The 61040-nt window shown below is 40.3% G+C and overlaps 1 protein-coding gene across 3 annotated transcripts; it reads left to right on the plus strand.

The window, feature by feature from the left end:
- Positions 1-1729: 1729 nt before the first annotated feature.
- LOC125320193 (chondroitin sulfate proteoglycan 4-like) lies at positions 1730-46551 on the plus strand. Of its 3 annotated transcripts, XM_048292262.1 has the most exons (11): positions 1730-1815; positions 14728-14891; positions 15532-19092; positions 19942-20412; positions 21200-21376; positions 27231-27429; positions 31394-31525; positions 35597-35769; positions 40230-40413; positions 40901-42519; positions 42649-46551. In XM_048292262.1, the coding sequence occupies exons 1-11, from the start codon at positions 1731-1733 to the stop codon at positions 42949-42951; spliced, it is 7068 nt and encodes a 2355-aa protein (XP_048148219.1). In that variant the 5' UTR covers position 1730; the 3' UTR covers positions 42952-46551. The 3 variants fall into 3 exon arrangements, with proteins under 3 accessions (XP_048148219.1, XP_048148218.1, XP_048148220.1); XM_048292261.1 differs by having other exon boundaries at positions 40901-46551; XM_048292263.1 differs by lacking the exons at positions 1730-1815; positions 14728-14891 and having other exon boundaries at positions 15574-15648; positions 15731-19092; positions 40901-46551.
- The last annotated feature ends 14489 nt before the right edge of the window (positions 46552-61040 follow it).

The following is a 61040-nucleotide window of genomic DNA, read 5'->3' on the forward strand; positions in this document are numbered from 1 at the left end:
CATGAATGATGCAAAGGCAAAACTTTTCCCCAGGCTTCCCTCCTGCAGCACAGAGGTTTGTTGATGCACACCTGGAGATCTGCTTTTCTAGCATCAGACATGCAATAAATAGTTATCCCACATTAAATCCTGTTTTTGACCCTCTTGCTCACATCTTAAATAGATGCCTTTTTGCAGTATCTTCTTAGGGTTTTCACAAATCTTTGAGTGCCAGTCTGAAGTGAATGAAGTTTATTAGGCCTCTGCCTTTGAGGTCTTTAATAAAGTTTTAAAGTGATATTTAGGGGAAGATCCCCCCCCGATTTCCCTCTGGGCACAGATCCCCCTGCTGTCACAAACATTATTCTAAAAATGCAAACATAGCAAAGCCTGCCAAAAATTTCTAAGGAAAATCTAGACTAAATGATGATTGCAAACCTCAAAGGAAGAGAAGAACCAGACAGCTGACCCAGAAAGATATTAATGCCATCGCCATTTTACTCCTTTTTTTCAGTTTTGGTATCTCAGTTACTTACTCTGCTTGCTTAGTGTCAGATTTCAGGTCACAAATTCCAGCCCTATGTCTAAGGGAGTAACAAAGTTAAAAAAATAACCAACCTGTTGAGACACATTGTAACACACTGTTGCCAGCTGATAAAATCACAGAAAATTTTATGACTGCAAGGCTGTTCCTGGCACAGATGATTTATGTAACGCAAGGCATGTCTGCATATTTGAATTAAGCACAGTAAAGGCTTGTAAATGACTAGCTCCAATGTCCTCTTTAAAAACATTTTCTAAGCTGAAACTTTGTCCTTTTAAGCACAGGACACCAGTGATGAGGCGTGAAATGCGTATTTTTTCTAATTTAGGATCTGTACTTTTTATAATGAGACCTTATCACTCTCTATAACTAGCTTGGAGAAGGTTGTAGCCAGGTGGGGATCAGCCTTTTCTCCCAGTAAACGAGAGGACATGGTCTTAAGCTGTGCCAGGGGAGGTTCAGGATGGACATTAGGAGGAATTTCTTCACAGAAAGGGTGATTAAACATTGGAACGGGCTGGCCAGGTGGATGGTGGAGACACTGTCTCTGGAGGTGTTTTAAGGAAAGGCTGGTTGTGGCACTCATTGGCATGGTAGAGTTGAAATGGTGGTGTTCGGTCATAGGTTGGACTCAGTTCCAGAGGTCTTTTTCAACCTAATTGATTCTGTGATTCTGTAATCATCTCAGTTTCTGAAACTATCGTTCGGTATACCTGTAACACGTTTCTTCCATAAAGCAGTGTGATGTGTTTCTTTATGGACAGCATGCAAACACTCTGAGGGATGAAGATGCTCCAGGCAGGAGACGGAAGGTTTGGGGGTACCTCAGAGCGGCCTCCTCCTGCCACAGGCAGGCCATGGAGAGGGAGGGTGTGCAGCAGGTGAACGACTGACAACAGCTGTAACCCCCAACTGGGCAGGCCCCACCGCAAGCACAGGCTAATCTACAACCGTGAAGTGCAGCCCGGGCTGTGGGAAGGCACTGCCCCGTCTTCCGTCCCAGGCCGGTGCTCCTGGAGCTGGGGCGGGGAGGCGCAGGGACTGCGCTGTGAGGAGGGCGGGAAGGAGGGAGGAGGCTATCCCGGGACAGCGGGCGGGGAGCGCGGGTCGGGGCGGTGACGCTCTCCGCAGCTCCCCCTCCCCAGGGCTGCGCCGCTGCCCCAGCGCCGCCCGTGCTGGGGGAACCCGGCCGGGCCGCGCCTCCGGCATGGCCGGGGCGCCCGCTGCGCTGCTGCGGCCGGCGCTGCTGCTGCTGCTGCTGGTGCTGTTTGCCGGCCGGCCCGCTCTCGCAGGTAGGGCCGTGGCGGGGGCCGGAAGGCACCTGCGCCCGCGGGGGAAGGGGCGGCCCGGCGCGGCCCGACCGCGGCCCCGGCGCGGGGGTTGCTCGGAGCGCTGGAGCGACTTGTCTGCGAAAGCAGCAGCCCGACGGGGAGTGCCCCGGCCCGGCGAGGGTCCCGTGCTCGGGCCGGCGGCAGCCGCCGCAGCCCCTTGGCCGGGAGTGGGGCCGGGCGGGCGGCGCAGGCGGCCGCACAGGTGGTGGGACAGCGGGCATTTTGTGAAGGCGTGGTGTCCTCTTGCCTTAAAGTGAAGGCCGAGCTGTCCGTTCAGGTGTGAGCCCGCCTTGTGACCGCTTTCCCTCCTACTGCAGAGACACTGAGAACTTGACATAGTTTCCTAATAAAAACGTGGATGTTTTGCAAGCAACGTGGATGTAAATTTTTCCACCCACTCCTTACCAGAACTGTAGTATGCCATGGGGAAAAGTGCTGAGGTACGAACAAATATTCCCTGCAATTCCTTCCCCTGCTCTGGCATGCATGTGAACTAGTAGTCCCGATGATAAGTATCAGTCAGAAACTGCAGGTATGTGGGTTTTAGCATACAACTTCAGTTGCCTTGTGCCTGGCTTTTCAAATGTGCCAAGACATGCCAGTCACTTTACCGGTAGTGACGCATGTTAAGGTGCAGGTCTTGGGCAGTCATCAAAACCATTGAAACAGCCAAAAACTTGAGCTGCAAGTTTTGGGTTTTTTTTCTTGAGATGCAACTTGAAGTACATTGCAATTTGAGCATCAAAGACTGGTAATAAAATTTATTGTTTAAATATTTTTTTTAAAGTAATGGATCAGCACGCAGTTGAAGCAGTGTGCTTTTTCATCCACCTTCATCCACCTTCTATCCCTCGTTGATAATCCCATGTGAGACAAACCAATCACCATAACTTTCCTTAGAAATGTTGAGTGGTCGTTTTCTGTGGTTGTGTGGCATCTGTTTCACTCGCTGAGAAGCCTAGTTAGAAATGAACTAATATTTAATTGAAACTTAAAAAAAAAAAAAAGTTTTTACTTCAGAAGTTAATGAAGGGATTAAATTCAGATACTATAAATGAAATACACCAATCCTGTCTTTCCATGAGAGAGTTTCAGTGTGTGGAGCTCTAAGTCATGTTCTCATCAGTTTTGTGAGTGAAGGCCCTGCAGCCAGAGTGGATGAAGGAATTTCTTTATTCCTCATAGAGATGTCTCAGACATATTAGGGGTGTCAGGGATGAGTGCCACTGAGATGGCAATCCCTAGTATAGTAGCATTGTCTTAAATGACATGACAAAGGGTTTTGTAGATATTACTGGGAGCAATGCTAGGCCAACCAGTACTTCATGGCTTTCTGTTGCACTAGTGTCCTCTGTCCCTGGTGCTGCTGGCAGCGCAAGGTAAAGCCAGAGGATACATTTCCCAACCACCTGGTAGGGACTCAAGCCTGCTACTTCTAGGTGCACCAACCTGTGATGTTCTGATTGAGCTGCCTTCAAGCTGAACTTTGCTGGGCCATGTGGGCTGACATTACCACGAGGAAACCTTGTTAAATTCCAGCTCTCTTCTTACTCTGAGTGCTGTCGTAGCTATAAACCTTACCCAGACATAATCTAGTGAAAGGGAAGAAGACAGTTGAAGGCTGGGAAGAAAAAAAAGTGCTGGTTTCTTATAGGCAATGAACTGAAATTAGGTATTAAGTTGCTTTCTAAACTCTTCAGTTTTCAATGAGTTTCTGTGATGGAACCAGAAAATAACATCAGCTCTGTTCATTTCATGTTCAGTGCTTTAACTACAGGACTGTCTTTTATCTGGAAATCTTAGAATATTTTGGTTTGGAAGGGACCTTTAAACATCATCATGTCTGGTGTGTAAAGCATTTTTAGATGCAACACAGGGATATTCTTCATTGTGTACATTTTAGATGAGTGTAAGACGCTTACACACTCTGGTAGTGTTTGATTGACCCACAAAATCTCACTGAATTTTGTGCTCAGAAAGTGTAAGTCAACCCTGAGAATTCCCTTTTGAAAAATGATTACATTTAGCCTTAAAAGGCACTCCCAATGAATCTGGCAGCTTCCTTTTCCACTTCCATTTTTCTTGTGTCTCTTTTGTGCTGTTGATACCATCTGCTACCAGCTTAGATAAGCTGACAAAAATGGAGGAATATTTTTTTCATTATGAAGTGTCCTGTTTTGATTCTTTGGTGGTTTTTTTCCCCCTCTTATTCTGCTGCGTTACTTTTGCTATTTGTACTTGTAGCAAAGCTTCATTAACCAAACTCCTGTTTTTGAAATATCAGCACCATGTTTTGGAGAGTGTAAGAATTGTAAGCAAACCATATTATGTATTCGTGGTAGTGGTGGTGTTTTTCAGTCTCAACAGGTGAATTTGATTTTATCTGTGATGAAGCAAGTACTGCGTTAAAAAAAGAATATTAAAAATATGGTTCCATCTAGCTGTAAAAGAAAAAGAAGCCATGAGTGCATTTTTTTTTCTAAGCATGTATTTCCTGGAATTTTTTTTCCCACAGTTGATTAATAGTAACGAATCAGACTGAAAGGAGGTTCACTTTTTCCTCCTGCAAAAGTAAGAAGTGTTGAGATCCACTGTAAGAGACTGGACTATCATCAGTATAGGATTACATCAGTGTAAGGACATTTTTAATTTCATCGCACTCATGAAGTTCTGATTAGGACTTTAAAAGTCATTCACTTGTGTTTTAATGGGCAGTCACACTAACTGTAAGGGTTTCTAACATGGGGTCATGTTTCAGTCAGAAAAAGTTAGCTACCAACTTGATTCTTCACTGCTGTTCAAAAGCAAAAAAAGCAATTATGAAATTACTTTAAGAAAGTGATTGTGGTCAAATTTTATTTTTTAACTGCTAGTTTCTTGAGCTTTGAATCAGCAGAACTGATTATATTCATTTCCAGAATATGCCACTTCTGACAATGCCATGAAATCTCTGGCAATTTCTTTTGCTATTTGCACTACATTTTAAAAAATAGTTATTTTTTCACTGTTGTGCTGTAAATCCAAACCACAGCACTGTACCAGCTACTAAGAAGAAAGTTAACTTTATCCCAGTCAAACCCAGGGCAGTTATGCAGACCTTTCCAAAGTTCCAGCAAAATGTTAGCCATGTAAGATACTCTTCTTGAAAGATTTTTCAGTTAAAGAATTTTTCTTTTTCTTCTATCTTCGTAGCATCTTTGTCATGCCACTTAGACCAGAAACTTTAGCATATAGTAATTACTTTTAAAGTAACTGTGTGTAAGTGCTAGAATTCAGTAGGTATTTCTTTAAAATTTGAAGCTGGGATTCTTTTATGGTCATAGTGGTTTCAAACATGTTAGTGTCAGATTCAAGAAGAACAAAATTCTGGAACAGATACTTGAAGCATGTGAGAAAAATCAGTTTGGGTCAGTTCTGTTCCAGGTAAGCTACTCAGTGCAGAAATGAAACATTGTAAAGCTACAAACGTTTGTAGGAGTGTCTGTATACCAGGGAATTGTCTTTGGAGAGGACTGGCAGCTCTTCAGTTGGTGCAGTGATTGAAATCTTGGACCTGGGTGCTAAGATGTGGTAGTGAGAAGGAGCTAGAGGAACGATTTGGTTCTGTGGGGAAGCTCTAGGCATGTTTATAAGTGTAAATTGTGAGTCCATGCAGTAATTACAAATGCGTTCTTTAATCTCTCATTCTGCCTTTTTTCTTAAAAACTTGTTACATTGGATACCTGGAATTTGGTGCTCTTTCACTAATGTTTTCTCCCTTTTAAATCTGTCTGCACTTGTGCTGTACAATCAGAGTAAACAAGGCTTTTAAAAGTTATTAATATCACAAAAGCTTATTTATGTTTGCTATTAATAGGCTTTGAATACATGTTTCCATCACTCAAATCCTATCCTAAGGGAGAGTCTTCCTGCTTTATTTATGCTGGTGGTTGTTTTTCCTGTGGTTTAGGGAAACAGAGGCCAGATCTGCCTCTTCATCTGTTGGGACCTGCATATTTTATCTTAATTACAGCAGAAACTACTGGGACTCAAAGTGGGTGTCATAGTTTGCCTGTCATTCAGTGCATGTGGACTCTTAAATGAGGCTTCAAGCTGCACTTTTATATAGCTGAAAGTATTTTTACTATTTGGAAGCCTGCTTTCACTTTACTTCTAGATTGTACAACCCTTCTACCTCTCAGTGAAGCACCATAAATAAATTGTTAGTACAGACGAAATGTGTAAATAGGAGAAACAACTGCTCTCTTTTAAGAATGGAAGGACAAAGGCAGGGAGGGGGAAAAAACTTATACCACTTTAGTTTCTCTACAGCCTTGAAATGAGTTCTTGCAGAATGTATTTAGTAATCTGGTATTGGTGTGAAAAATATGCTGTGCAGAAAGAGTGGTTACACCAGTTTTTCACTAACCACAAGGGAAATGGGCTGTGCTCTTAGGAAGGGCTTCTACTTGAACATTCCAAATAGTAGAGTCAAAAACATACCCAAATTTGTCAACAGAGAGATAGAAGACCACTGTCATCTGAAAGATTAATATTTATCTGAGTTACCTGCGTGAGTTGCTTTCTGTTACTGTTATATCTTTGTGAATGAGCTGCAGGGGACAAGCTTCAAGGTGCAGATCTCAGCTGGACAATGGGAAGCTTATTCAGTCAAATTACTAAAGCAGGTGTTGCCTGTAGATACACAAGGGCTGATGAAACCAGTACCTCACCAGTCACAGCTGATGGATGTGCTTGTTACACTTTGTACCAGAGTGTGCTCTTAGGATGGATGAATTAACCTTTAATCTGACTTGGTGTTTTTCATATAGAAAGTTAAGTACCTTTATTTTCCTGAAGGGACATTGTACAGTTAGAGTAACTTGGGAGGGTGTGCATCAAAATGTAGTGGATAAGGACCTTCTCTATGTTTGTGGCTCCTAGATGCCAGTGCAGCACAGAATAACAGCAGATGGTGAGATAGTAGAGTGAAAAAACCCGGTAAATTAATTCCTGCCCCTTCATCCTCCTGCCTCCCCTGCCCCCTTCTTCTTGTTAATTCCTTTTTATACAGCCAGCCTGTAGAGCTCACCAATACTGCAGATTATTGATGAGGCCACTGCAGGAACTGTGATCTCAGCTGAGGAATTGCCATGGCACAGGAGTGACTTGACTCTGCAGTAGGCAGCAAACAAGCCATCAAAACACTGCCTCTGGCTCAGCAGTTCTGCAATTTGGAGAGGATCCTGACTGAAAATACATGGGTTATGTTAGACATAATAATTTACTTTTATGATTTTGTCTTTAATTATTAAGTAGTATAGATTCTATGACTTCTGGTAAAACAAAATATATATAGTTGTTTTCACAGCAAATCAGTGGGCTGCATGGGCACAGTTTGTCTAAGCAGCAGTAATTCTGCGGCCTTATCATAGCATTTATTGTAGTGTTGAGAACAGAAGATGAATATATTGGGTACTTAAAATAAAGTAATATTTTTGTCCCTGTGAGAAGGATTTGGGATGTCTGAATATATCTTAGGTGTTATCTACATTATTTTTTCTTACACTGTAGTTTTCTGGTGAAAGCTTTAAGTACTCTGGCACTGATAACCTCGTGAACATTTTGAAGACAAAAACGTTGTCCAAAATCTCTCTTCATGAAACTACAATATTTTTCTTTTCTGCTCAAAGATCAAATTATGTATTTCAATTTGTTTCATATTAAGGGGTGGTGGATACTAGGAGCAGGAAAGGGACCTGGTAAAATTTCCCTCTTTTTCATCTGGCATGAGTGTAAAACCCTCTTTGAATTACATATGTATAAAAATTTCTGGATTATTGGTTCAGGCACTGTAGGGAAAGCCTTTCTACATGACTTTCTTTGGGAGTAAGGTGTAAAAGGGATCCAAAGAAGTAAAGGATTGACATATCTGTAGATCTGGCTGTTTTCTATCCACAATGGAGACCAAAAGGAGTTGAGCAGACATGAAGTCTCCATTGAATTACTTCCAGTTAAGAAATGAGTGTGAAACTGTGATTCCAAGATCATTGTTCTTATGGCATTGCTGAGAAGATACTTGATCTCAGCTGAAAAAAAGATACTGACAGAAACAAAGAGAAAAAAAATCCATTCTTTCAGTTAGCTCTCTAGTTTTGATTGTGTTGTTGGATGATGGTGCATTGCTTGTGTTAACAGTGTGGTGAGTTTGAGCTTGGTTTCTTGTAGATAGATTTGTGAGGTTACTAATTTTGGCAGTGGAGAAGAGATGAGGCTTTTATTTCTTTGTGCTTTTGTACTAGTTTGAAAACAAACTAGTGGGAGACACCAAGTCAGAATAACAATTTAATAGGGCAATAAAAGGAGGGGGAAAAAAAATAAAGGTGGATAACACTGGGTTAAACTGACAGAGTCAGGATACAACCTGGCACCCTGTTAGTCAGGGTGGTGGTAGCAGTCTGGTAGAATGGTAGCTGCAGTCCTCCTGAAGTGGTGATCCTGTAGAAAAAGGGTCTGCTCTTCCTCAGAAGGTCCAGTGGTGGCTGTGTAGCTCCTGTCCTCTGGAAATCCAGTGGGAAGGTTCTCTCTGGTGTTCAGAATCTCAAATTATATCCAGGATGGAATGCTTGGTTCCTCCCTCTGGGTGTAGCATCTCACAATGGGGTAATGAGTCATGAGGCCAAGTGTTGATTAGGCTCATTAACAGAAGACAGTCCGGAGGGAGTTATCTCTGAGTCATGTGGCAGGACAGTGATGGGCCATTAACAGCAAGATAGTCTGGGGGGAGGAGGCAAGGAAACACTGCCCCACCTGATTTCAACAGCTCATGAGGATGGTAATAGAATACGCCACAACCCAGGACAGCTCTGTGTACAGGAAGAAGAGAAAGACTACTCAAAGGGTAGCTGTTTGTAGTTCTAGCACAAGAGAATGAAAGCCAAACAAAACGGTAACAGGCCAACCTAATATCACCACTGGGTGATGAGTGAGAAATCTTTTGCTCTGTTACTGTGAAAGCTTTTGCTATGCCTGGTTTCTCATGGTTGCTTCAAAGAGGGATGTTGTGGACAGAGCTGATCAAGAATCTTCAGTAAAATTACTTGAAATAAAAATTTCAAAACTTACACTTCCTGTATAAACATTGCCTGTTATGATGGAAACACAGGCAAGAATTTGTAGCCCCAGCCCCAGACTTGAGGGTTGGCTGTAAGGGAGAAGGAAGAAAAGAGTGGGATCACAAATTAGCCAGTAAGTCAGGTTGAACAGATCTTTAAATTTGCATCCCAAGTGATTATGCCTCTATTTTTGTGAGCCTTTGTGTGTCTATTTCCGTGTACATAAATGGGCATTAATAGATCTGATTATTATTCTCAGCTGCTTTCACTTGCCTTTTCCATTTGAGGCACAGAGATGTTACAGAATAGGTTGTCTGCCCAGACAGACATACAGGGATTCCAAAGAAATCATTCCCTGTATGATATGTTGAATTCACCTGTTCCAGTAGCAAAGGACTTTCTAGGCTGGTATTGCTGGCTGAATTCCACTTATTTTCTGTAATGGTGCCATTAACATCAGATAGTCCGTGACAATATGTCCTTCTTTCAAAAGCACCAGATCAATTTTGAGGTCAGTCATAACTCAGTTTCAACCAGAAATCATTCTAGAAGTGTCTGCTCTAGAGGAACTTGATTACTGTAGTGTAATGACATGCTTTTTAGTTTGGTGGATAATGAAGCAGAAATCATGCCAAGGCACTGTAGGTGGTTCAAAATCATGTTTGCTGCTGGATCAGTGCCTACCTGCCCCACCTTCAGTGATGGATTCTGACTCTGAAGAGTTTTATGGAAGGCAGAAGCTTTAACTTAGGTTTCTTTTTTTCTTTCCAGGAAGTTAATACATAGTATAAATATCAAACTGTTGCCCAGTGTGTCTTGGTTTGAAAGACAGGTGTCTGCTAAGGAAGGCAGAAGTCTCCCTTGGAATGGCAGATGCAACTCCCTTCCCTCCAAGTTATTATAATTTTGAAATCAAGGGCTTTTAGGCAAAGACGTGGGAAATAGGAATAACAGTTCTTCACTAATATATATATAACCAGTCAAACAAACAACAATAACTATGGCAGTAACAGCAAACAATCACAAACCCAGTCCCAGCCTTCTCGGCTGTCGGGCCCTTTCCCCTCGGGTGCAGTTCCGCTCGCAGCCGGCAGGGGCGCTGGCGGCTCCCGGTGAGCAGGGCAGGTGCGATGGTTCCCCCGCGGCTGCAGGGGGCGCTCCGGAGCGAGCTCGGGGAGCACGCGGCACCGGCGGCCTGGGATCCCAGGGAAGGATGGGACAAAGGAGCTTCACAAACCCCTGGGCAGCCGATCCTGGTGTCCAGCCGGACCCTTGGGAACAGCAGGCTGGAATGGCAGGCTGGAACGGCAGGGAGGAGCACAAATCCGGATGGCAGACGAGATGTATCCAAACGGGGAACCCCCCCGGGGGTCCGGGCAGGCAGAGTGAACAGGGCTACAACGCAGCGAAGGCTCGAAGCAAGGGTGGGGAAAGGCGGGCTTGGGATCCTGGGGCTTCTCCAGTAAAGATGAAAAGCAGCTGAAGAAAGCAGACCCCCTCTCTCCCGAACGCAGAGACCGACTGCCCACACACCCAGGTGAAACAAAAAGAGCAGCCAGGTCTTTTGTTTTTCTGAAGTACCCCGTTATTTGCTCCCCTAGCAACATGTATGGGGGAAAATTCCTTTAACAGGAAAAAACCAAAAAATAAAACCCGGAAGAGCTCCTAAAACCCCATCACAGTGGTGCACTGCAAAATACTGACTTTACCGTTTCATTCTAGTTACTCTAAATTGCACTCAGTAATCCATAGATAGATAATGTCTCTGCTTAATTGCTTCCCCAAAAATCCATTGTTTTTTCCCCACATACTCAAGTCTATTGAAAAGTAATTTCCACCAGCAGCCATTACTTTTGACTCAGAAATACAACTAATTTTAGGGGTTGTACTACAGTGATCATAATAAAACTTTCAGGACATTGACATCTGTGAAAGATTTTGATTTTGCTTATTAATTTCTAAGGAACTCCACTGATAAAATACAATGAAATCTTTTACTTCCCAGTTCTATAGGGGTGCCAGGATGTAATGTAGCAAAATTAATGTGACTGCTTCTTGGAGTCTCAGTAGGGTGAGGACAAGGGTCTACTCAGGGTGAAACCTTCTTGTACCCATAACATTATCCTGATGTGCAGTGCTGGAGGAAATGGAGGTTTTTTTGATTAAGATAGGTTATTTCAGACAGCTAGGTTATGCTTCCTGGGGTCTTTAGGAAGTGTCATGGCTTAACCCCAACTGATAACCAAGTACCACGTAGTCTCTTGCTCAGTCCCCCACTCCATGGTGGGATGGGGAGGATAATAAGGTGAAAAAAAGGTAAAACATGGATTGAGATAAGAACAGTTCAATAATTGAAACAAAGTAAAATATAATAGTAATGGAAAAGGAGACAACAAAAAGAGAGAGAGAAATAAAACCCCAAACCAACACGTGATGTACAGTACAGTTCCTTGCCACCTGCTGACTGATAGCTGTTCCCCCAGTTCATACCCTGGGCATGTTGGAATATCCCTTTGGCCAGTTCAGGTCAGGTCTCCTGGCCATGCTCCCCCAGCCTCTTTGGGCACCTGATTGCTGCAGAGCACGGGACACTGAAATGTCCTGGATTTAGGGCGAGCACTGTTGAGCAACAACTAAAACATCAATGTGTCACCAACATTATTCTCTTAAAAAATGCAAAACACAGCACTGTACCAACTCCTAGGAAAAAATTAACTATCCCAGCCAAAACCAGGACAGGAAGACAGTATCTCAGTGAGCCATTTGCTGAGATAGAAATCAGAGGACTCCTCTCTCTTACCTGTGTTACTGGATCTAAAGCTCTAGAGGGTAGGGACAATCTTCTGTAGTCCATCTGTGTGTTAGATAGATAGCACAGTTACACTGCTATAGTATGAATTTAGCATAATATAAAAAATTATAATTATTTAACCTATTTCCTGGCTTATTAGTTAGGCCTTGCTTGTACTGGGGATTTGTCTCTAGTTATGTTATTCCAATACTTGCTTTAAAGAGGAGGTCTTTATTTACCCCACAGAATAACATTTCTATGTACAACAAATGGCATAGGTCCTCTCAGTATATAAATTTAATATGAAGTCTGTAAGGTGTACTTGAGCTATTTGATGAAAGCTTCTTTCGAACTAGAAGCAAACTGCTGGGGAACAATTCCTTTTTGTTCCACTTGGAATCAATTTTTCTGTCCACAGTGGTGACTCTTCCTTTGGAAGAAATATGTGTATTTCAGTAACGTAAAGATCTTTCCTGTGTTTCTCTGGGTACTTAATATAACTCGACATTACATAGTTGTTTTCTGTTGGGTTTGCTGAAATCTTGTTCTTGGGAAAGCTGCCTAGAATTTTTATATATCCCACAGCAAATTTTTAGATACTATCATTGATTATTTCATGAGTTAGCTATTAAATGAGATTTACGATTTGGTACTCTGTGCACAATCCAGTTCAGAGTCAGAGTTAAAGCCACACTGCCTCTGCGTCCTTTCGGAGCGGTTCCCACTCAGCCCGGTCAGCTCTGGACGCAGCAGGCTGTGGGGGCCAGGCTCCGGAATCCGGGAAACCAGAGGTCTGGCTCGTGGGTCCTTCCACAGGACCGCAGCAATAGAGGCAGGTGGTGGAAGAAGGAGGCAGACTCCAATCTGGGTGAAATCCGGGAAGTTTATTGTGCCCTCGAGCACAAGGTCACACCTCCCGCGAAAACCCAGCTCAGAGTGAGCCTGGAAGGCTCATGCAGCAGGTTTTATGGAGGGGGTGGCGACAAGGGAGGGATCACAAGGGTATCCAATCATGGAAGGGGAGGGTGCGGTCTATGGGATGAAGGGCGCACAAAGGGGCCAATCAGGGGAAAGGAAGGGAGGGACCCTTTCCCCATGGCCAATCACTCGACGCTCCGGCCAGAGCTTTCTAGAAGCCTGGGAGGAGTGCCAACGCGATTGGCAGGGGCCCGGGAGGAGACAAGGAGGGAGAGTAAGGCAATTAACATGAAACTGGGAGGGTGCAAACTGGGTTATCACAATAATACAAATCCAAAGGGGAGACCCAGACCAAACCAAACGGAAATACACTCCCACACCACACTATCAGTCATCAGAGTCGTCAGAGTGTATTAGATTGAGCAAGGGGACAGCTAATGTAGGAACTGGAAAAATTAAACCTCAAAAGTCCTCTGCAGTTACGCTTGATTTTAAAATGAGAAAATTATTTCACAATGAAGCTAAAAACTGCAAAATAAATATTTAACTGGTGGTGTTCTTACAAGCTGTATCCAAACACTGCTGAAAGCATCATAAACTTTGGCAGATGAAATTTGAAAATAGACAGGTGTGGGGAAAAAAGAAAAAGGTCAAGGATCATATTGAAGGAATCAAAACTTTTACTAAATCCTCCTTAAGTATATCAAGAACAAAAACCCTGCAGAGAGTCTGTGCAGCCAGTTGATTAAGTTAGCAGTATAAAAGAAGCACTAAGAAAGGGCACGGCTACTGCAGAGAAGCCAAACTAAATGGTGTTTACTGCTGACTGGGAAGATTCCCAAAATGAAATTCTTCTTTTGGGGTGGAGGCAGGGGAGGAGCAGAGTTGACCTAAAACACTTGGGAGTGAAATTACTTGCTTGCTAAGTAATATCTGATCTTACGCTCTGGTACCTGAAGCCTGCATGGTGGCAGATTTTATGCCACTATTTAAAAGAAGAATTAGCAGGAGACTGTAAGTCTGACATCTGTAACTCAAATTTATAGGTACGGTAACAAGGATAAAAGATGCACAAGTGAGAAGGATCAACTTTGGGGAGTCTGTAAGATTTCTTTGAAGAGTTCTTTACAAACCCCCTGGAGTTTTCTTGATGGGGGTGGGTAAGGTGGCTAAGATTTAGAGTTTCAAAAGACTTCTGATAAAGTTTGCTGCCAAAGGCTTTTTAGCATTCATTGGAGTGCAGGGCTTTGTGTATTAAGTAATTGATTAAATAGGGGGGGTGGTAAATAATTGACACATTTTTTTCATATGTCAGAGGAAAGTTACCAGCAGAGTTTTGAGGATTTGGTCTTAGGATCTGTGCTGTTCAGAATAGTAATAATGGGGATGGTAAAGGCAGTGAGTAGTCAAATGAGAAATCTTACTGATGTTACTGTTCCTCAGGGCAGAATAGAGGGGAGGAGACAGTAAAGGAGGCTTGTACAGATTTGAGTGACTGGCCAACAGGAGGTTGCATACAGGAGACAAGAGGGCAGTTTTGCCTGGAATAGAGGGATGAAAACATCTGAAAATGATTCAGGTGGCAGGAGACTTCTGAGTCTTCTCTGCAGAGATGGCATAGGATGTCTCTGATGGAGATGTAAGAGCACGTTGTAGATGAAAATGTTTCCAAAGAGAAAATAGAGGAATACCTCAGAGAGAAATTCTTTGGCAACTACAAAATAGACTGGGTGTGACAAGCTCAGGAAAACACCTAAAGCAAACAAAAAAGAAGGAGTATTACAAAGAAATTATTCAGTGTAATTGCACGGTTCTTAAAATTCCCAGTTATCACCCTTGGAGATAAGAGTACTGGACTGTATTCATCCTTTGTCCATTCTGGTATGGCCATTGGGCTGTTACTAAATGGCTTGGACTGGTGAATTTGATATGTGAGATTTATTTTCATTTGTACATTAATAAGTATATAGAAAATAATATATATTTTTTACATATATTTAGGTATGGATAAGAAAAAGAGGTTTTTTTGTGTGATTAAATTTCGTGTTTATTATCCTTTATTTCTTTCAGTATCGTTTTATGGTGATAGCTTTGTGAAGCTGAACATGGCAAAAGCATCCCCTCAGACATCCTTACAGTTGCAGTTTCGAACAAGCAAGCCACAGGGACTGCTTCTTCTTGCAGCTGGGAAGACAGATTATTGTTTAATGGAGCTACGCTCAGGATATGTACAAGTATGCTTTATATCTGTAGCTAAAAAGTGTATGTGTAGCCTGTATTGCTCAGAGTTTTTCTTAACAATATAATTAATCTTGTTTTTCTATAACAAGATATATAAACAAGTTTCTCTTCAAAGAAATGGAAAAATTTATACATAATATAATTGATAATTTAAAAGTATGGCTTTTATTTCTTACAATTATAGTTATATCTCTATAACTGAGATTCTTTGAGAGCCTTTGCAATCTCTAGATCTTAAAATGAAGATAATTGTGTTCAAAGCATGAGCTTCAATAAAGGCAAAATTTCAGATTTGATGATGTTAGCTTTACAGAAAGTGCTTGAATCTGAGTAATAGTTTTCTGCAAGGTAGGTTCTTGAAAGATCACTTTCAGTAGGGTTCTCAGGAGCTGTTGTTCCTAGCAGAACTGCAAACGAGTCCATTCCAGCTTCTGCAGTTATGCAGAAGTTATGTCTGTGATGGCAAGTAAACCTACACAGAATTTTAGTGGGATTTTATTTTTTCAATTATATTTTGTAAATTATATCCTTAGTATGAAAATATATGAAAATTAATGTATTAACTATGTATTAACGTATGATTGTGAAAAATACCACTTTGGATTTTGATAGTTAAAATTCTATCTCTTGCAGCTGAGAATTAACTTTGGTGTGGGGGAGCGAGTACTTCATTCTCAGCAAAGATCTCAGCTGAATGATTTAGCCTGGCACCTGGTTGAACTACATCATGAACAAGATAATGTCACATTGGTAATTGATAAACATGACAGAGCTAGTACAAAAATGCCTGGAATTCTTTATGAATTAAATATTGATTATGGATTCTACATAGGTGGTACTGGTAAACTTGATGTTCCCTACCTTGTTGGAGCACTACCCAGTTTCCGAGGATGTATTGATGATGTGTTATTCAATCAGTTAGACATTCTGATGCCTCTGAGACCTTCTCCTGGCTTCAAAAACATCCATGAAGTTTCAGTGGGGTGCAGTGACGAATTCTTTGCAGGTGAAGAAGAACCCATTAGTTTCTTCAGTTCCAGGTCCTATATTTCTTTCCCATCATGGAATGTGGACGATGAGGGAATCTTCGAGTATACCTTACAAACCTCAGCTGCACGTGGCTTGCTGCTTTACCACCCTGGGCAAACGGGAGATTTCATTGCTATGGAAATGGAAGATGGTTTAATTAAAGCTTACGTTGGAAAACATAACAGTAGAACCCATCTTTCCTCTCGTAGGTCAGTCAATGATGGTCATTGGCACTACATCAAACTGAAATTTACTGCACAGTATTTGCAACTAACACTGGATGAAGAAACTGTGAAAAAATCATTACCTCCCCACAGTAATTTGCCAGTTCTGAAGGGATCCCTCTTTGTAGGTGGTGCAGATGACAACATACGATCAGAAGTGATTAAGTTAATCTCAGTATCTGGGAAGTACGCCAGAGGAGGATCCTTCAAAGGCTGCTTAAGGAACCTGAAAGCCAACTCAGAAAAGAAATCGCTGAAGAATGTTCTAGTAACTAAGGACATTTCAGCTGGATGTGAAATACAGAGTGCTTTCAATACAAATCTTTCTTTAGAGACAGCTGTAAAGAACCCTCCTGTGAAAGCAGCTCCTGTATTTGCCATTTCCCATGAAAGCTCAATTTCTCTGGGCAAGGAAGACAAAAGCCACCTTTTAGTTCTTAGTAACTTGATTGTGCTAGAGGGTGGACAAGCTTCACTTGAATCTAAGCATATTAAATTTAACTTAGACTTTCAGAAATTAGGAATTCATCAGTCACAAATTCTTTTTGATATAAAGGAACCACCCTCTCATGGACACTTGAAGCTGAATGTTGAACCAGTGCGGGAGGTGAATACATTTACTATGCAGGATGTGTGGCAAGGGAAGATTCTGTATGTCCATGATGGCTCTGAAGACACTTACGATAATTTTAATTTCTCCATTTCTACCAGCAGTGAGAAGATTGTCTCTCCATATTTGCAAGGAAACGAGCAGCATATGTTTAAAATTACTGTCACTCCAATAAATGATGCACCTGAGATCATACTTCCAGAGGGAAACTTGCTTCTTCTCTTAGAGAACTCAAAGAAATGTCTGACTAGTGACCTGATAAAAGTTCTAGACAAAGATACAGATTCTGTGGGTCTCAGACTTTCAGTGCTTGGAAATCTGAATGCAGATGCAGGATTTTTAGAAAATTCAAAGCATCCTGGAAAAGCTATCACTACTTTTTCTAATGAGGACTTAAGTGAAGGCACTGTTTTCTTTGTCCACACAGGTGTCAAGAACTCAAGGATTGTTCTCAGGGCAAGTGATGGTGAGAAGGTGAGCAACACTGTTGTGTTACGTGTCATGGCAGTTCCTTTGGATTACAGAGTTGTCAACAACTCAGGAATAAATCTTGTCCAAGGTGTTACAGCTCTTATAAGACCTAGGCATCTGGCAGTGGAAACAAATGCTGTCCTCCAGGAACTGGAGATACGGTACGAGATCACAGAACCACCTCACTTTGGTGAGGTCCAAAGGCAGCATTCGAGGGGGGAATGGAAGCAAGTCAACTCTTTTTCTCAACGCTCTCTTCAGCGCAGCCGTGTGAGATACTGTAGCACTTTTAAAGACATTCAGCTGGAAAATGTTACTGACCAATTTAAATTCAAAGTTAGCATAGGAAACAGAATCAGTGAAGAGCACACATTTCCAATCAAAGTGAAATGGTTAAGGTACAGTCTATTGAAACATGCTCCTCTAGAAATTGAAAAATCAAAAAAGAAGTACTTGAATTCTGATAGTCTTTTTGCTGTGATTGCAGATCTAGAAGTACCTGAAGATGAGCTTCATTTTAAACTTCTGTCCCTACCGAAGAATGGACAGATACTGCTTAATGATCAGCCTTTGCAAAAAGATTCAGTCTTTACCCAGAAAGATATTACTGATCGAAAAGTGGCATATGAATTAATCAGCGGGTACCATGAAGACTATGATTCATTTAGATTTCTCATTTCTACAAAGTATCTGGAGTCAAATTTCTATGACTTTGAAGTCTACATCAAATCAGATTTCAGAAACATTATTTTGACTAACAATGGCCTTAATGTTACTGAAGGGGAAGGAGAATTAATAACAAGCACGAAATTGTTTGTGCAAACACCAGATAATAAAACTTTCCAATATGAAGTTATACAGTTTCCTAAGCATGGGAAATTAAAACTTACTAATTTTTCTGGTTCATTTGAGAATAATGGCAGTCTTACAACTTTCACTAATAAAGATATAACTGATAAGTGCCTTATGTATGTGCATGACGATTCTGAGACTGTGTTTGACGAATTTCTTGTCAAAGCTTCCAGCAAAGAGTTAGGAAAGGGGACAAACTTTGATCCAGAAGTGGAACCTTTGTCAGTAGAAATTAGATTCTACATTTCTGTCCAGCTGAAGAATGATGAGAAACCAGTTCGCATAATTGATAAGATATTTAATGTAGTGAGAAACGGGCAGCGATTGTTAACTTTGGCAGATCTTTGCTATCATGATCCTGATTCTGATTTTGATGATGGACAGTTGCTATATACTAGACGTGGTATTTCCAATGGGGACTTGGTGCTAACAAATGATACTTTGCATAGACTCTACCAATTCAAACAAGTGGACATGGAGCAAAAGCAAGTCCTGTTTATGCACCATGGTGCAGATTTTGGGCGTTTTGTGCTTTTTGTGACAGATGGCAAGCACTATACTTCTTTGCTTCTGGAAGTTAATGCCACTGATCCTTATGTTAGCTTGGCAAATAATACAGGATTATTGGTTCAAAAAGGTAAGGAAGAAACTGTTTCAACAGCTAACCTAAGTGCTACTACAAACCAAGACATAAGAAATGATCATGAGCTTACATATGAGATACTCTCTTTTCCAAAATATGGAAGAATATATGTGAATAATCTATTAATGGATTCCTTTACTCAGCTTGATCTGATAAAGGGGCATGTGACCTACAGACATGATGACAGCAACAACCTTTTTGACACATTTGACTTCACAGTCCGTGCTGGAGATGTCCATCTGGATGCTGGACTGCAGGTTCGCATGTATTTGGAAAGTCATCAGCAGCCACCAAGGATTGTGAACAAAAACAATCTCTTGGTTGAAGAAGGAAAACCAGTTAAAATCAGTAAAGGAAAACTGCAGGTAGGTTAACCATGTTCTCCATTCCTCCAATCTTGTAGCAAGTTTTTGTCACTGTTTTTTCAGCCATTGCAGTGTCTTCAGTTTGTGTCTTCTTTAACTCCTTTTGATTTCCACTAATATGACTGCATTCTGGGCGCTTAGTTCAGGAGACACTGACACTAGCAATCTTCCATTTTTAGGAAGGAAAACTGATTCTGTTAAAGAAAAAGACTGCCCATAGTCTTTGACTCTATTACATATTGGTGCTTAAGAAAATTATGATTTGGAGATGCTGCATGTATATATTTGTTTTAGTTGTAACAATTATTTGTACTCCATGTAATGTTCTTAATTGAGCTGGTGGAAAGTGCCAAGGAAGAAGGGGTTTTGTTTGATTTAGTTTGGAGCTAGCCCAGTTAAAATGTTTGAGGTTTAAGTCCAAAATTTTAAAAAACAAGTCAAGTCACAAACCCGAGGCCATTTATGTTAGATTAATTCTTCCCTGTCTGATGTTCGTGTGTAGCCTTCCGGTAACCACCGCAAGAGGGCTCCGGCTGCACATTGCTGAAACCCTGAAATCCTTGTTTCAGGCAGGAATCTATAGCTGTGACACCATTAGTTAATTATGGAGTATGTTCCCTTTCAAAACTTACAAAACATATTTGGGGTTACAAAATGGCTCCCATGCCACCTTATTTACCATGTGTCTGCTTGAAGTTTTGGGAGCTGTGTAACCTGTATAAGAAGTGCCAGTTTAGTTAGGTAGACAATCCCAGGATTAAAAGTGAAAAACTCAGAAGAGAATTATAGAATTTCATTTTCATTTCATATTCCATTTGAATAATTTTGGGATATGTTCTTAAATTTAAGGTTGTTCATGAAAATAGTTCTCCATCTGAGATTGCGTTCACAGTAAGACAGTTTCCAGTACACGGATACATTCGGAAGTTTTCCTCAGAAGAAAGTTATCTCAGTTCTGACCAGAGGCCAGCTTTGAGCTTCACGCAGCAAGATGTCGACGAGGGCAAAGTTCAGTATGTGCAGACAGTTTCTGACCAACTAGATGACCATTTTGTTCTGGATGTGACCAATGGTGTCAGAACAGTGAATGGAATAGAGATCTCTGTAGACATCATCCCCAGAATGATTCCACTGGAAGTACAGAACTTCACAGTAATTGAAGGGGGCTCAAAAGCCCTGGTGGAAGATAATCTAAAAATACCTAGTAAACACTTTGCAGGACTCAGCTGTGAATTCATTTTAACTGAGCAGCCAAAACATGGGTATGTTGAAAACTCTCGTGTTCCTGGAATAAAGTTAACCACGTTTACTAGAAAACAGGTAATGCCTTTAGATCTTAGATGTAGTCTTGAAGAATTCTTTGTTTTGCTGAAAGCTGTGGGATTTTGTGGGAGGTGGTGAGAGACATGAGTTTGAGCTTTATTCTGGCCTTGATTTGAAGATCTTTCTGCTGTTTCAAGCTGGTCATTTCGAGTGGGGAAGGAGGCTGCCTTGTTGTGGGGAACCACATCACTTCCTTGATGGCAGTATTGACACAGACCAGTGTGCTATAATCACAGTAGACTGATGTGCCGCTCACGTTCAGGCAGTGTTGTAGATACTCTGGAAATGTGAGACTGTGGGTGCATTTTGAAAAGACCAAAGGAAATGGTATGTAGATTGAACAAGGAGAACAGTGGAAAAAAAGTAATTTTTAAGGTAATTTCTTTGCTCACAGGCAGCCACTATAACCACTAATTTTCAGTCATTTAGCTCCAAGAAGCAAAATGGTATCCTAAGTCACCATCTACTAACACTATGTTCAGATTATAGATTCCAGAAAACATTGTTAAATATAGTGGGATTGGATTTCCATTTTTCCTTCAGAAAGAAGGGAGAATGCTAAGACTGGCAAGATATTCTGGCTAGAGCAATGGACAGATGAACAGTAAAATTTACTGTTGTGAACAGAGCAAAGATAGAGGTACAATCTGATATTCAGCATAAATAAAGTTTTGGAAGTCATAAAATGTTCGTGCAATTAATAGAGCCGTGACTAGGATATTTTTCAATGTGACATTTATTTTCTTCTAGCCTCTTTAGTTTTTCAGCTTGTTATATTTTTCAGGTGGAACAAGAATTAATCTACTATGTTCATGATGGCAGTGAAGAACCGATGGACAATTTTACTGTGGTGGTAAATAACACGGAGTTGTGGAAACAAAGTTTGCCCCAAGCTGTGTTTGTAACTGTTACTGCAGTAAATGATGAAGCTCCTGTTGTAAAAGTAAACAGAATTCTTCAGGTTTGTTTGTCAACATTTTAAAGTGTTTAAATTAATTCCATTAATTCTGATGCCATTTAATGCCCCTTCATTAACAGACTATTGGGTTTATATCTGGTAGGTTAGTCAATATAATACCTATTAGTCCTTGGATTTAGGAAAATTAATGCTAATGAAAGGAGGCAGTACCTAGGTTTGTATTTAGGAAGATTTTTGACATTATGGAGAACACTTTTGGCTGTTGTAAAATTTATCTAGAAGGCTGAACAAGCATTCTTTTAATCTTAAAGTTATGTGAAGTCTCTTGAACTGATGTGCGGTTTGTGAGGGTGGATGGCTTGCACCTGGGTGGTTGTTATGTTTTAGTGTTGTTTGCTGTGGTGTCTTGAGGGCTGTTATGTAACATGTAATGAACATGTAACTTAGAAAAGTACCAAGAATAGTGATGATGAGAATGCCAGCTTTTCATGATTGTATTTGCACAGCCTTCCAACCCTATGCCTCTTGCCCTGAAGTGTTATAAAGGGTTGGACCTGCTAAGGTACATTCTGCTGCCTGCTCCTGTCCAGATGTGCCAGTGGGATGGGACAAGAGCAAATTGATTATGTGTTGGGTATTGCTTACACAAAACAGGAGTGTTTCCTTCTTCAAAACTGCAAATAATACAATGCAATCTGTGAAAATCTAGGGTCATCAATATATTAGTGCAATCAGTGAAGCTATTACTATGTGATAGTGTGAGGTAAGAAGAAGATATGTTAACTTTTTTCTAACTGCCTTCCCCCAAAAAAATCCTGAAGAAAATTTTAAAGTTGTTGCCTGATGCTACCTTTAGCTCTTAATAACCATAGCTGACTTTTTAATCTATTGATCTTTGAAAAGTTATCTACCACTACAGAAGTGACTACTGTCACTTCAGTTTCAGTGTGTTTTCAGATTGATTAAGTAATTAATTAGTTTATTTATAGTATTTAACCCAGGTCATATTTGTATCATATTTGTTTGTGTTATGGTAGCACTAAGTACCCAAAACCAATTTAGTAAAGACGCTGTGCCCAAAAAACCCCCACATGTAAAGACTTCCAATCTGAGATCTGATGGGTAAAAACAAGTCAAGTGCCTCCAAAAAGCAGAATGAAATGAGCATGGGTCAGCTAATGAACTTGTAAACCAGCTGGAAGACTGGCAGAGAAGGTATTTAGGCAGAGAAGATGTTTAGGAATTGGTTTGAAAGAAGCTAAGCAGGATATTTTGAGGCTGCCATCATTCCTGCTCTGCCATGCAGTTTGTAAATTGGTGGTACCAAAACATGCATTTAATTTTATGTAGTTAGTTATGTCTTGGAGAGGGAGAGTGTATTGCTGTAAAGATGTAACCTTGTGTTGTGTATTTAGCCATTTTGCATGAGAAAACACATAATTTTTAAACTAGCCATAATGGTAGTGTTGTGCAGCTTCACAGTGACAGGAGATAATCTGCAGATGCCTACGACAGAAGTCATCCTGCCCTGTGCAGAGACTGCTGACAGAAGGGCAGACTGCCTTCACAAACATTTGGGTGGCACAGAGCAAAACCTGCCCTGGTTGAAATAATTACAGTGGTACTCCACAGACATCAGCACAGCACTCAGTAATCTTTGTCTAGTCACAGGGAAGAGGGCACTATGTTCAGTCAAATTTTTCGGGGTCTCTGTTCTGGTGCACTGCTGGCATTAAAATGCTGGCATTGAACTGCTGGAATTGCAGTCTATTAACAGAACTAAAGCTGTACAGTGCACTGCAATGCAGCTTATAGATTTTTCTAAAAGTATCTGTGAATCTAGGCTTCCCAAGAGCAAGGATAACAAAGCTTCACCTACCTAGAGTTGGTCTTCTCTACTGGGGAGGCATTCTGCGTACCAGAACCAGAATGCTGCCTTTGTGCCTGTGGTTTTGCTAGTCATGCACAAGCTATTGTTGAGAAATCAAATTGGTTTTTGTTGTGAGTGCGTACCAATATGTACACATATGGTGGATTCATGTGCAGTCTAAAATCCAGCAGTCAAGTTATCTGCTAGGAGGAATACACTGAGATGATTCTTCCCAAAATCAAACTTCCACATCCTCAGTGAGGTGAAAGAAAATGGGTTTTTCTTAGTCCTGCTAAATATTGAGATGAGACAGGCATTTCTGTGTAGGGTAGTGGTGTCTGACCCCATGTTCTAGCAGAACAGTCTGTGCTCCTCAAGGGCATTGCTAGTGGTAGATGCTGAATAATAGACTATGTCTATTGCTTTTAAAAACCCAGTAGCTCTTCAATATATTTTGTAAGATTGGAAATATGCAAAAGTATACAATGACAGACCAGTACTGTGAAAACTGAAGTCCAGTAGAACTATTTGAGTTGACTGAAGTTCAGGACCTTGGAAATTTTGCAGGTCACAGTATAAAGAGTCAGAAAGAACTGCTGAATGATTAAAAAATAGGCTAGGATATGGTATCTGCTGTTGAGAAGTAGCTTATGTGAAGAGGTGCATTATGTGGCCAGTGATGTTGGTGTGGGCATATGGAAGTTAATTTTGGCCTTTGTCATGGGCTTCTGTCCAAATGCAAGAAGCTATCGAGCATGTGCACACATGCTGAGTGAGTCTAACTCTAGCTTCCTCACTTCAGAGACATCCATAACATTCCTTCTTCAAACAGCCTTGTCTGTTGTTATGAAGGTTATGAGCACCATCGGAGGAGTTTCAGGGTGACAGACATCCAACCATTTTGGGAGTTTTTCTCTGGTTTGTCTGTAGGAGGTGGAAGTAAATAAGGGTTTAAAGTGGTTTGGTTTTTTGTTTTTTTCTTTTTTTTCCCCCTGGCTCAGAATTTGTGACATAACATAAAATACAGAAAGTTTTGCTGTCCTGAGAACTTCTGTAATGCATGCAATTTAAATCCTTTCCATTGCAACAAATCAATGAGATATGTTTTTATTTAGAAACTTAAATTACCAGCATTTTAGATATAATTTCTTAAAATTTCCACAGGTTTTATGGGCTTTTTTTTTTTCTAGAATGGGAATGGGTAAAGGAAATAGGATGTTTTGAAGAAAATCACTATCCTTGCATTACATCCTGCATTTATATGTGTTTAAATATATGGGTACCAATGCTGTAAAATGACTGTATCCTCCTGTTGCCACAAGAGGGCTATATTTTCCTAGAATTAGGTTTTTCAAAAAACCTACAAATTTAAATGGATTATTTTTGTTGTTTTCTCTAAGTTGCTCACTTGAGTGTTAAAATGTGAATACAGAGTGTCTGGTAGGATATGTAGCATGCAAGGAGATACTGATGAGCTGAATCCTGTAAGTAGAGCAAAATAAATTATTTCACATCAGCAGGGTCATGAACCTTTTTTTGGACTATGCCTATGGAATGTGTTAGGCACATGAAAAATCAGTGTCATGCTATGTCCTGGAAGTTCAGATACAGTTTTCATGGTGCTCTTCAAAGAGATTTTGATCCCAGATATGAAAAATAAGATGCTTGTACAATTCTTGCTGTGTTCTCGGTGTTTGCTTCCCTGCGGTTCTTTTCAGCTCTGTGATCTCCTTTCATTCCTCAAGGATCATATTGTAGGCCATGTATAGTACTTAAAAAGCATTGAGCGGTAGTGTGCTGGGACAACAGAATTAAATACTGACATTGCAGAAAAAACCACTTTTTTTCTATAATTAGAAATTTTAAGTCTTTTTTCCTTTAGTAAGGAAAGTAATTTGAAACTTAGTGAGTCAATTGTAATAACGTGTCCATTGTAATTTCTTATATTTTTGCATATTCTGTGTGTGACCTTTTATATTCTTCACAGAATGATCTACACAAGTGCTACTGAGATGAATTGAAAGTTCTCAGTACAAAACATGTGACACTGATGTGCTTATTTGGTGCCACTCACTAAGTCACCCTGTACCATTAGTTGTTGTTCTGTGTCATAAGTGTCATCCTTTATCAAAATTTAATATTAATAATTACATTACAGCAAAATATATATTTCAGGGGAGAAAATAACTATTTGCTAGTATTTTCTATTATAACCTTACTTTTCAAATTTTTCTGATTAGGAAAAATCTAACTTAATTTTAGTATCTCTTGTTTCCATGACACATATTTTGTGACATGATGTAGAATGTAATCTTTCCTCTGTTGAAGTGTGGTGGCAAAAATTTCAGTGGTTTAAAATGTTTTAAAAGGTTTTCTTTCATGGTTCATGTTAAAAAGTAGAATTAATATGTAGTGAATTGCAATTTTTGGCTTTGGCAGAGGTAAAATGCCCTTTGTTAATTTTTCCTCTTCAACCATTTGGTGTGATGTTATTACCAGATATTTATTAAGTGTATGAAGACCCTAGGAAGATGGAAAGGAATGATGCAGTGTGTGTTTGGAAGCTGAAGCTGAGGTACTTAAAGGTTTAGGCTTTTAAGATTTTACGCTATAATATAAATTATACATGGAAATAATTTATATTGATGTAGTGAATATTTTAAGAATTTAATTTCATGTTGAGATGAATATGTATTGTTGTTTGTTAGCACTTTCATCCGTAATTCCAAATATATGCAACAGAGATGAAGAACAAAATGGGCCATTGCTTATCCTTCCCTAACAAGGAATTACCCAATTAGATAGGGATGAAATTCATAGAGCAGTCCTTTCTGCTTGAAAGAAGGGACTTTAAAGATCATCTAGTCCCTGCTCCCCCTGCCATGGGCAGGGACACCTCCTGAAGACCAGGCTGCTCAAAGCCTTATCCAACCTGGCTTTGAACACTGCCAGGACTGGGGAATCCACAGCCTCTCTGGGCAACCTGTTCCAGTATCTCACCACCTTCACAGTAAATAATTTCTTCCTAATATCTAGCTAAATTCCCCCTCTTTCAGTATGTACCCATTCCTCCTTACCCTGCCACTCCAGTTCCTGTCAGACAGTCCCTCTCCAGCTTTCCTGTAGGCCCCTTCAGATACTGGAATGTGTCTGTGAGGTCCCCACACAACCTTCTCTTCTCCAGGCTGAACAGCCCCAACTTTCTCAGCCTGATTTCATAGAAGAGGTGCTCCAGTCCTCTTATCAACCTCATGGACCTCTTCTGGAATTAGACTTAGGATGTGCTCCAGATTTAGATTTACTAGAAGTAAGTAATGGTTTTTACACCGTCTTTCTAAAAACTAGTTAACTGTTTTGTCTGAGATTGTGACCTCGCAAAATGGTAGGCAGCTGTTGGAGGCACCAGTTGTTTCATCTCCCACTGTACTGAACACCTGTGGGTTTTTTAGTGCACTAGAAAAGGGCCTTTAGTGCATTTTGTTAGAAGAAAATAAGGCAGCTACAAGAAGTGTCCCATTTCTATTAGAGTTTATGCTGTCCCCAGGCTGTTTTTCTTTTATCTTTCCTGCTGATGAAAGTAGAACATATTGAATGCCTTGCCTGCTGTGAAATACATGACTCTAATATTCATGTGTATGTGTTGGAAAGCACCTCCTTGACTCAGTTATCATAATACAATTTTTGTTATGTTTCTAAGAGTTTGTATAATTCTTGACAAATAGAGCAGTTGTACTCCAACTGTCTGAAGCTCTTAATTGTTGTAGGGTTTATTTGCTTGAATTATTTCAAGGTCTTGTATTTTGAAAACGATTTGCCAGGATGAGCTATGCCAGTCTGTGATCAGAGATTTGGATGGACCGTAAGGAAACCTGTCATAGCTGCTAGTGTTGCACAGCACAAATATTTATTATTTCTTTTTCTTGGAGTCATGTGTCATCTATCCCCATCTCCCCTTTCCTGTTGTCCCAATTTTCTTTCCTATGCATTTTCTTTCTTTATTTTTTAAAATTTTTTTTGCTTTTCTAGGTCTGGGTGGGTTCAGTCACAGAAATAACTGTTGATGACCTCTGTGCAGAAGACAAGGACTCCTCACCATTAGAACTTGTGTATTCCATTACTCCACCTAGCAATGGGCACTTGGCTCTGAAGTCTTCTCCAAACAAGAGCATCCTTACTTTTACCCAGGCTCATATAATTAAAGGACAGCTGGTATTTGTACACAATGGTATGTGATTTCAAAAATACCACATCAGCTACCAAAATACCGCTCCTATTCAGTATATTTGTGTTCATAATCCATTAGAGATTCCATTGTAATGTCACAAAGATCTCGGAGCACTGGTTATGCGATAAATTATCTCAAAAACTAAACAAGAAAAGGTCTGACATCTGTTTAAATGTGTGCTTACTGGAAAACCTTGGTGTTCTTGTGGTTCATTAGATAGCAGCCTTCTTTCTGAAAGCAGTTTTGCAGTAGGGGAACATTTTCATGCACCTTTCAGAGATATGAAATCCGTTTTTTTGCCTACTGTGATTGAAAATTTCCTGAAGCCTTTCTGTCTTGCTACAGTGCAGAGCTGTTCATGGACCAACAGACTCATAGATACCTGCCACACTGTAGTGATAGATGATGAAGTTATGGTTCATCTGTGTGATGTCAGTGTCCCTTTCAGGCTGTGAAAGAATTAAGCTTTAAACTTTGACTCTTTCTCCCAGTGTCCAGAACTAGAGACTGGGTTTTTTGTGCACTTGAGAGAATGTGTGGGGAATAAAAGAAGTCAGGACAGCTTCGTGCATCCTTGAGTGGCAGTGCTGGGAAGCCACAGGAATGAACTTCCGAGTGGGGTTCCAGCCAGAAGAGGTAGGGCTTTCACAGGGGGATAGCTATGTGTTTCCTGCTCCAGCTCTATTACTTTGTTACCTCAGTTGAAAGAAGAAAGCAGTTGCTACAGAAGGAATAAATCGTTGTTTTGGGATGGAGATAGAAGAAGTACACTGCTCTCCTGCCAGCCTTGAGGCAGGCTGGAGTTCAAGTGCTGCCTTGAGTGCAGCAGTCACTCCAGATTTGTGCTGTGTCTTCATGAGGTTAAAGTATTCTGCCTTACAATGCATTGTCTTGCAGAGTGCATATGTGTTGCTGAAATTGCTTTACAAGCAGCTGCTGGTGAGCCATAAGTATCCTGCTCAAATGATTTGGTCAGGAAATGAAAGGTCAAGAGCATGACAAAAGTGAGCCAAGCTGTTTAAATTGTTCCAAGGGAGACTTTGACATGTAAAAACCCCTGTGATGGTAGGACAGTGGTAGGTCTCAATGTGAGGAAATTAATCTGCTTTGTGTTCCAGAAAGGGCAAATGCACATCTGTAGTCTGAGGGAATGAATCTTGATCAATAAAAGTGAAAAGAACAGAAAATTTCATTTTTTCCAGTGAGTGGAAGTGTACAGTAAATTTGTAACATAAAATTGCCCAGGTTGTGTGTCAGGTCTTGCAGCTGCTCTGGTTCTGCCGTCTGTTCAAACAGTGCTTTACAAAGTACTCTGGTCATTTTGCTTCTTTCTGTTTCTTGGTCAGTGATTGTCTTCCCTCCTTCATCTTGACTTGTTGCTTGAAATGTAATTGTTACTCCCTTCTTACTGCCCCCAGCCTTATCCTGGGGCCTTTCCTTATGTTGTTGCTGTCATTCAGCTTTTTATGCCTTTTCTCTACATTTCCTCTGTTCCTTGTCATCAGTCTTACAGTGTGTGTTGGCTTCTTTGTCTCCTCTTGGAAGTACTCCCATTTACTATTCCTACTCACTCAAGCCCTTTCCAAAGGGAAGAGGAGCATCTTCTTGGTTGACACAGCTCTTCCATCCTCTGGCTACTCCTCGTGGCACTCCACATTTTTTACACCTGTATGTGGCAATGATTCTCCATCCTCAGTGTCTTTTGTACTGCCATACAGTGAAAGTACTACCATACTTTGCTTTTATCCCTCTAAATTAGACCTCAGAATTTTCCCTTCACATTGTTCAGCCTTATGAATTACATTATGCTGCATATTCTGTGCTGTGAGTTGCAAATCTTCCTTTCTGCTCTCATGTTTTTGAGGTCCCCTTGAAATTTTGTTTGTTTCCTCCATAATCCCTGATTGTTTTATCACCGGTGTAAGTGCAGAACTAGAACACACCTTTCCTTTTTGGTACCCTTCTTTCAGTATGAGAATTCCTTCCCCTTTTCACTCTTGCTTCAGTCCAGGGTGCTCCCCTCTAGCTTTTGCAGTATGGGTGGGCCCTCTCCTTAAACTCTGACAGTTTTTTTCTTAGGGCAGTAGTGAATTGAACTCTTGTTGGTTCTGAAGTCTTAGTATATTGTCAATGCAGCTTTTACAGAGCCTCTTTCTGGTGTCCTTTTAATCACCTCTGATCAGATACAGCTTAAAAAATTAATTGTGATGAAATAATAAATGCTCCACCCAAGTAGAACTCCGAGATATAGTTCTGTTCCTGACTGCCGGTGACAAAATGTTTGTGTCAATCAAACAGTTGACCTGCCTTCACCAAAAAGCAAGTGAGGGTGCATAAGCAGGTTTGCTTCAAGTTTTTTTCAATTTAGTGCAAATAGTAGACTCCCAGATGCTTTTTTGAATAAGCAACTGGTTCATTTTTATCAGGAGAATACATCAGAAAATAAAAACTTTTGAAATAAAAACAATATGGCCAGATCTTCCAGAACTGCTTCAGCTGCCTGGCTGAATATAAGAGCATTTCTTAGGGGTATTGTTAACTATAATCTCAGAACCCACATTTGAGTTTTCTGATATATTAATTTATAGTTAGGCAAGGTATGCTGATCTTTACATGAAAGAACCCTCTGGCTTTCAGTATCTATATTCTTGTAGCAGTATCTTGTGGCTAAATTGGGCAAAGCAAATAGAGGAGCATGGTAATTCTTTGCAACAGTTAATGTTTCACTTTTTAGTTCTTCGTATGTAATTGAACAACCTGGGGAGCCTCTGCTTAAAAGCAGCCTGTCAGTTCTGAGAGATGTATTTTTACAGGAATCCACTTAGACTCCTGGAGGTATTTTGCTATTTCTTGTGCCAAAGTACATACAGGTCTTAAGATTAAAGGGAAAAATGTGCATTTATTGTGAGTGCATATAACTTCTGAAATAGTTTAAGCTGTGACAACATACTTGCTTCAGCACAGCTGAAATGCAGCAAAGAAGCTAAGGAAACGACCAGAGTGTTGATTCAGACCGTTGAATATAAAACAAAATGAAAGAACAGTCTAGTTACTTCTCTCCCCAAATTCCTTCTTTGCCAAAATATGACTGCTTAAGTGCTTTGGACCCTCATAAGACATAAATGGAGCTGGAAATCTGGGAGCCATTGTCTCCCCAAGTTTAATTTGGTTTCAGCTCCACTGAGTCAGTGAAGAAGGAGAAGAAGGGGGCTGATTTCTATCTAAGGGATGTCCGGCCTTCACTGAAAACAACAGCCAGCAGTTCTTCTTGGGGAAGGTATTAATTGCATTATGAATTTATTTAATTCTAATTAAGATACAAGGTTCTGATCAAAAGTTGCTTTCAGGATGATTTTGGATATATTGCTAAGGAAACTTTCTTGTCTGCCCATCCAGGAGTTGCTCTGGCAATGACACTGACATTACCTCAGACTTTCATTCTTGAGATGGAACCCCCTTCACATCTAGTGGCTCCAGTGAGCCCTACTTGACTCTCTACACACCCCACACTCACACAGTCAGATAAGGTTTCCTCACTGACTTGACCTCATGTTTCCCTTAGCAGAATCTCAGGTGCCTGTATCCCTAAATAATTTAATCATGGGTCAACGGCCGAATAACAGCTCTGGCTGGAAGCCCCCGAGGTGAGACCCTGACCCAGTCTAAGCCACAAAAGTCTGGAGCCTTCAGCTCCTGCTGTGTCTCTTGAGTGTCGGTCCCCTGGATGCAGGTCCCAGGGGCCTTTGCTAAGCAAAGGGTCAGCAGTTCAGGGCCTCTTGCTTCAGGTTCCTGCCACACAGAGCTCAACCTGCAGCTCCACTGCAGCTGCACCCAGAGCTACCTGCACTGAATGTGTTCCTCAACAATAATTCACTGTAGCCAAGAGTGCAAAGTCTCCGGTGTATGTTTGTGTTTTGTGTGACAGAGTAATACAAGAATAAATTTATTATTTTGATTTCTACAGGAGCAATGTCTGGAGGCTTCAACTTTCAGGTGACAGATGGTTTGAACTTTGCACCCCAACAGATTTTTACCATCACAGCTCGGACGCTGGTCATTAGCCTTGAAGTGAACAAAGGTCTCGGAGTCTTTCCAGGTGTGGTTTTCTGAGATTATTTTGGTTTTGTCCACTTGAAAATATTGCCTCATATAGAATTATTTGTCAGATACTTAACTGACTAAACTATGGAAAACTGTAGCTGGGAAAATTCATGTGTGTTTTTAAAAAACGGGTTGATGTTTTCTCAAACTGCATACTGCTTTTTTGCTTTGTAGTCTTTAACTTTTTGATGTGTGCATGCTTGGAGTCATAGAAATTGGCAGAGAAATATTCAAGTACAATGTGATAATAACACTGCCTAAGATCTGGAGATTTCCCATTCAGGTTTGTTTAAAATCTCTGTAGTTTATTCAAATATTTAGAGATGTCTTAGGTTCTTGTGATCTTGCCTGGTAAGAGCGATAGAAGAGTGAAGCTTGTGTCCATGAGATTCTGAATAGCACATGTAAGTTTTCCAGATTGCTAGTTCACACTTCTTTTGTTTAAAATGAGTTATGGAGAGCAGCACAGACTCACTGATGAATCAGAAAGTCTGAAAACTTTGATTCATGTTTGTGCATTTGTAGCTAGTTGGTTCAGCACTTGAGTGTTTTTTTAATGAAGTTGTACCACTGGAGGAGCTGATCTGCTAAGAGGTCTCACCAGAGCCATTTACTCCTTTGCACTGGCAAGAGTAATCCCTCATTGAGTTAGGAATCTAACATTTACTGCAAGATTAAAGAAGAAATAAAGATTAGTTTTCTCTCAGCAATATCTTGCATCACACTTTTGTTTGTGCTGCCTTCCTTTTTTTTTTTCTCTGAATATGATCTGCAGAACCAGAGAGATACTAAGAGTTAGCAGCATTCTAGAGGTAGTGATCTGTACCTTGATTTTTTAATTGGATATGGAAGAGGAGCACTTTATCTTCTTAAACTTCTGAATATAAGTTGCATAAACAAAGGTTTGCAACAAAAGCCACTTAAACACAGGCAACAAAAAATGAGATTGTAGCAGCACGATCTTCTAATTCAGTCAATATAAATGGGATTCACGTAAATCCATTTACAAAGCTTATTAACCTGCAATTTTGGTGTTTAAGGTTGCCTTGGGCACAGGGATTTGATGGAATTCTTTCTTAAGCCAATGATAATTGTAAAAAAAGTATGCCCTAATACTTCCATAGAAGGCAAAGTCTCTAGGCTGTCAATCAGTTCTTTAGTTTACAAAATACAGTATTTCTTTCAGCACTCCAAATTGTATTCAGCCAAGATTGCAGTGTTTTTTCCTGTATTCTCACTTACTTTGGGATAGCAAAATTCCTTTTAGATGTTAAAAAGTGTTACTAGCTTTTTTACATGTTCTCTTTATGGTATTTTTTAGAGACATTCTGGAGCTGTATGGTTTTCAGCTGTACTTTGCCATAATGAAATGACTATTACAACAATGATGGTGCCAAATGGCTAATATATATGAAAACAACAGCCAGTGTCCTGTTACATTTTATAGCAGTACAAAAAAAAGTTAATTTTGAGCCAGCTTGAGAAATCTTCTCACTGGGGTAGTAAAAATTGAATTTATTGTGAAGAATTTACCATGTCTTCATGACTGGGTATAAACTATCCTCTAAAGCCTATTTTATAAGAGCGTGTACTGCTGTCTTCTTTTATGTTGGGTATACCAGATCTGTTTATATAATTTATAGATTTTTTTTTCTGTTTAACAGAAGCTTATTCTTTTCATCATACTCAGAAAATTGACTGCTAGATATATCAGCTTTTTCTAGTGTATGCTAGGTATGTGCAATTGGAGGATTTGCTTCTTCAGGAAGGCAATTGCTCAAACAAGGAATGAGAGCTGAGTTTCTCTGAGGAGAGGAAGCCTGAATTTTAGTTAATTTGAAGCAGAGCTGTCTAATCAGTCTGTAGATGAGATGATTTATAAGTGTTTAGCAGTGATTGGGAGAATGCTCATGCCAAAGCATTTTCCAAATCTTAAATGTAGGCAGTAAAAATGTGTAACAAAATTATAAATAAATTATAAATAAAATAACCAACACTATGCTGTTGTACTCTACTTGAATCGATTATCTTGGCCCTACTCAGCATCTCCTGTTCTTGTTGTGTGTCTTCCTCCTCTCTCTGTTCCTGTCCCCTGTGTTGGGGTGGGGGTTGTTTTTGTGACCTCTCCTTCTGTGATTGGGAACACACAAGCAGTGTTCTCTCTTCATGTTCCTTCACCCAGTCTGCTGGCTGGCAAATAACCTTCCTCTCCCTGTTGAGATGTCAGACCAGAGGAGAACTGCTGTGGGTGCTGGAGAAGGTTCTCAACTCTCAGGTCAGAAGTGGGTGAAGGAGAAGATTATGTCTGGGGGAGGATGCCCTTTTACAGGAGAGCGTGATAGACTGTGTTATCTGTGTCTCTAGGCTGTATTTCAGCCTGTGGTGTGCAGTGCAGTGAGGTCAGGTCTGTTAGGAATCGAGGGGGTTTTGTGGCAGACATGCTTGCTCCCCATGGCCCTGCTCTGTCATGGCAGTGGTGTGATACCCTAGTATGGTTATGAAGAATTGGAGCACTAACTTCCATTACAGTGTGACCATGTTTTAGAGTTACTCTGTCCTACTCTGTCAGGGCAATACGGCCTGATTTGCATAATAACTGCATTTGCAGATTTATGTGGTCTGATTAACTGTTGTGCTCAGTTGTACATTCTTGACCATATCTACTGTACACGCAAGGTCATGCTTCCCTCCCTGCCTGTCACACAATAAAGGGAAAAGAAGGGAGAGGAAGAGGAGGGAGACTTCTTGAATTAGATATTGTGTGGGACAACTTTTTTCAACCTGAGAGACTCCTTCACCTTTGAAAACAATATGGACACAGAGAGACATGTGACGGTAAAGTGGGAAAACAGGCAGAGGCAGAAGATCTTCTTATAACAACTCTGTTTCAAAGTAGTTGTTATTTGAACCAGAGCACAAGCAGATGTGAACAAGCAGACTCCTCGTACTAATAATGGCTTGCAAAGTATCCCTATTCTTCAGTGTCCTTAACCATATAGCATATATATGTGTTATTTTGTGTTATTCTTGTATGAACAGTATGCTTTATTGAAGATGCATTGATAACTCAGACTTCAAGGATATGTACTACTATATAGTCTCTGAAATTATATACTAAAAGCTATAAAAACTTGTTGCTCAAGGAGAAAAGAAAATGTGAAAACTGAGGCAGAAGTGGAGATACAGGAGGAATTGGGTGATGGGAATCTGTTGCTTCTCCAAAATTATCATTGAACATGAATTTTAGTTTGATGGTTGTGTACCTTGAAATGGCCTCAAAAAGATGCCAGATAAAGCTTTTTTTTGCTTTTAGGAAATTACTGACACAGCTGTGTCAAAAATTGTCTTGGTTTGACTAATGCCAGAAAGCTCTTTATAATCTTTAAGCCAGAAGGTAGTAACCTTAGTTAGGTTAGTGTGGTGCTTTGTATTAAAATGATTTTGTTACCACTCAGTCTCTATCTATCTTAATAAATAAGACATTATTTCACCTTAGGCTGTTATTTCTGTTATATGGTGTTCTTCCTAATTTGTTTAATTCTGTACTTATGTTTTAATTTTATTTAATGAAAATTCTATTTCATATTGATGAAGTGTATTTCTGTTAAAGATTGATTTTAATTTACATGTTCACTAGAAACTTTGCTGTGTTGAGGCTTCTCTCAGTCGAATCACCTATGTCTTGTGGGTAGCAACTGGGAATACCAAAAATGCTGGAGTTTGAATTCAGTTCTAGACATTTGATGTGGAAACAGAACTTCTTATACTTGCTCTATTCTATACTTTGGATTGTTTTGCAGAAGCCAGTATTTAGCAATTACACGTGCTGAAGAGAACTGCATTTTTTTCATTTTGAAAACAAGGGTACATCCTACTAATGGGGTTTTAACTGAAAAAGCTGTGAAAGGATTGTAACCAAAAAAAGTGTAACCCTGCTGATCTTATAAAATGTTATTAAAAAGCTAAGTAGAATTCCTGAGTGAGAGTGTGAGTTGTGCATACAAAACTTAGACTTTTGGAAAAAAATGCTGTTGTAAATCTTCTTCCTATAATTGACATTTTTTAGGTTCCAGGAAACCTATTTCACAACATGATCTGAAAGCTGTAACCAATGACGTGACCAATGCAGGAAACAGACCTATAACTTTTGTAATTGTAACTTCCCCAAAACTTGGAAAGCTGATCAGAGTAGATTCTGATGATACCACTCAGGAAATCTTCAGTTTTACTCAGTCTATGGTAAGCATTTACTTTGTAACAACCCAGTTGAGGGGTAGACTGTTACTTCAAAGGGCGTCTTAGTTGCTTATTCTTTGTATGATCCATTTATATCTGTTAAGTAACCTGGCATATGTGACCCATCAGTGCAATCACCCAGATTTGCTATGTCATTAAGTATCTGGCATCTAGTAACGAACACAAGAGGAGCCTTTGTTCCCCTCTGCTTGGATACTAGCAGGGTCTTGGCAATTCCCACTGTTTTGCTTGTAACACTATTTGTCAAGAAGAGCTGTTCTGGTGCCATTAACCAGCACCCAGAGGTTGGAAGCTTCTCATTTTTGGCAGAAGAAGCAGCCTTTTTCTCTATGAAAAGTCCAAGTATCAGATTCATTTCAGTACACAGTCCTCATGGGTGTCCCCAAGATGACTTTTATTGACTGTATTGGCTATGGTACTAAGTGTTCGAAGTATCTTTACTGTGATAGGGGTTCTCATACTGAATGACTGAAATGTGGCAGCTTATGTAACTTGATCGAAAAATGCTTTTGCAATAGGAATTACTTGTCTGTGTGCAGAATCTGAATATAACTTTATCTTCAGCATGCATTAAGCTATTCTCAGAAAATTGAAGTGAGGAAGATAAAAGGGGGTCAATCTTCTGACTTCGCTCATGGGAAAATATATGTTTACAGATTTCAAATGTAGCTATTTGATTTAGTGTATGAAGGAATAAGAAAATCTATTGGCCAGAATTTGAAACGTGGCCAGTAAAACCTGGAAAAAAGATTGACATTTTTGTTAGTTGTCATCAGACTTTGAAACAACCTGACCAACAATAGCTGTGGAATGAATCTCCACTTGGACTTTATAACTCAAGATGAACACAGAATGGTTCTCATAAAAAACATGTTCTAATCCCATTATGTTATTGGTCTTGTTTCAAAAGTTGCTGAGTTATGTCTTATTTTATGAAAGAGATGAGTTGTATAATGACACTGTTCCCTTTTGATCCCAAAGTGTGTGATTTTTATGAGTGTTAGATGAAATAGTTAAGCATGTTAGATGGAAAATCTTTCAGCTAAGGTTTTGAAATGTCACTCCTTTTGCCTATGGATATGACCATTATGTGTGTATATCAGGTAGTACCATGTCAGAATATGCCACTTATTCTCCATAGCTTTCGTTTTTACTAAACTTTCCTTTTAACTTTGTAAATTGTGTAAGGATTTGGGCTGTAATAATATATATGGTTTTCTTGTCTGTTGGGAGATATTTCTGTTGGCCATTTTAGTTTCAAACAAGTAGAGCGAAATGACTTCTTGCAGGTGGAATTAGGGCATCCAAACCAGCTTGCTATTTATTCTGATAGAGAATAAGAGATAAGGGAGAGAAAAGGGATCCTAAATAAACTTTCAGTACAGTGTGTTATAATCTCAGAGAGTTAAATATGAGTGAGAAAATTGCATCTATGTTACAAACATTGTACATTTTCCTTGTAACAGAGACTAAAGCATTTAGTTTCTGTTTGGTAGTAAGCTTGTAAATCTGATTTGAATTGAAAAAAAATTTGCATTAGTGTAGGTCTTTGGGATTTCATTGACTTAATTCTGTGTTGAGGAACTTGAAATTTCACTTTGGAGAAGTACTATGCTGCTAGCTCATAAAAGTAGTTACTGCTTTTCCTGGGGTGCTGAACTCTTCCCTATGCCCTGTGGTTTTTTGCTTTGTTGCCAAAGCAAAAAAACCCCAAAAGAAACAGAAATTATTATTGTATTCCAAGATATTTTTTCTTGAACAGATGTTGTTCAGCTAATATAAGAAAATTATTTGCACATTAAACACTCTTGAGTAACACAGAAGTTTTTCAACATGATGTTTGCTTTTTGTTTTTCTCTGCAGTACTTTCTGTGATACCTTTGAAGTATTTTCATCTTGCAGCAAGCCATAGCTTTTTCATTATATAGAGTCATTGCAGAGGTAAACACAGAAATCCTCACCAATTCCATTCTGTTCTTAGCCCAGACATTAGAATGGATTTGTAATAATAATAAAAAAAAAAAACAACCCAACCAAACAATTAAGGTTGATACTAAACACCATTGAATTTAAAGGATGTATATTGTGCCTGTATTTGTTACAAAAATATGCTGTGCTCAGCTTGAATTTCTAGAGGTTTTGGAAAATTACCGTAAACTAACATATCCTTTTGCTATTAATTTATTTTTTGTTTGTTTGTCCTATAATAGCCATTAAGAATTAAATTAGTATAGGGAAAGCAGAGACCTGGAGATGTGTCTATAGGGTTTTATCACATCAGTCTGAATTTTTTAGAGAAAAAAATGGGATGGTTTCAGAGCTGCTGAGAAAACAGACCTTGAAAGCCCAGTGTGCCTAGTGATCTCAGTGGGGGCTGTTGCAGTAATTTCAGGATTCAATCTCTCTGCATTCACACCTCAGATTTAATGCTGCTAAAATGCTTCATCTGTGATAACAGCAGGGGGGTTTTGTTTTCTTTTTTCACATCTTTCAAGCATATGTGATACAAACATGTACTAATGAGTCTCTTCAAGGTGTTTGCAGGATGTGAGGAGTGTTAAAATAGTAAATTTAGAATCGGCACCATCTCAGACAGCGATCTCTCTGGCAATTACAAACTAACATGTGCAGGTCAGGTCAGTGGTTGCCTGGGAACTTGCCAAGGATTTAATAGATATGACTGTCATCTCTCCAAGCCAGTGAATGAATTATCAAGCAGACCAGATGCTGAATCTACTGGATAAGATTCAGTAAGTGTTCTAGTGTTTCTGTCATTAGGAATTCTATTACAGTTCCAATGTATTATAGTATTGATCTTAAAATTCAGGTATAGTTCCAGCTGATGAGAAATAATCTGAAAATACTGCCTTTTGCTTTGGGGTCTAAAGAGATAAATGGTTTTATCTTGTATGTGCATTTGTTTCTCTGGAGATTTACTGCTGTATCTTGCAATACTTGTAAGCTTGATTACTCACAGCAGACTGATTACATTCTCTTGAGTATGATAATCTGCAAGGTCAGTGCAGGCAGGGATAGGACAAACCAGATCCCTTCCTGTCTTTTAGGAATCCCCTTCTTGCTGTGATATAGAAGTTTTCCATTACGTAGTTCCATCAACTCTTTGCTTATAAGTGAGAGTAAATATCAGTGGTCATTACACTTCCTTCTGGTTTTCTTAGTATCTTAGCAAATACCTTTTGCTATTTACAGGAAATAACTTCATCGAAGTCCTTTTCCAGCCTTCAGCCTTTCATTTGCTTTTTCAGGACAAGTAATCAAGCCCTGCTAGTGTCAAAACCCTAGACATATGATACCCTGATTTACTAAAAATACAGTCCAGCTGAGCTCGTGATCACCATTGCCATTGCTAGTTTGAGATAGTTTCTCAGTGTTATATATCTCTCTGCTCTTCATGTAAGGCTTTTACTAAGCGTTCATGCCCAGTAATATTTCACTGACTTTTAGGTGTTTATCTGGCAACACAGAGTCCATCTTATGAGAAAGAGAAATTCAGGATAATCTCAGTGTACATACAGGCTGGATCCATGGGCTGAGGCCAGTGGTGTGAGGTCCAACAAGGCCAAGTGCTGGGCCCTGCCCTTGGGTCACAATAACCCCAGGCAGCGCCACAGGCTGGGACAGAGGGACTGGGAACTGCCCAGTGGAAAAGGACCTGGGGGTGCTGGTGACAGCAGCTGAACATGAGCCAGGGTGTGCCCAGGTGGCCAAGAAGGCCAAGGGCATCCTGGCCTGGATCAGCAATAGTGTGGCCAGCAGGACCAGGGCAGGGATTGCCCCCTGTACTGGGCACTGGTGAGGCCACACCTCGAGTGCTGTGTCCAGTTCTGGGCCCCTCACTGCAAGAAAGACATTGAGGTGCTGGAGGGAGTCCAGAGAAGGGCAGTGGAGCTGGGGAAGGGTCTGGAGCACAAGTCCTGTGAGGAGCAGCTGAGGGAGCTGGGGGTGTTTAGCCTGGAGAAAAGGAGGCTCAGGGGTGACCTTATCACTCTCTACCTGCCTGAAAGGAGTTTGTGGTCAGGTCGGTGTTGGCCTCTTTGCCCAAGTAACAAGTGGTAAGATGAGCGGACATGGCCTCAAGTTGTGCCAGGGGAGGTTTAAATGGAATACTAGGACACCTTTCTTCATTGAAGCATGGCTGAGTATTGAACCAGAATGCCCAGAAAAGTGGTTGAATCACCAACCTGAATATTTTAAAAGATATGTAGATGTGACACTTGGGACATGGTTTAGTGGTGGCCTTGGCAGCTCCAGGTTAACAGTTGGATTTGATCTTAAAGGTCTTTTGCAACTTAAACAATTCTGTGATTCTGTATACACTGTGCATGGACTAAGGTACAAGGGTCTCTTTGAACAGTGTTCTCAAGATATTTTTCTATTTTTTTTTTCCTCTTTCACATATGTCTTTTCTTTTCCTGGAACAGGTTGATGAAGGTGTGATCATGTATGAACACTTACATGCTGAGTTGGCTGGCTGGAGTGCAGAAGATTTCTTTGCATTTACTGTCTCCTCTCCACCATCAGCTCTGGATATCCAGGTGTTCCGTGTTGTCATTTCATATGAAATTGCCAGGCATGATCAGAATAGTCGTCTTCTAGCAAATACAGGTAAAAATGCTTCACGGTTTGGACTCCAAATTATTTTGGATCTGTCAGAGGTGCATTGAACAACAGACTAAAAACAGAAGTATCTTGCTCTTCAGTAAGCAGTGACCTACTTCTGAGACAGAGAGTGCTGTAGGTAGTGGGAAAGCTGCATTCACTGCATCCTTAGAAATGAGATTAGCTACATATGTTTGATGCTTCCTACTGCTGTAGAAGATAATTTGTTTTCTGTAATGGTAGGTGAAAACACTATCAGAAGTTTTGAGATACCAATATTTCTTTAATCTTAGTGTATGCATCAGTCATAAATCTTGTTTCTTGTATGTAATTGTATTTTTAAAGTAGTGGTAATATATTTTTAGCCATGATGTGGAAATCAAGGATACTATGAAGAGATTTTCTGAGCATCATCAGTATTTGATATATAATTTCTGAAATAGTGCAACTATAAAATGTTCAGTTTCTAAGATTCTCTTTTCATTTCTGCCAGGTGCCATAGTCCAGGAAGGAGGTAGAGTATTAATCAACAAAACAAATTTAGATGCTTCAAACCTATTGATTAAGCTACCTGATGTACAGCGCTCCATGTATGAAGTCTGGTATCAGGTTGTGTCTTTACCCCAACATGGCATGATTGTTGTTGGAGAACGAAACGTTACCAAAGAAAAACCTAACTTCTCCCAATACATACTGAACAAATTTGGAATTATGTACATACATGATAATTCTGAATCTCTAAATGACAATTTCACTTTTGCCGTTTGGTTAAACCTAAAGAGCAAGCCTGCTACAAAGCCTCGTAGTGAAGTTTTAGAGGAAATGTTTAATATCACTGTTTTCCCAGTGAATGATCAATCTCCAGAACTGAAGACTAAAAGACTGCACTTGAAAGTCCTGCAGGGAGATGTGTTAATGCTGGGGGCAGAGAATCTGAAAGTTGAAGACTTAGATAATGCCCCAGCTGAGCTGAAATACACCATTGTTAGCAACCCAAATAATGGTTACTTAGCAATGAAAAGCAATCTCAGTGTCTCTATAAAAGATTTCACACAAGCTGATGTTGACAGTGGTAAAGTTTGGTTTGTACAGGACGGAAGTTCATCTTCTGGGGTGTTTTATTTCAGTGTGAGTGATGGTAAACATCGGCCTTTATACAAACTCTTCAGTCTGGAAGTCGTACCAATTGCTCTTGTCCTAGTCAACCTTACCAATGTTGTGCTGCCACAGGGCCAGACATCTGTCACTATTACTGATGTTCAGCTTGCAGCTGTCACAAATGGAAAAAGCACTAATATTATGTATGAAATAACTCAGCCACTCAAATATGGGCACCTCATGATTGGAAATGAGCAGGTTACTAGATTTGAGCAGGCAGATTTGTCCTCAGGAAGGCTCTCTTACCACCTGAAAAATCTCACTGCTTCCAGTGAAGTACTGGAGTTTATGCTTTTCACTGCAGAAGGCAATCTAACAGGACAAGTGCTGAACATCACAGCAAAGCCTTTAGTACAAATTGTATCTGACCTGCAGATTTCAAATCAAGCAACTTACAAATTTGGAAGTGGTGACCTGGATGCTTCTGAGCTAGCCAATTTGACAAACAGTAATCCTAGATTTGAAGTGATAATGCCCCCCTCTCATGGAAGGATTGTAAAGAAAAGGTTTGTGAATGATGCAGTGTTGGAAGATATTCAGACGTTCACCCAGGCTGACATTGATAGTGGTGTTTTGCTTCTAGACATAGACACAAATATGACAGGCATTGATCTGTTGAATGACTCATTTACATTTATCCTCAGGGCAGATGCTGTGCAGCCTGCTGTTGGCTGTTTTCAGTATTCCATTGTGCCACACAGTCCTGCACTTGTTCAGGGTTTTACAACAGAAGTGCCTTTTGTAACTAGCATGACCACTTTCAAGGCTCACTCTACCTCAAAGGATGAGGCCCCAGCCTCCTCACAGAATGAAGAGCCTGCAATAGCACCACAGAAGACTGAACCAACGATGTGGCCAGGGCAGAATCACTGGGGAAACCTACATGAGGAAGGTCCATTGCTAAACCTGGCAGTGGGAACAAGTGTATCTGTGGAGTTGAAGACTACAAACCAGGTTAGTGCCAAGAGTCCCAGAGAGCAGGGAGGCGAAAGCAACCTTTGGTACATCATTATCCCCCTGGTCCTTGTGTCTGTGCTGCTCATTGTTGCTGTTACTTCTGTGTGCATTTTGTTAATGTGTCAGAAAAAAGAGAAGACAAAACCTCCAGTCAGAAGTCAAACAGATGGAATCCTCAGCAGTGCAGATCGATGTCTGGAACGGAGCTTGACTGTGCCCGCTGTCACAGTGACTCCTCTCATGAAGGGGGCTGAGAGAAGTACAGCCTCAACATCTCTGGCAGTAAGACATGAGCAGCTGCTTCCTACAGTGATTTCTCCAGCTACAGAAGGGCATCTGAAAAACAGTTTTTTAAGTCTTGATCCTGAAATGATCCAGTATTGTCGGAAAACAAACCCAACTTTGAAGCGCAATCAGTACTGGGTGTAGTTACACCAGTTTTGGTCATGGTAATTGATGTAGTATGGAACAGTGAATATATATTGTTGATATAATTTGTTTTTTATTATACTCATTTATTATAGGTCACATGATACACTGTGTGTTAGATGAAATCTAAATACTTGTGAAATAATAATAATAATAATAATAATAATAATAATAATCCTACTGATTACCATGGCCATAACAGAAGATTTGCAGTTGGTATGCCAGCAAAATTCTCACTTAATTCAGTGGGGAATTCGGCCTCATGGATTCGGCCTCACCCTACATATGCAGTATTTTTTATTTCCCATTGTTCCCATGTTCTGTCATGGATTATATATTTTTAATAGAATTGTTGGTTTGTTTTTCTTAAAACTAGTTTTGCTATAAAGGTCTTTTATTCCTTCTGAATCACTACTTTTCTTTGAAGAATTTCAAATTGTTTCAATAAGTAATTTCCATGGTGCTAATTTCAGTAATGTAATTTTGACCTGAAGGCTGTTCAGAGGCCAATACTAAAGAAATAAAACTCTTACTATTTTGATGGGTCACTGAACTGGATATCCAGAATTCAAATTCAGCAACAATAATACAGCAGTGAATAAGGGTTCTGGTGGAATACTGTGAGATGTTGTTTGTTCTTTTGGTTTCTTTTTTCCTTATTTGATAGTGAACTCTAGCCTTTAGTGTCTGAAAACTAGTAAGATACATCCTTTACCTCTACTCCACATGGCAAAAACTGAGTGTCAGTCAGCCTGTCTGCTTAATTACCTTTAGGTTTAGATGTGCATAAAATTAGTCTGGATGTGCATAGAATTTCCTGCTTCTGAGAAAGGGCTAAATTCTGCTTTCAGTGAAGCAAGCACAACTTTCTTCGGAGTCTGTGTACTCAAGCAGATGGCAGTAGAATCAAGTCGTGGGCTGCATACTGTCGTATGTCCTGGAGCTACTGACAGAAGCAATCCTGCAATGTAGTATGTATCCTCTTCTGAAGTTTCAGTTTACCCTTCATCTTCTGGAACACTGAACAAATGTGCCTTATACACTACTACCAAGTGCTACTTACTCCAGCTTTGCTCTGGTGATAAAATGTGCAATAATTTCTGTGCAAAGGGAATATTTTTGTATTTTTGGAAATCCAAGCTCAGTAGTGATGTGCAGTCTCCAGTAAAGGTCCAGTTTTATTTCCACTGAGAGCAAATAATAAAATTCCTATTGACTAAGAAGAATGAACTGACTTCAAGGGAGTGGTGCTGTGATCATAACCAGTCTCATAGTAATACTAAACTTCCCATCTGTTTTTTGCCTTTAAATTGTTACAGCTTCCAGCCAGCCTCTTTGTAAAGACTGTTCTCAGCAGTCTCAGCACTGCACTCACTCAGTAAACACTGGAATACCATTTTTATTTAGACCTAGGTGCTGCCATTTTTGCTTTTATAGAACGTATTTATGGGCCTCAAGATCCTTGGTGCTATTCATTTCACACTACTTTATTTTGGATGAATTTTTTTGGATGAATTGTTGATGATTAAGTGTGTTTCTGTCATTTATCGATGGCAATTATGGGAAATTTTCACCCACAGGGAGGGCCAGATGTAAACTCTGCTTGCTGCTGTGTTCTGAAAGCTGAACACAGTAGCAGTGGGGGTAGTCCTCATCTTTGCAACCTCTGCCATGGGCAGACATGATTGTGGTGCATTTTTCAGAGCCCACTTCAAGAAGAGTAGTCCATGTCACTGGAAAATATACAAGCCACATCTTAAGCAGATCAAATTATTAGAGCACTAGAGACTAAAGATATGAACCCTTCAAATGCTCAAACTAAGATGTATTAGCGAACTGGTCATACAGTTTTTACATCTGTCATTACCATATCTTCCCTGAAGTGAGTGTGGGAGTTCAAGTATGTGATCAGTGTAAAGGGCTCTGGATGTTCAGGTGTCTTAGGTGGATCACTGTAGATCTGCGTGGTGGACCTTTTCTGCTTTCCCAAAGTTCATCTCTGGGACTGTTCTGAGCAGCTCTCAGCCAGAGAGGTGGTGTTGCCAGCCACCACAGGGACACCCCTGCACCTTCTGTGGAGGTACAGCCATATGTCTCTTGCCATTTCCTGGAACCCCTTCTGCTAACATCAAGCAGACACCAGCTTCCTCCAGGTCCCAGCTGTCAGATGCGGCCTGCCTCTGATGCCTTCTAGACAGTAGCAGCAACCTGATCCCTTGACACCTTCTCCAGGCCACACTCCAAGGAGGAGTAAAGAATTTTAATCCCAACACTTTCCTGACACGTGAAGAAGCCTGCCTCGCATTTTGCTGTCAACAGCAAAAGAGACTTCCTGCTCCAATACCTACCAAGCAGTGTGCCTACAATTCAGTACCAAAATAATGCACTGCTGAAAACTCCTGGAGTCTGGTGACAAAATCCATAGTCAGCTTGTGAAAGGCTGAACAAAAATACAGAAATGAAATGTGTTCTTCATGAGATTTTGCTAGGTGTATTGGTGTCAAGACGGGTGTGCCTAAATTTGTGGTGCTCAGTGTGCAGTGGAGATGGAACGTAGGGCTGATGTAGTGCTGCTGATGAAAAAAATGAGACCATGACATAATAGTAAAAAAACCCGCAGTGCAATTACAACTCCACAATTGAATGGGCATTCTTGAGCTTGAGCATTTCCATGCTAGGACAAAAACACTCCATGAAAACATCAAAAAAGGTGGTAGAATTTGTGCTGGCTTTTGGCTTTAGCATAAGGAGCTGAAATCTTGCTCTGTTTTGGAAATGGTTTTGGTTTACAACAGATTTTCAAGTAGATTAGCCTTTATGGGGTTGTATCTTGAGCATCTGGCTCAAGCATTGAGGGGGTTTTTTCAGTTTTGGTTTTGTTTTTTTAGTTAAAATCAGCCTAAACTTCACTGATTAATCAGTGAAGTGTGCCAGCATTCAGTTCTCTTACTCAGTTTTTGCTGCAGTGAGACAACTGTGCCTGCCATATTATGTAATGCATGGATGAAAACTTTATATGGATGTAAGTTTTATTGTTAATCAGTGATTACTTGGGTTAATGCAAAATGCAGAGGTAATATTGTAACTGGTAACTACATATGAATTTAGCTTTAAAATCCCACCCTGAATCCCTTGTTTAAAAAAAAAAAAAAATTAAAAATCTGATTATGTTAAACTTTCCCTGTGGACAGTGCAGAATAGTCTTTGGCAGAGGATGGTTTATCTTGTTCATACATAGATATTTACTATAGATGAGAGACGTCTGCTCTGGCTTCGCTAGAAGTCCAGGTCTGAGATGATAAAAACTAGCTAGGGTGAATCTCATACTGGGTTTCCTAAATTACTATGGATCTAGAAAATGAAAGATTTGCCCATTTCATGCTTATGAATTCTTTTGCAGTTCTAGGAACACATATTTTATGGTTGGAATCTGGCTTGAATATTTTGGTTGTTTCACTTGGCCTTGAAGCTGTGTATTGTATTTACTGAAGGTGGGGTTTGTGAAGGATTCCCCTTTTTACCAAATGGAGTTCTAAACTGCAACATGGAAGTGCCTTGAAAACATATATTAAATCAATAAACCATTTTGTTTATAATCCATGTGCTTAATGTTTTTGTGCTTTCTTTAAAGACCTGTGAAGTGCAGAGACAAAAGAGAATCCCATTGCCAGTAACAACATTCTTCTGGGTTTTCTAAAGTTGTATTTTTTAAATTGCACATGTGCTGGGATGGCTGCTGTACTGTGCTGAGTACAACTCAGTGTGTGTGGCTGGAAAAGGAGAGACATCTCATTGTGCATCTAACCTGGCCCAGCACTCGCAGTAATGTAACATCAAAATAAATGCATTGATTTGAACTTGCTCAAATAGGACTACACTGGGTTTATTTCAGGAAGATTTTCTGTTTAACTGCACCTAATTTTAAAGTACCAAATTCTTAAATACATTGATGTTAATACATTAGTGCTGTTTCTTCTTTGATTTTCATCTTGATCTAAAGTACCCCCTCACTCCAGCCTCACACCAAATGCACTGGTCAACCTGATTTTTTGTTTATCAGAACTTAGCTGGTTTGTAGTTGTTCCTGTAACTTGAGGTAAGGAACTTCCTTTTGAGATATCAGAAATGCTGGTGGCCCTGGGGAGCAGCTTCCCCTACACCATGAATCAGTGCCCTGAGCACAGAAATCTGTCAGCAGTAGAGAGTTGTGTCCCCCTCCTACACCTCAGAAAATACTGGTTTGGGAAGAAGAGAAAACAGGACAGAAATTGTCATAAACCCTTTACATTTTCCTTTTATTAAGATACTGGAAGGGCCAGCTACAACTTTTGCTGCAGTAGCCTTTGCTACCTTCTACAATGCCAAATTCAGCAGAGAATCGTGGCCTCCATACTGCTTGGCACCACTTTTTTCAGGCCTGTCCTTGTGATCTGTGTTGAAGTACATTTTGTGAATATTTTTAAACGGGCTGAAAATAATTGCTCTGGCATTTTGAATGGAAACTGCATTAATTTATCTTCACTCATTTCAAGCTAAATAATTCCTGCCAGAGCTTGTATATCCCAAATGCAGTCCCAGAACAAAATGTTCTTTCACTGCAACTGGTGAAATCTATATTTCCACATCTGTTGGTAGGGAGATTCTGTGTGGTGAAATGCTTGCTTTACGTGATCATTTCCCTATTTCCAGTCTTGCTGCTTTGTAATTTCTGTGGGAATGCTTTATACATGCTGGTAGGCACTGCTAGGCATGAAATTATTTGCAGACTCAGGTTTTAGCTGCAAAACATTTGCATGGCTTCACAGTGAGAGGGGCATTAGTTTACATAAATTTGTTGGGGAAAAACAAAGGAGGAGAAGATTGAGCATTGATAGGGGATGGGAGTTTCAGAACTTGGAAGAACATGGGCAATAGATCAGAATAAATTTGTGTAATGTAAAACATGTGACTGATCACAGTGATTTGCTCCAGCTCATTAATTTTATCTTGCATAGGTATTTTGTATGTGACGCATGAAAGCATATTGGTGAGGAAATTCTTGAGAGAATAAAAAATTAGTAATCAAGAGCTTGCATTTCACATATGAGTACAGACATTCAAGTACATATCAATGAAGTTGGATCTGTAAGGGAGAGGCATGTAGGAAGTTGTTTTGAGACATGCAAAGCCCCCAGGAAAGCTGCTCTGCTGGCAGTGAGTGCTGAGGAAGGGGTTGGTTAGAGAGGCAGGGGGAAGTAGGATGATTACAAAGATAAGCCTTCTGGAATTAGAAGGAGTTTCTAAAAACAGGGGAGGGTCGTTTGGAAGCAGATCCATGGGTTTGTTTGAAAGGCAGAGGTGATGTGCTGGGCTGATGTGCCTTAGGCAAGCAGGCTATAATCTACCACACTGCTTGGGAAGGGGAAGTGTCAAGATGAGTTTTGTTCCCACTAGAAGGGAGAGTCCTGCTTACAAAGGGTTGTTAAGATCTAAAAGATCAGTTTGCCTTTTCTTTTGTTTCCCTCTGCAGCTGGCAAGAGCTCTATTAGAAATAAATTTTCTATGGCATGAACATTTTGAATGTTGACTTAAGAAGTTTCTTTCAAGAAGTTAAGTTGTGGAGTTCATCAGATCACTAAAATCCTTCTTTGTATAACCACCACCCAGACTGGCTAAGTTGCCTAGGGTGGAACTCAGATATTAAGTCTGTTGGCATGAATGTTACCTTAAAAATAGAGTAGCAGTGTTCCTAGTGTCTTGCTCAAAGTGCAGAAAGGAACAGGATGAACTTTGGTTTTTGACTGATTGTAATTGCAATTAATGATTAATGGTAAATCTAGCAATCTGCAGATACTCAAAGGTATTTATAAATAGACGCCTTGGTTTTGAGCACTGACCAAACTACACAGACAAAGATGGACATCTCCTTGGTTCTGAGCATGGGATCTGCCCTCAGAAGACCAGTGCTTCTGTGTGTGCAATTCAAGAGCAAGGAGGGAGGTAGTGGTTGGTCACCACTGATCTCTGTAATGGCCTACATCTGAACCCACAATTTAAAGACAGTTAAAACCCATTTCCATTTCACTGGTTCCCCAGAAAGCCTGAAAGGTTGTAAAATGGTGGGTTCATGGTGCCCCTCAGTGACTCCACAGCTCAGGAAGCAGCAGCTTGTTTCCTTGACACCAAGCTCAGCTTGTGCTGTGCTTGGCAGACCTTGGACATTTAGCAGCCTATTTCATGTCACACCGGGCTGCTGCACAGACAGAGGACGAGAGCCTTCACTGCCTGGCCTCTCTGCACTTCTCCCGCTGTCAGAGAGAGGTCCTCTTCTGCATCTTCAGTGCAGCTGCAGAAGGAGTTGCTCTCAGGGGCTGTCAGGCAGTGGAACCCTGATCTAGTTTCACAAATTCCCTGCTGCCACCCTGCTGGGGAATTCTCCGGCTGGCAGTTGTGAGCAGAGGGCAGTACTTTACTAAGAAACCCATATGTACATAGTCTGCTTCAGAGTTATAACTTCCTTTAAAAAATCTCCAACCTTTTTAAAGAAACACAAACACAGAAGAAGACTATATAAGCACAGAGGACTATATAAATCAGACCCTCTATCAGATACTGTAATAGTTGTAAACAGTGCATCTCCTCCTAGGCACTAGTGTTACAATCTGTATAGGATGGATGTACATACTGAATGCAGTTTTGCCCGTTACCTCAGTGACCATTTAAGTCATTCTCCATTGTGGGTGCTGTCATTTTCTTTAACGACTCTGTCTAGGAATTCAGTTGTCTCTGTTAAGGAACTGTTGCGTGGTTTAATTGGTCATTGGCCATAGGTCACCAACACGTGTTTATTTTATGGGAAAGTTCAATGAGAAGATGTTCCTGTGCATAGATTATGAAACAGAAATTTTCTAGTACTTGAAATGTTTGAAAGTCTTCGTAACTCCAGACCTGTTGGAGCTGATAACTGTACTTCAGGGAATAGCATGGCTGCTCTTGGCAATTTGCCCAACTTTCACTGCTTTGGAAAAAAACACACCAGTCCTGCTGCACACGGGTAACTGTGGAACAGCTTGAAATAAATAGCAAAATGTGTTTTGTCTTCACACTCTTCTGGGATGCAAGACATGGATCTATCTCTCTCCTAGCTATTGATATAATAAACAAAATAAAGCAAAAATGATGAGGCCAGTTGTTTGTGCAGCCAGTGCAGAGTCCACTGAGACTGAGTGCCTTTCTTTAGCAAGTGCAGAGCAGCTGTAGCTGGAAATGTGTTTTGGATGCTGTGTGGGTAAATCATCCAACTGGTTATACTGACAGCATGTGCTTAAGAAATACCAAAGGTGGATCCAGCAAGTATCTCAATAAGGTATTTTATTCTCTTGTTTATAGTTTCCATAGAGGAGTGGAAGTTGTTGTTTTCCTATTAGGAGATACTTATATTTACAAAGTATTTCACTGAGCTCAACTTTTTGTCCCATGCTAGAATAGATGACACAAGTGCCTAATAGCCTCCTCACAAGCATGTGATTTGGAAAGAGAGAGATGCCTGACTCAAAGTCTCTGCAAACTGCCTTTGAAGATTCTGTAGGCACAGGAAATGGCATAACCTCTCTTGCTTTTAGGGCAGAGACAAACAGAACTCCTACATTCTTTGAAAATAAAATGGGTGCTGGAAACGTGGATAGTTCCACAGCAAATCTGTAGCCTCTCTGGTTGGAAGTGACTCCTCTCTGTCAATTTGCTCCTTCAAACCTGACTCAGAGTGATCTTTCACAGAGGTGTAATGGGAGAAAGCAAAGTTGGCACTAGAGTGTTTCTCAGCCTGTGAAATCTCGTGGGTTGGCTATTGCCACTGATAAAAAGGAAGAATATCTAGTGAGCTCTTTCACTCTGAGGTTAAAGCACAACAAGGACTGGTAATCACCATACCTGCACAGTTGATGACATACACCAGCATTCACCAAACCTTCAACATGCCAGTAGGAGCCCTGACAGTGCCTGGTTTCACTGGAAGGTGCTGAAATCAGAATGGCCTTTCTTTGGGCTTGCCTTGGATTTACACTCTGCTGAGTGATGGAGTAAAGTGCCCAGGCTGACAGTTCAGAGTATCACATGATCTGGTTCTAGCCTACATCTTGCCACTAGGTTTGCAAATCCCATCTACTCTGGGAAAGTCTTGGTTTGGTTAGGTAAGGGTGGTGATTAGGGCATTAATATAATATTGGGGAAATTCAGATTTAAACCTTCTGCCTCTGACTGAGAAAATCTTCCCTTCCACTCCCAGAAGAGACCCCAAACCCGTGAGCCGTACAGGCTCTTAGCAAAAATACTGAAGGAGCAAGAGGATACTAAACCATCATGTAGGGTGCTGTCCAGAGAATTAGGGTCCAGACTTCAGTAAGCCAGGTGAGTGTTCTCCTCTTTCCATTACTATGTGCAAAAAGCAAGGAAAAATATATTTTCCTCTGGAGGAACCTCCAAGGCCTTCTGGGCAGAACTGCTGAGCTGGCTTAGCTGTTACCTGGGGAGTGCTGACAGTCCATGGTGAGTGGAGACTGGCCCTGTCCTGCAGCCCACAGTTGGGAGCCAACCTCTCTTTCATGATACAGACCTTGTTCCTTTTTTTTGGCACAGACAGCCCCAGGCCCATATCTACCAGCTACTATGACATTTTTTTCATATATCTAATGCTCCTTTGAACTGTGTGTGTTGAGTCCATGTGTCTTGCTACCTTGCTCCTTTACTTGTAAATTTTTTTTAATATAAAGCCACTGACTCCCAGCATGTTGTTGTCTAAGTATTCAGGTATTCTGCAACAAAGGCATTGCATACGTTTTCTTCTCCAGTCAACCACCTGCCGATGTTAATACCAAAGTTTTTCTTCTCCTATTGTTTTACCACTTCTTTTTTGCTGTTATTTTCAGTTCTCACATAAACAATCCCACAGAAATCATATCATCACACTTTCCTGCAGCCTCAGGCAAAGCAGATTTTCTGATATTTTACTGCCACACAGCAATTACCCAACAGACACATTTTGCCGTTGCTTTTGCAACAATGCTTACTTTCTTTTCAGGTTTTGATGGGTTGTATTCAACTATGTCTTCTTTGTCTTGACAGATTGTTTTCCAATTGCTGCTCCATCTTCTACTGTTTTCTCTAACATCCAAAAATGGAACCAGCTGGCAGCAGGTGTGTCTCTTTCTCAGGAGATTATAACACAAAATCACGCTCATAGACCCATGCTGTTTTGGAATCACTTTGCAAGAAGTTATTTTGACTTGCTTTTAAAAATGCAGGAGACAGCCTTCACAGAACACTGCCCAAACTTGCCGCAGAATGAACTTTTATTAAAAGCTGCTTTTAGAGTGTGGGAATAACATAAGGATGTGGAGTTTAACTTCAGAATCCCTTGTGACATCCTGTTAGGTTTCTCAGGTCAGTGCATTTCAAAACCTGATTATGTATTTACCCGAAAGCGATATAAAGGGCTACACATGCCTAAGCTACAAATAGAGTAGGGGCAATGTTGGCACAAAAAAAGGCCCCTCATCAAGTGTAAATAAAATGATTTTTTATTGGAAGCTGATAGAAAATTTTATCAGCTCAAATATTTCAGTGTGCCCAATGAACTTTTACATATAGTAAGGATGGTATGAGGTGATGACTATGCATTGGGAAAAGCTGGCATAACAGATTTGTTTGTATAATGCTATCATCTCTCCATTGAGTTTTCTGGATTTCATGGAATTTCCCAGTGTCTTGTCTGTGCTGGTACTCCTTATTATAGTGAAATAACTAAATAAAGCCACTGATGATCTGGTACTGAGCCCAAAATTTATCAGTGATTCTCCTTTCCTTGTTCTCATTAACAAGGCAATTTCTTTAAAATTAATTGGTGGAAGATGGAGCTGTTGCAAGATGAATGAAGTCTAGCTTCCTGTGGTTGCATGTTTTATAGGCCCTGGTTCTGCCCTTCCTTAGGTTCATGTTCAGCTCTTTCCCCCTAATCTTACACAGAAAACATCCAGTGTTTCCTGTTGCTGATTCAGAGCTACATGTGTAGGCTCTGCAGGGGGATCTGGACAGGCTGGATCCATGGGCTGAGGCCAGTGGTGTGAGGTTCAACAAGGCCAAGTGCTGGGTCCTGCCCTTGGGTCACAACAACCCCAGGCAGCGGCACAGGCTGGGACAGAGGGGCTGGAAAGGACCTGGGGGTGCTGGTGACAGCAGCTGAACATGAGCCAGGGTATGCCCAGGTGGCCAAGAAGGCCGATGGCATCCTGGCCTGGATCAGCAATAGTGTGGCCAGCAGGACCAGGGCAGGGATTGCCCCCTGTACTGGGCACTGGTGAGGCCACACCTCGAGTGCTGTGTCCAGTTCTGGGCCCCTCACTGCAAGAAAGACATTGAGGTGCTGGAGGGAGTCCAGAGAAGGGCAATGGAGCTGGAAAAATTTCTTCATGGAAAGTGTTGAGCATTGGAATGGGCTGCCCAGGAAGGTGGTTGAATCACTGTCCCTGGAGGTGTCCAATAAATGACTGGACATGGCACTTAGTACCACCATCTAGTTGCCAAGGTGTGATCAGTAAAAGGTGCTCTTGGAGATCTTTACCAGCCTTAATAATTCTGTGATTTTGTGATTCTGTTATTGGGTGTCTTGACAAACCAGCCAAAATGTGCCTACGCACTGGCCAGATGGCTGCTGCCTCTTCAAATAGAGACATTGAGTTGGGTCTTTGAATGACCATGAGATACTAAATTGGGCTTCTTTCCTCTTTTAGGCTGCTAATTTTCCAATGAACTTGTAAGAACTTAGCATCTTTGAGAATGTTGCACCTTTCTCAAACTTGCCTCAAGTTGGATGTTGCACTAAAGTTGGAGCTGGGAGGTAGACAGGCAGATGGCAAGTTTGTACAGGGGTGGTTCCTACGGAAAAACAAGCCAGAAAGGAAGAAATACAATTCAGAGTTCAATGAGTTTTATGGTGTTTCATATATTGAAAAACTGAAATATAAAACAGCTACACAGAAGGAATGTGGCAACGTGATATTTTTGTAGATAATTGAAGAATGAGGAATTTGTTTTAAAACATGTTCTGTCGTTGTCAAAGATACATCTTATTAACACACTGCTACAGTTTCCCCTCCATTCCTTCTTCCTGTGGTACTCTTAGTTACCACAAGGAAGAAGGAAGGGTGGGGAAAAATTGTTATTTCCCTGCCCCCCCCTCCCCCCACTTCTGACTCCATTTTTTCTTTTCTGTGCTTCAGTTGCAAGAGGAGAGTAGACTTTGGAAAAACCTCCAGCTCCATTCACACATAACCATATCTGAGGAAAAAGGCAAAAAAAGACAAAATGGAGTTTTTCCTTGTCCTAGAAATCAGTGACACTGAACAGAAACTGCACATGAATACAGATGACAGTAGAAAACCTGATCAGTTTAACCTGATCTGCAGCCCAGTGTTTTAGCTCAAAGAGGATAATCCTTGGGTCTAGTAGCTTAAGAAGGAAGTATTATCTCCATGCAGCATTGATGGAAGCAAAATGAAACAGATTTTTCAGTGCTGATGTCCATGTTTGAAAAGGTAGTTGAAGTAGGAAAGGAACCTAAACCGAAGTGTTATAGTGAGGAGGGATATTTGAGGAAATCAAATTTATCCCTCTTGTGAGAAGACTAGTAAGCCACAAATGTTTTTCTTTACAAAAAAATGACCAAGATCTGTCTTGTTGATGGCTTGTGGGAGGTTAACAAGTAACAGAGGTAACAAAAAAAAGGCAGACTTAATAGGAAACATTTCTGATGCACAGCTTAAGTATTGCAAAAATAGACATGGGAACATCATTGTACTTTTGTTTATTTGTAAATCTTTGAATTAGGCCTTCAGATCAAGCCTTTCTTAAATATGAAGACCCGAAGACATTCGTAGTCTTAACAAGACTTAAAGTCTGAAAAATTATGAACTCAAGGACAGAGTACAGTCTTGTCAAGCTGAAGTGCCCTGCTGAAAGAATGAAGTAAGAAGGAATGCCAGCAGCCAAGGAAGGAGATCTACTCACCTCAGCTCTTTGAGGAAGGGGGGAATGAATGGCTGGCCTATCCTGATGCCCGAGTACATCCTCATGGGCACAGGATATGAATTCTCCCCTTGCTGACCTCTCATCTTTTCATCTCAACTTTCTCCCATCCCAACAATCTCCAGTTTCTAGGTCCAGTGGGGTGGGTAATGCCTGCCCGAACACATGGACTTCTGCAGTGGTGGGATGATCATTCGGGTCATGGCTATTTCACACTTTGCTCTGACAAATAGGCTGGTGTTGAAGGGTCTCCTAAAATAACAGAGCAATAGTATGCTCTTGACCTTTTTGAATCAATCTATGGTGTAAGTATTCTTCTAAGTATTTTGGAGTCTAATCAAAGCCACCTTAAATTTAAATGTTGGCCCCAGTGTACTCAGTCTCCATCATAGCAGATGTTTTTCTCAAAGACTAGTGAAGTTTTGAGTTGGGAGGAAGTCAAAGGCTTGGAAGGAAAGAGCAAAGCTGGAAGGGTTGCCTTGTACTTCCTTAGGCTTTTGTTAACTAATACTTTTTTTTTAAGAGTCAAATAACCATCTGGCTGCATCTGGGTGCCGGTGCAAAGCCTAGCTTTGCTTCACAGTGCTGTGCTCCCTGAGCACAGCAGCTCTCCTACTGACCAATGCAGAGAGACATTTATCTCCTCCCCCATGTTTAAACTGAAGAAGTCACTATGCCTTTTCAAAAGGAAATGACATCAGCATGTGTTCCTAAATGAACCTCTCTACCTCAATGAGCAAGGCAAGGAAGTGTCTGCAACACTGAAGAAAAATATTCTACATGTTTTGTCCTGCATTTCCACACTATGTATACAGCTCACATTCTTGGAGAAATGCAGAAAAGATGTTTCTCACTCTGTTTTTAAATGCATAAAAGGCATTTTTATTATATAACACCTAGCTGCTTTTTAGTGTCCTCAGTGAAATAAGGATGGTATTCTGAACATGTTGTATCCAAAGAACAGGTATCCATATCAGTGGAAATAACCAAAGTAATTGAAAAAAAGGCCAGAATCTCTGGGGATATGCAGGGTAAGTTACCTTTCCAAAATGCACTTTTTTAGACTGTTAAACTGTGTAAGGTTTTTGGTTGGTGTTGTGGTTTTTTGGTTTTGTTTTTTCTCAGACAAAAATGTTGTGAAACACCCTGATGCCAAGTTTTTGGTATTGCTGTATTTCTAATCATAGGATGGCTTGGGCTGGAAGGGGCCTTAAAGATTGCCTAGTTCCAATGCCCCTGCTATGGGCTGGGACACCTTTCACTAGACCCCGTTGCTCAGAGTCCCACATGGTGGGTGGTGTATGCCAATCCTGAGCTTCTTAATCAGGAAATAAATGTTCATGTCAAATTAAATGAGGGAAAATGCTAATAAACCCAAGATGATTTATTTTTAAATAGCTAATTTGTCTTATTTGTCTTTCAACACTGCTATTTTGAATTATAATAGTTAAACTGTCAGGGTGAAAACAAAGAAAATTATTGCAATAAGGGAAATAACAAGGATACTATTAATTGCAGCTCAAAAAGTAAATGACATGAGCCGTTCCCAGTATAAAAATATGCAAAATCTTAGAAGCATGATATGTCAGCAAAATAAATAAAATCAGGTTTGAGAAAATTCTTTAACATTTAAATCACAAATTAACAAGAAAAAATTATTTTGAGCAAGAACAGATTTGTTGTGGGTTTTCTACCTCTGCGTGGAATTTAAATTAGGTTAAATAATTCAGTAGTTTTGTGCTTTTTAGAGCCATTAAATGATAATACCATCCCAGCAGAAACCTGTTTGCCAGTCAATTAGAAAAAAACTACTAATGTGTTGCTTTACAATGTACCAAGTTATTTGGGTTACACTGGTGATGGCAAGAACTATATATTTGACGTACTTATTCAAAGCAGAGTATTTATATATTTGGGGAATTATAGCAGGTATAAGAACCTTAATTTTACTAATAACTTGAAAATACGTTGAGTGTGACCTTTAGCTTTCAAATGTTAAAGGCAGACTTAGCTTTCCCCTCTCAACTTCATAATAAATAAAGAATGACACATACTTGTGGTTAGTTCTGCCTGAGATCTCTCTGTCATGAAACAAACCCCTTTCATTACCCAGAATTTACTGCTGGTCACTCGCTTTTGGAGGAAAACATAAGTTTTTATTTAATTTCTGCTTACCTCAGTTGAAGTTGATATACTAGTGACTTCTTAAACAAAAGGCACATTTTGTATTCCTGTAGTGATTAGAAGAGCAGAGGATTCAAGGATTCAAACTTAGCAGCAGGCATGAACATTAAGACAAGCAATTAAAATTTTGTCTATACGCTTCTCATATTTCAGTTCAATTATTTTCACAATTTTTACATCATGTGCAAAATGCGTAGATCTGTGATTTATCCGTGATCACTTGCTCTGAACAGGATGAAGAAGATAATAAGATGTAGCTAAATATGCCTATCAAGATTTTAGAAATCCTGGCTTCTAATCCTAACTCGCACTGATTTAGTCAATGTCTTTAGCTGATGCTCTTTAATATGGAGACCATTTGCACACATCTTCAGGGCTTAAAAATTAAGATCATCAAAAAACAGTGGCTAAATAAACACCTACACCGTATCTTTTTTTGTCCCAAAAAATATTTCTTGACTCTGAGTGATAATCATCATCTTCACTGACTTCACACAAAGATTTACATATTAATGTTTTTAAAAGGGTTTTTGATGTTTATTTTGATTGAATCAATGGCATTCAGCCATATTACAGTCTCAGAAAAAGGGGAGAGCATGCAAAGTGAACTGCTGCTAATAGGACAACATAGGAGTGGGAGATTTGAAAGTGATCTGAAACCAAAGGTCCCTGCAAGGGACTTAGCAGCAGGCTGGGGTGCCAAGACAGGGGCACAGGCTCAGCTGTAGTGCCATTGCAACCTGTGTTCTCACTTCCTCTCATGCAAATCACCCCAGTGGGCAGCAGCAGGCAGATGGTCTGTGCCCTGCAGTGGCATCCACCCCCTCCTTTCTCACCATCGTGGGAATAACCCACCTGTAATACCACAAAGGCTTGAGGTCCCACACCTGCTCAAGTCTTTTTCCATGCCCCTACTTGCCTTGGTCATCCACTTGTGCTCCAATCACACAACTAACTCTGCCTTTCTCCTCCTTGCTTTATGCCACAGAGCCCTTGCCTACAATATTAACTCCCTTAAGCTGAATTTAACTGGCTCAGTCTTCTGTATATCCAGCTGCTGCTACTTCCATTAGTGACTTCTTCAAAGTGTGGTGGAGTATTGGTGTATTCTCATAGGCAGCTCATTGTCCAGAATTTTTGATACTGAGAGAATTCTTGAATACAGGACTCGTGTCTCCTCAAGGGCATTAAAAGTGCAATAATGATAGCAACTGGAGGCGGAGAGACCCACATGTCTGAATCTATTTTACTAGTTCTCTGTAGTTCCCCTTCCTTGCAATGAATCTGTTCACAGGATACAGTCATGCTACAGGCTCAACACATTATTTTTCATGTGCTTGTGGAAAACACTATTTCATGTGCTGACAAAACAAAAGCATTTTGCCTGATTATAATAAGCCCTTTCAAGGCAAAACAAAAAAAATGGTGGTACTAATATGCATAAAACTTGTGTGACTTTGCTTGCAATGTGTCTAAGATGGAGAATGACTAAGATTCAGGTTTTCTTCAGTAACTCCATTATGTCAACATTTCCTGGTTGCAATAGTCTTGGGTGTCTCTTTCATTGAAACATGACAAGTTGTGCAATTGGCCTCTCTGCTGGGCAGTCTGGAAAGATGATGCTACACTTAGCTACACTAAGTCCACTATTGCAGATTCCCTCTGTTCTCCACTCCCATAGTGGGTTTTTTTCCCTTTGTTTCATGGGCACCTGTGCTTTCCAATTTTATTTTTCAGTGGTCTGATGAAGAAACAAAAAATGAAAGAGAAACACAGGGGGGAAAAATGATAGTGGGAAAAGTAATTGTCCCAGTGCTTAGATAACAAGGCAGCCTCAAAATGCACAAAAAATAAGGTAGTCCATATCTATTATTATTTCTAAGTTATTTATTTCTATAGGACTCTTGCTGTTTTAGGTGGATGATGCACTGACTAAAGATGATCGTCTGCATGATATTCACTTTTTCTGAAACTTGCACTCTTTTGCTTTATTCTGACATAGCAAGTTGATAACAGGACAGTGGCAGAGTTGTTGCTGCAATTATAAGTGAAGAGCAAAACTGAGAAAAAAGCAGCCAATTTTTACAAGTGGTTATTTTCATATATGCGGTCTGTTCGTAAAAATACCAACAATAAAACGTCTATTGGCTTCTTTGGACTGAGTTGCTATTGCCAGTGTTTGTTCTCTCTTCTCATCCAAGAAAAATTACTTTTAAATTTCATTCCAAAAGCCCAAGAACTTGTCAGTGCTTCTTTTTCTTTTTTCCAAAGACAAGTTCCATTTTCCTGTGTTAGCTATCCAGAAAGATGTGTACTGGGTCTACCAGCTCCCACCTGTGCAGTTATCAATTCCACTGGAAGCTGGTCATGGAGAGACAAGGTCTCACATCATTTGTGTCAGCTCAGAAGGAAGATGGAAAAGTTTTATTTAACCCAAGGTTAAGTTGGGAGACTTGCAGACAATGAGGCATTACTGTTACAGGTTCTACCCTGCTGTGCTGTGCATGCTCTGGGGCAGATTTAGATTTTTAGATAACAGCTACTGTAATAATAAAATACAAAGATCACAATTAGTGAATCATTGAAGTAAGAGTTCCATTTGTTGATTAATCTATGCTTGTAAATCAAGCATAACGGATTTTTAATGGCACAGAGGCCAACCCTCTTAGAATTCTGAGCTCACAGCTTCTTAACCCCACTTACATTTCCAAACATGATGGCCACAACTGGAAATTACCATGTCTAGGAAGTTTTGGGAGTCTATTTGTCTTGTTGGACCAAAACTTTACTGAAGGTGTTTCTAATGATCTAACACCATCGGGTGTGACTGCCTAGGCACATCCCACAGCACTGTTCAATTCCTCAGCACTGCCTTACCTAGCACGACTATATTCCCTGTGCTTCAGTGCAGTGCTAACCCTCACAGTGGTGCTCTTGTGGAAACACCACGTTACATCCCTTTTTTGGGCAATGTTTCAGTTCCTGGACTTTATGTTGAAAGAAGTACATAAGCTCCAAAATCTTAAGCCTCTTTGAAAGAGGGGTTTTTCCTCTGAGCACTGGAAGACTCCAATGGAGAAGATGAGAGCACAGGTACAGTAGTGTCCTGTGGCTTGCAGCTGGTATATTCCACTGCTCTCACACTGTCATATGAAAAATAGCCCCACCTTCTGTGGGACTGCAAAGTCCCCAGGGAGATTTCCACATATAAAATCAATCTGGGACACAATTCATTGTCAAAAAAGAGTAAAGACTCTTCACACCAGCAGAATACAGTGACAAAATACTTAAACTGATAGTGGATAATAAGAGAACACAGAATCCAGAATCCAGAATATGGCTACACAACTCATTTCATCAATGAGTTGTGTTAGCCAATCTTTCAAAAATACGTGCGTTCACATGTATTGCTTGGCTTCATGATTCATGTTGCACTGAATTATTCTGCAGGACATGAAGGGAATGGCTTTTGTACTTGTTATGTTTATGAAACAAGCCATTAATAGGCAGGTATGCTCTAGAGGACATTGAGTGTGAAGGAAACAGGAGAGAAACGAGTAATTGTAGTGATTTTCATAACCTCAGCATTGAGGAAGACAAGAAGTGGCTTACACCCTGTTTGTGAAAAGTATGATGTCTGAGGAAACTGAGTGCTGTGAAACTAATTGGTTTTTTGGAAAAAAGAAAAAACAGTTGACTGAAAACAAACAGGAATTTAAGATTATGACCGCAGACATTCAGCATCTGACACAAAGTGCTGAGTAAGTTTGAAAAGACTTCTTTGCCAGCAGACAGGAACTGTCAACTAATTTACTGGCTTAGCTCTGATGTATTTTTAAAAGAAGTGT

This window comes from Corvus hawaiiensis, chromosome Z, assembly GCF_020740725.1.
Source record: "Corvus hawaiiensis isolate bCorHaw1 chromosome Z, bCorHaw1.pri.cur, whole genome shotgun sequence".
Taxonomy (NCBI): domain Eukaryota; kingdom Metazoa; phylum Chordata; class Aves; order Passeriformes; family Corvidae; genus Corvus; species Corvus hawaiiensis.

Bases quoted from the DNA above. Each gene is read 5' to 3' on its own strand.
- LOC125320193 (XM_048292261.1), top strand. From the start codon at position 1,731: ATGGCCGGGGCGCCCGCTGCGCTGCTGCGGCCGGCGCTGCTGCTGCTG. The intron at 1,816-14,727 runs GTAGGGCCGTGG...TATTTCTTTCAG, and splicing joins CGGCCGGCCCGCTCTCGCAG to TATCGTTTTATGGTGATAGC. The intron at 21,377-27,230 runs GTTTGTTTGTCA...TTGCTTTTCTAG, and splicing joins AAGTAAACAGAATTCTTCAG to GTCTGGGTGGGTTCAGTCAC.